We start from the raw sequence: 72,089 nt of genomic DNA on the forward strand, positions 1-72,089 counted from the left end.
AAAACGCCTTTATATCTATAGTCATAGTAGTTTGCTTTCGGAGTGACGTTTGTCCACCCCGTCCAATTAAATGATCGATAATAATTTACACCAGTAAAGGCAGGTCCTCCAAAAAATATGCAGGTTTGAGTCCAGTTCTGGGAGACATTTCCAATTCTCATTGATCCTAACAGTTCTAACTCTTGAGGGTCCCAAGGCAGCGTAACATTCAGGCTATTAAGGAGCATGGCACTACAATTACTAACGCTCTGAGAATTAGTGCAGTTCTGCTTACTATACTTGCTAAAGTCTTCTACCTTAAAAGCAGGTACTCCTATCAAACATGTCCGAAAAGGCTCTGTAGCAGAGGCAAGCGATAGACAAAAGGCTTGTTGTCCTGTCTTATTCGCCCAGGTGACCCACATGTTTTCCCTAGGTTCAATCTTGTGGAGGGTCATTACCGCTGGGATCAATATCCCCAGGGTCAGGATCTTGAACATCAGGCGGATCATGTCGAGTCAGAGCAGGTTTTACAGCTCGACTGGGCACCCACACTGGACCGCAATCTGTGGAGACACACATATAACCTCGACCATTAAATATAACAGGAACAGGCCCCATCCAAATTCCAGAGACTGGATCTTTATACATCACTTTGAGTTGCGGGAGTATTGTTGTACTATTGAACTTAAGGTTTTGATGGTGAATCATCACTGGCGGTTCCTCTCGATCACCCATGAGACAGAGAAAGTTCAACGTAAAGAGCACACGATGTAGCCTTTGCTGAGCCTCTGTCTCTACTCCCTTTTGTTTACCTAGATAGTCCTTCAGTACTTGATGAGTGCGTTCCACTAATCCTTGTCCCGCAGGCGAATGTGGGATCCCTGTCATGTGATCGACCCCCCCCATCTTAGCAAGAACTTTCTAACCTTTTGACTAACATAAGCAGGCCCATTATCAGTTTTAATGCATTCAGGCACTCCTAATACAGCAAAGCAAACAAGCAAGTGTTTACATACATGATGTGCCTTTTCTCCGGGCAAGCGGTTGCCCAGATCATTTTTGAAAATGTATCAATGGTCACATGTACATACTTCAAGCGACCAAACTCTGGGATATGTGTGACATCCATCTGCCACAACTCTAATGCCTTTAATCCTTTTGGGTTCACTCCTAACCCTATTCCTGGGCCATGGCTCCCACATTTCGGGCAGGCTTGGATAATGCCTCGAGCCTCATTTTCTGTCAAATTAAATCGTCTTTTTAGCCCTTTTGCTTTTTGGTGAAAAGTCTCATGACTCTGCCTAGCTTGTTGAAATTTATCCATAGGAGGCACATGACACACTGGACTAACCAGGCTGTCAGCAAGTTGATTGCCCTGGCCTAGTCCAAGGTCTAGCTGATGACTACGAATATGGATAACACAACAGGCAGCTGTTCTTTGGTCAAGTATAGATCGCAACCGAATAAACAAACTCCCCAGCCTAGGATTAGCTGTCTCTCTAAGTAGAGCGTCTTCCAGGCATGGCACTATTCCAGCCACATATAATGAGTCTGTTACTACATTCAAGGGAGTGCTTAGCCAATTGTTCAAGGCCCATACTACTGCGGTTAGTTCCAATGTTTGAAGGGAATCTCGAGGTTGTCCCTCTATGATATGCTGACACCATTGACCCTTTTCCTGCCAAACACAGGCTGCACGCCGCAAGCCTTTGCCTGCATCTGTATACACAGTGATACCATCTGACAATGGGTCTTTCTGTACCTTGGGTCTTTCTAGCCACTGATTTCTTTTTAGAACTTGCCATAATTTCCCTTGTGGCTGTTGTGAATGCACTCTCCCACTGTAGCCTAACAAGGCTTCTTGCATGGCAGCGTCATTGCGCAGCCACCATTCTAAATCTAAGGTGCTAACAGGTATGCTAATATCCTCTGGTTCTTTACCACTGATTTCTATGATTCGTGATCTTCCTTTTCGTATCAATTCACCTACTGCTTCAGTTCGCGTTTGAATGCTCGTTTTTGGTTGTACGCTTAAGAACACCCATTCTAAGACATTGAACACATCCTCTTTTGTTACTTTCCCTTCGCATTTGATCCCTTCGCATTTGTCAGTGGCATCACCAAAGGAGGAGAAGAGAGAGGCAAGTTCCCCCTTTTTGTTTTGCCATTGACAAATGACTGCGTATGGTGAATCTTTCCCATTACATATTATCAAAGACACTGGCAACATTAAAATGCATCGAGATGACCATGTCGATTGCAGTTTTTGTGCAATTTGTTGTAGTGCTGCTTGCTGCGTCGCCGTCAGAGTAACGCTGTCGGCTGGATGATTGCCTCTCAATAAGTCTGTTAAGGGTGCAATGTTGGTATTGGAAATGCCAACACAGTTCCGCACCCATTGAATGTCTCCAAGCAGGGTTTGGCCATCAGTCAGTGTGCGCAATTGAGTCGCAAGCTCGGTTTTTTTGTGGTCGAATCTTGTAGTCTATGATAGACCATCCGAGATATTTCCAGGGAGCTGTGCGCTGTACCTTTTCGGGTGCAATAACAAGTCCTTTTCTTGATAATATGTCGGTTAATCGTCGCACAGACTCTTCAGTGAAAGGCTCCTTTGGACAACAGAGAATATCATCCATATAATGATAGATTACTGGGCCACCACTGATTACAATATTTAATTAAGGTTTTCTTGTCCACGCTGCCACCTGGTGAGCCCCCGATCTCCTTCCAGTGTGCTAAAATACACCCTAGGGGACTCTTTTTCAGTATCTCGCCCCCTTGATTATTGCCCATTTTATGTTCTCCTTACCCCCTTAGTTAAGAGGTGACCCTGATCTCCGTGTGTCACCTGGGTGTTATTCTTGTTTCCCTCCCGGGAAACGGTACAGCTATATCCCTGTCGCTACCTTTATCTCCAGGGGTAGGCTATGTCTCCACAGATCACTTGTTTCAACTCTCCCGCCCGCTCGATTTTTTTTCCACTCAGTCCAGCTACCACACTGTGGATGCCAAAAATCGTCCTCCTGATCTACCCAAACCTCCGTATTACAAGCAAAGCACTTTAAGATAAAAATAGGATCACAAACGTTATCCGAATGTCCAAGACACTGCCACTTAATATTCTCAATATTAGGTTCACACAATGTTTCTTTACAGTCTGTCATACGCTTCGTTCGTCTCCGGCCGCTCTCCTCGCGGAGAACACGGAACTGCGGATCGGAACTCCGCACTCGCTCCGCAGCAGTGCTGCGTCTCAATCACTCATTTCACTCATACAAAAATTTACACCTTGTGTCAGACAATAACACGATAGCAGTACCTTATGACAAATACAACAAGTAACCAACAGTATTACAATTCCACATACTAACACAAAAACCCGAAACCGAGGGATCCCACACCAGCCATTAGCCCAAGCCTGAGCATACCCCGGGGCGAGTACACCGACTCTTTACCACGCGTAGGACGTCTCCTCACGACTTACAGGTCCCCCCCTTAAGAAACCCTAAACATACCTGGTCCGCAGGAGATGGTCCTTGTCTGTCCCTGCGGTGATCTGGATGAGTTGGGGAGTCCTTCCGAGAAATCTCGGGGGCGCCCAGAGGAGTCCCGTCCTCAGCAGGTCCCGCAGCCGGACAGAGGGGGTCCCATCTGGGGTGCCAAATTGACGCGCGGAAACAAACCTTACAACTCGCAGAGAGTTATAAAGCAGGTATGTTTATTGCGGCGCCGGGTGCAAGGGGGATTGCTCCTCCAAACTTGCACACCGGTTTGTAAAACAAGCATCTATTTATGATAAAAAGCATACATATTCATTAAGGTGGGCTGGGTTATTATAATTGATTCTAAGAAAAGGCGTTACTATTCTAATTATTTCTAAGAACTCATTCTCATAAATCTCCTCCCTTTGCCGCATGCGCACTGTCGCCTGGTGGTCATGGGCCGGGGTCTTCTGGAGGAAGGCTCGCAGTCTTCTTCACCGTGTACCTTCACCTTTGTCCTAGAATGCTGGGTTGGCTGGACCCCAAACCGCAAAACTGGTCCCGACCAGATGGACACTTTACCCAGACAGTTACGTTCCTCCTTAGCATGCAGGCTGTTCCCGCTATCTTATACACAAGGCCATTTCTTTATCTTGGAATGCTGGGCTCCTGGGCTCCGAGCTCTGTTCTTTGCCAGGCTGTACTAAATCCACACTAACAACCTTTAACCATTCATTCTCTGAATCACACGGCAGTTTGCACCGGAGAGCACTGAGAGACGGCCAACTCGGCCAGGAAACAACGGTGTCCGCTGGAAAGAAGAACCACGGCACCCGTGATCTCTGCACCCAGCAGTTCGGATGCAGCTTCCCAGACGGCGCTCTCCTGGGAACACGCTGCCCCCCAGACCGGTGTCCCATGGCAGCGGTGAGCGCCTGTGGGAGCTGTGCCCTGGGAGAGGAGCTCCTCCGCTTAGGGAAGGAGCTCAGGGAGGAGGGGAGCATGTTGAGGGCCATCAGGGGATGTGAGAGAGAGAGACGGATCCCTGGAGTCGCCGCCAGCCTCCCGGGATAGAAACCCAGCAGGCAGACAGAGCCCCTGCTCCAGAGAACTCCCTCTCCTCTCTCCGCCCCACGGAATGTGCTGACTTGGAGGAGAGGGGGCAATGGCAAGAGGTTCCTGCCCAGCCACTACCCCACCTTCCCAGATGCCGTTGCACAGCAGGGACAGTGCTCTGCAAGAGCAACGGGACAGCCATGAGGATGACAGTCCTTCCAGCATGGAGGTGTCCTCGAGGTCTAGTCGGACCACCCCCCGCATCAAACCCTCCGCAGTAAAGAACAAAAGACGGGTCACTGTCACAGGCTCCTGAAGGGAGCAGAAGGCCCCATACGCAGACTGGAGCCGCTGCACAGGGAGGGATGCTGCCTCCCTGGGGCCCAGGTTATTGATGTAAGGAAGACCCTTCCCTCCCTGGTACGGCCCTCAGATCAAACCCCGTTTGATCTGTCAGGCAGTGACAAAGTCCTGTGAAGAAGTCCAGGGGCAATGAAGAGAGATGTCGGGACCTTGGGTCGACTGGTCGAGGGATCAGGAGCACAAGTCGTGTTCTCCTCTGTCCCTCCAGTTGCAGGAATGAGGAGGGGGTCAATAGGAAGAGCCAGCAGATCCATGCCTTGCTCCGAGCCTGGTGCTGCCGGCAGGACTTTGCGTTCTTTGACCACGGCTTGATTTCCAAGACACCAGGCCTGCTGGTAACGGGCGGGAATAGCTTATCTCACAGGGGGAAAGGGTTCTAGGACAAGAGTTACCAGGGCTCATGGAGAGAGCTTTAAACTAGATTCAAATGAGGATGGGGATGTAACTGGGCTTGCTCCAGAGCTGCCTGGGCGTTGTAGGTCAGCACTTGTGGGACAGCAGGTGAGTATTTTTGAGAGCCAGAAGGCCTACCACCCCTCAAGGGTGAAAGCTACACACTCAGCTCCCTCTCTGAAATGCCTGTAACCATCGCACGCAGCGTGGGGAATAAACAGGAATAACTGGAGAGCTGTGTGCGATCACAGGGCCATGATCTCGTTGCAGTTACAGAGACATGGTGGGATGGCTCGCCTGGCTGGAACACTGTTGGGGATGGCTATGTACTTTTCAGGAGAAACAGGCCAGCGGGGCGAGGTGGTGGAGTTGCTCTCTATTTGGGGGAGCAGCTGGAGTGGATGGAGCTCTGCCTGGGAGTGGGTAAGGAGAGAGGTGAGAGCTTGTGGGTGAGGATTAAGGGGCAGGCTGGCAGGAGAGACATTGTCGTGGGTGTTTATTACAGGCCACTTGATCAAGACAGGGAAGCTGATGAGACCTTCTGCAGACAGATGGAAATAGCCTCACGATCACAGGCCTTGGTTCTCATGGGGGACTTCAGTCACCCTGAGACCTGTTGGGAAGGGCACACAGCCCGGCATGTACGGTCCTTTTTGACTCAGGTGGTGGAGGAGCCAACAAGGGGAGGTGTACTACTGGACCTAGGACTGACAAACAAAGAGGGACTGCTGGAGGACATTAAGGTTGGGGGCAGCCTTGGCAGCAGTGATCATGAACAGATAAAGTTTAGGATCGTGGGTAGTATGCGCAAAACAGCAAGTAGCATTGCAACCTCGGACTTCAGGAGGGCAAATTCTCTCATCTTAAAGAACAGAAAGTGACTGAAAGTGGTCAACACGGAAGTGGTCGACACGGATTTACCAAGGGTAAATCATGCTTGACAAATCTGGTAGCCTTCTGTGATGTACCATACCAGTGGATGGCTGGATGAGGGGAGAGCAGCAGATGTGGGCTAGCCCCACCAGAAGTGTGGGCTAGACGAGGGGGCAGTGAGGTGTATTGAGAACTGGCTCTGTGACAGAACTCTGAGGGTTGTAATTAATGGAGCGGGGTCAAGTTGGAGGCCTGAAACCAGTGGTGTCCCCCAGGAGTCAATACTTGTTCCAGTCTTTTTCAACATATTCTTCAATGACCTGGAAGAGGGGACAGAGTGTATCCTCAGCAAGTTTGCTGATGATACCAAACTGGGAGGGCTGGCTGACACTCCAGAGGGCTGTGCCGCCATCCAGCGTGACCTGGACAGGCTGGAGAGCTGGGCAGAGAGGAACCTAATGAGGTTCAACAAGGGCAAGTGTAGGGCCCTGCACCTGGGGAGGAAGAACCCCAGGCACCAATACAGGTTAGGGATGGACCTGCTGGAAAGCACTTCTGAGGAGAACGATCTGGGAGTCCTGGTAGAGAGTAAACTATCCATGAGCCAGCAATGTGCCCTTGTCGCCCAAAAGGCCAATGGGATCCTGGGCTGCGTAGGGAAGAGTGTGGCCAGTAGGTGGAGGGAGGTCATTCTCCCCCTCTACTCTGCACTGGTGAGGCCACAACTGGAATACTGCATCCAGTTCTGGGCTCCCCAGTTCAAAAGAGACAGGGAACTGTCGGAGTGGGAGACGGACCCGGAGTAACGATGAGTCTCAATATGAGTATGGTCATTCTCACTTTATTCAAGTTCACACAGAGTATATAAAGACAGACAAGCAGAGCACGCGCTAGCGACAGCTATATGATTGGCTTACAGTCTCTGTTCACGCGCCTAGAGCGCTCACACAATTAGTGCAGACCTCTTGTCCACGCGCAGCAGATGTTTCTCTATCTCCCGGAGGCAGTACCGCTTATCACTTACTTATCATGTAGCTACTTCTTCATACTTCTGTTTCTCAAGGACAGTTCACAGCCTCCTCCGGGCTTTCATCCCTATCAAAGACTGGGTTGCTCATTGTAATCAAGTCGTGCCCTTTTTCACTCAGCCATTCCTCCACAATTCCCCCTTCTTGTTTTTGAGCAATCCAGGCTTGGTTTACTACTTTTAACATAGCTCTCTTAATACAACTAAGCACTAAACATAAGCACAGACCTATAATCATAAGGGTTATTATAATGCGCAAGACTTCAACAAGCAAGCCTACTAACCATTGTGGCATATTCCCAAACAAGTTAGTCAGCCACCCATCTAAAAACCCATGGTTTTGACGAATTTTGTTTGCATGCTCTTTTAACCACTGCAACTGTTTATGAATTGATTCGCTGTGATCGGACAAATTCATACAGCACATGCCTTCAAAATCCTCGCAACCATGACCTTGAGCTAATAGCAAGAAGTCAATTGCCGCTCTATTCTGCAAAATTGCGTGGCGTAAGCTATTTTGATCTCCTAACAGAGTTTCTATTACCTCAGTGGTGACTTTAGCTTGTTTTTCAGCCCAACAAGCTAACCGTCCTATCTCCTTCAAAGCTCTGCCTGCCGCTGCCCCAGGTACAAACAAGGATAAAAACACTCTCTCAGTGGGATTGAGTAAGGTAACTTCATCATTGCAATTTGGTGGGAGACCCGTGACCGCCCGTTTCGTACGTGCGGCCTTTTCTCCCTTGGTCACAGTTTTCCACCAGTTTTGATTTGGGGCCAACAACGTTAATTTGCCAAGATAACATGGACCACCTATCGCATTTTTCGGAATTCCCTGCCATGCCCTGTCACCACATATCAAAAACACGTCTGGCGGCAAGGCTTTTGGGGTGCCATTGTTCCAAATTTGCTGTTCCCCTTTTGTTCCAACCCCAAGGGCTCCCAGTCCTTGCTTTGATGTGTCATTTGTGCCACAAAATGCGCCTTTATATCTATAGTCATAGTAGTTTGCTTTCGGAGTGACGTTTGTCCACCCCGTCCAATTAAATGATCGATAATAATTTACACCAGTAAAGGCAGGTCCTCCAAAAAATATGCAGGTTTGAGTCCAGTTCTGGGAGACATTTCCAATTCTCATTGATCCTAACAGTTCTAACTCTTGAGGGTCCCAAGGCAGCGTAACATTCAGGCTATTAAGGAGCATGGCACTACAATTACTAACGCTCTGAGAATTAGTGCAGTTCTGCTTACTATACTTGCTAAAGTCTTCTACCTTAAAAGCAGGTACTCCTATCAAACATGTCCGAAAAGGCTCTGTAGCAGAGGCAAGCGATAGACAAAAGGCTTGTTGTCCTGTCTTATTCGCCCAGGTGACCCACATGTTTTCCCTAGGTTCAATCTTGTGGAGGGTCATTACCGCTGGGATCAATATCCCCAGGGTCAGGATCTTGAACATCAGGCGGATCATGTCGAGTCAGAGCAGGTTTTACAGCTCGACTGGGCACCCACACTGGACCGCAATCTGTGGAGACACACATATAACCTCGACCATTAAATATAACAGGAACAGGCCCCATCCAAATTCCAGAGACTGGATCTTTATACATCACTTTGAGTTGCGGGAGTATTGTTGTACTATTGAACTTAAGGTTTTGATGGTGAATCATCACTGGCGGTTCCTCTCGATCACCCATGAGACAGAGAAAGTTCAACGTAAAGAGCACACGATGTAGCCTTTGCTGAGCCTCTGTCTCTACTCCCTTTTGTTTACCTAGATAGTCCTTCAGTACTTGATGAGTGCGTTCCACTAATCCTTGTCCCGCAGGCGAATGTGGGATCCCTGTCATGTGATCGACCCCCCCCATCTTAGCAAGAACTTTCTAACCTTTTGACTAACATAAGCAGGCCCATTATCAGTTTTAATGCATTCAGGCACTCCTAATACAGCAAAGCAAACAAGCAAGTGTTTACATACATGATGTGCCTTTTCTCCGGGCAAGCGGTTGCCCAGATCATTTTTGAAAATGTATCAATGGTCACATGTACATACTTCAAGCGACCAAACTCTGGGATATGTGTGACATCCATCTGCCACAACTCTAATGCCTTTAATCCTTTTGGGTTCACTCCTAACCCTATTCCTGGGCCATGGCTCCCACATTTCGGGCAGGCTTGGATAATGCCTCGAGCCTCATTTTCTGTCAAATTAAATCGTCTTTTTAGCCCTTTTGCTTTTTGGTGAAAAGTCTCATGACTCTGCCTAGCTTGTTGAAATTTATCCATAGGAGGCACATGACACACTGGACTAACCAGGCTGTCAGCAAGTTGATTGCCCTGGCCTAGTCCAAGGTCTAGCTGATGACTACGAATATGGATAACACAACAGGCAGCTGTTCTTTGGTCAAGTATAGATCGCAACCGAATAAACAAACTCCCCAGCCTAGGATTAGCTGTCTCTCTAAGTAGAGCGTCTTCCAGGCATGGCACTATTCCAGCCACATATAATGAGTCTGTTACTACATTCAAGGGAGTGCTTAGCCAATTGTTCAAGGCCCATACTACTGCGGTTAGTTCCAATGTTTGAAGGGAATCTCGAGGTTGTCCCTCTATGATATGCTGACACCATTGACCCTTTTCCTGCCAAACACAGGCTGCACGCCGCAAGCCTTTGCCTGCATCTGTATACACAGTGATACCATCTGACAATGGGTCTTTCTGTACCTTGGGTCTTTCTAGCCACTGATTTCTTTTTAGAACTTGCCATAATTTCCCTTGTGGCTGTTGTGAATGCACTCTCCCACTGTAGCCTAACAAGGCTTCTTGCATGGCAGCGTCATTGCGCAGCCACCATTCTAAATCTAAGGCGCTAACAGGTATGCTAATATCCTCTGGTTCTTTACCACTGATTTCTATGATTCGTGATCTTCCTTTTCGTATCAATTCACCTACTGCTTCAGTTCGCGTTTGAATGCTCGTTTTTGGTTGTACGCTTAAGAACACCCATTCTAAGACGTTGAACACATCCTCTTTTGTTACTTTCCCTTCGCATTTGATCCCTTCGCATTTGTCAGTGGCATCACCAAAGGAGGAGAAGAGAGAGGCAAGTTCCCCCTTTTTGTTTTGCCATTGACAAATGACTGCGTATGGTGAATCTTTCCCATTACATATTATCAAAGACACTGGCAACATTAAAATGCATCGAGATGACCATGTCGATTGCAGTTTTTGTGCAATTTGTTGTAGTGCTGCTTGCTGCGTCGCCGTCAGAGTAACGCTGTCGGCTGGATGATTGCCTCTCAATAAGTCTGTTAAGGGTGCAATGTTGGTATTGGAAATGCCAACACAGTTCCGCACCCATTGAATGTCTCCAAGCAGGGTTTGGCCATCAGTCAGTGTGCGCAATTGAGTCGCAAGCTCGGTTTTTTTGTGGTCGAATCTTGTAGTCTATGATAGACCATCCGAGATATTTCCAGGGAGCTGTGCGCTGTACCTTTTCGGGTGCAATAACAAGTCCTTTTCTTGATAATATGTCGGTTAATCGTCGCACAGACTCTTCAGTGAAAGGCTCCTTTGGACAACAGAGAATATCATCCATATAATGATAGATTACTGGGCCACCACTGATTACAATATTTAATTAAGGTTTTCTTGTCCACGCTGCCACCTGGTGAGCCCCCGATCTCCTTCCAGTGTGCTAAAATACACCCTAGGGGACTCTTTTTCAGTATCTCGCCCCCTTGATTATTGCCCATTTTATGTTCTCCTTACCCCCTTAGTTAAGAGGTGACCCTGATCTCCGTGTGTCACCTGGGTGTTATTCTTGTTTCCCTCCCGGGAAACGGTACAGCTATATCCCTGTCGCTACCTTTATCTCCAGGGGTAGGCTATGTCTCCACAGATCACTTGTTTCAGCTCTCCCGCCCGCTCGATTTTTTTTCCACTCAGTCCAGCTACCACACTGTGGATGCCAAAAATCGTCCTCCTGATCTACCCAAACCTCCGTATTACAAGCAAAGCACTTTAAGATAAAAATAGGATCACAAACGTTATCCGAATGTCCAAGACACTGCCACTTAATATTCTCAATATTAGGTTCACACAATGTTTCTTTACAGTCTGTCATACGCTTCGTTCGTCTCCGGCCGCTCTCCTCGCGGAGAACACGGAACTGCGGATCGGAACTCCGCACTCGCTCCGCAGCAGTGCCGCGTCTCAATCACTCATTTCACTCATACAACAATTTACACCTTGTGTCAGACAATAACACGATAGCAGTACCTTATGACAAATACAACAAGTAACCAACAGTATTACAATTCCACATACTAACACAAAAACCCGAAACCGAGGGATCCCACACCAGCCATTAGCCCAAGCCTGAGCATACCCCGGGGCGAGTACACCGACTCTTTACCACGCGTAGGACGTCTCCTCACGACTTACAGGTCCCCCCCTTAAGAAACCCTAAACGTACCTGGTCCGCAGGAGATGGTCCTTGTCTGTCCCTGCGGTGATCTGGATGAGTTGGGGAGTCCTTCCGAGAAATCTCGGGGGCGCCCAGAGGAGTCCCGTCCTCAGCAGGTCCCGCAGCCGGACAGAGGGGGTCCCATCTGGGGTGCCAAATTGACGCGCGGAAACAAACCTTACAACTCGCAGAGAGTTATAAAGCAGGTATGTTTATTGCGGCGCCGGGTGCAAGGGGGATTGCTCCTCCAAACTTGCACACCGGTTTGTAAAACAAGCATCTATTTATGATAAAAAGCATACATATTCATTAAGGTGGGCTGGGTTATTATAATTGATTCTAAGAAAAGGCGTTACTATTCTAATTATTTCTAAGAACTCATTCTCATAAATCTCCTCCCTTTGCCGCATGCGCACTGTCGCCTGGTGGTCATGGGCCGGGGTCTTCTGGAGGAAGGCTCGCAGTCTTCTTCACCGTGTACCTTCACCTTTGTCCTAGAATGCTGGGTTGGCTGGACCCCAAACCGCAAAACTGGTCCCGACCAGATGGACACTTTACCCAGACAGTTAGGTTCCTCCTTAGCATGCAGGCTGTTCCCGCTATCTTATACACAAGGCCATTTCTTTATCTTGGAATGCTGGGCTCCTGGGCTCCGAGCTCTGTTCTTTGCCAGGCTGTACTAAATCCACACTAACAACCTTTAACCATTCATTCTCTGAATCACACGGCAGTTTGCACCGGAGAGCACTGAGAGACGGCCAACTCGGCCAGGAAACAACGGTGTCCGCTGGAAAGAAGAACCACGGCACCCGTGATCTCTGCACCCAGCAGTTCGGATGCAGCTTCCCAGACGGCGCTCTCCTGGGAACACGCTGCCCCCCAGACCGGTGTCCCATGGCAGCGGTGAGCGCCTGTGGGAGCTGTGCCCTGGGAGAGGAGCTCCTCCGCTTAGGGAAGGAGCTCAGGGAGGAGGGGAGCATGTTGAGGGCCATCAGGGGATGTGAGAGAGAGAGACGGATCCCTGGAGTCGCCGCCAGCCTCCCGGGATAGAAACCCAGCAGGCAGACAGAGCCCCTGCTCCAGAGAACTCCCTCTCCTCTCTCCGCCCCACGGAATGTGCTGACTTGGAGGAGAGGGGGCAATGGCAAGAGGTTCCTGCCCAGCCACTACCCCACCTTCCCAGATGCCGTTGCACAGCAGGGACAGTGCTCTGCAAGAGCAACGGGACAGCCATGAGGATGACAGTCCTTCCAGCATGGAGGTGTCCTCGAGGTCTAGTCGGACCACCCCCCGCATCAAACCCTCCGCAGTAAAGAACAAAAGACGGGTCACTGTCACAGGCTCCTGAAGGGAGCAGAAGGCCCCATACGCAGACTGGAGCCGCTGCACAGGGAGGGATGCTGCCTCCCTGGGGCCCAGGTTATTGATGTAAGGAAGACCCTTCCCTCCCTGGTACGGCCCTCAGATCAAACCCCGTTTGATCTGTCAGGCAGTGACAAAGTCCTGTGAAGAAGTCCAGGGGCAATGAAGAGAGATGTCGGGACCTTGGGTCGACTGGTCGAGGGATCAGGAGCACAAGTCGTGTTCTCCTCTGTCCCTCCAGTTGCAGGAATGAGGAGGGGGTCAATAGGAAGAGCCAGCAGATCCATGCCTTGCTCCGAGCCTGGTGCTGCCGGCAGGACTTTGCGTTCTTTGACCACGGCTTGATTTCCAAGACACCAGGCCTGCTGGTAACGGGCGGGAATAGCTTATCTCACAGGGGGAAAGGGTTCTAGGACAAGAGTTACCAGGGCTCATGGAGAGAGCTTTAAACTAGATTCAAATGAGGATGGGGATGTAACTGGGCTTGCTCCAGAGCTGCCTGGGCGTTGTAGGTCAGCACTTGTGGGACAGCAGGTGAGTATTTTTGAGAGCCAGAAGGCCTACCACCCCTCAAGGGTGAAAGCTACACACTCAGCTCCCTCTCTGAAATGCCTGTAACCATCGCACGCAGCGTGGGGAATAAACAGGAATAACTGGAGAGCTGTGTGCGATCACAGGGCCATGATCTCGTTGCAGTTACAGAGACATGGTGGGATGGCTCGCCTGGCTGGAACACTGTTGGGGATGGCTATGTACTTTTCAGGAGAAACAGGCCAGCGGGGCGAGGTGGTGGAGTTGCTCTCTATTTGGGGGAGCAGCTGGAGTGGATGGAGCTCTGCCTGGGAGTGGGTAAGGAGAGAGGTGAGAGCTTGTGGGTGAGGATTAAGGGGCAGGCTGGCAGGAGAGACATTGTCGTGGGTGTTTATTACAGGCCACTTGATCAAGACAGGGAAGCTGATGAGACCTTCTGCAGACAGATGGAAATAGCCTCACGATCACAGGCCTTGGTTCTCATGGGGGACTTCAGTCACCCTGAGACCTGTTGGGAAGGGCACACAGCCCGGCATGTACGGTCCTTTTTGACTCAGGTGGTGGAGGAGCCAACAAGGGGAGGTGTACTACTGGACCTAGGACTGACAAACAAAGAGGGACTGCTGGAGGACATTAAGGTTGGGGGCAGCCTTGGCAGCAGTGATCATGAACAGATAAAGTTTAGGATCGTGGGTAGTATGCGCAAAACAGCAAGTAGCATTGCAACCTCGGACTTCAGGAGGGCAAATTCTCTCATCTTAAAGAACAGGAAGTGACTGAAAGTGGTCAACACGGAAGTGGTCGACACGGATTTACCAAGGGTAAATCATGCTTGACAAATCTGGTAGCCTTCTGTGATGTACCATACCAGTGGATGGCTGGATGAGGGGAGAGCAGCAGATGTGGGCTAGCCCCACCAGAAGTGTGGGCTAGACGAGGGGGCAGTGAGGTGTATTGAGAACTGGCTCTGTGACAGAACTCTGAGGGTTGTAATTAATGGAGCGGGGTCAAGTTGGAGGCCTGAAACCAGTGGTGTCCCCCAGGAGTCAATACTTGTTCCAGTCTTTTTCAACATATTCTTCAATGACCTGGAAGAGGGGACAGAGTGTATCCTCAGCAAGTTTGCTGATGATACCAAACTGGGAGGGCTGGCTGACACTCCAGAGGGCTGTGCCGCCATCCAGCGTGACCTGGACAGGCTGGAGAGCTGGGCAGAGAGGAACCTAATGAGGTTCAACAAGGGCAAGTGTAGGGCCCTGCACCTGGGGAGGAAGAACCCCAGGCACCAATACAGGTTAGGGATGGACCTGCTGGAAAGCACTTCTGAGGAGAACGATCTGGGAGTCCTGGTAGAGAGTAAACTATCCATGAGCCAGCAATGTGCCCTTGTCGCCCAAAAGGCCAATGGGATCCTGGGCTGCGTAGGGAAGAGTGTGGCCAGTAGGTGGAGGGAGGTCATTCTCCCCCCCTACTCTGCACTGGTGAGGCCACAACTGGAATACTGCATCCAGTTCTGGGCTCCCCAGTTCAAAAGAGACAGGGAACTGTCGGAGTGGGAGACGGACCCGGAGTAACGATGAGTCTCAATATGAGTATGGTCATTCTCACTTTATTCAAGTTCACACAGAGTATATAAAGACAGACAAGCAGAGCACGCGCTAGCGACAGCTATATGATTGGCTTACAGTCTCTGTTCACGCGCCTAGAGCGCTCACACAATTAGTGCAGACCTCTTGTCCACGCGCAGCAGATGTTTCTCTATCTCCCGGAGGCAGTACCGCTTATCACTTACTTATCATGTAGCTACTTCTTCATACTTCTGTTTCTCAAGGACAGTTCACAGCCTCCTCCGGGCTTTCATCCCTATCAAAGACTGGGTTGCTCATTGTAATCAAGTCGTGCCCTTTTTCACTCAGCCATTCCTCCACAATTCCCCCTTCTTGTTTTTGAGCAATCCAGGCTTGGTTTACTACTTTTAACATAGCTCTCTTAATACGTCTAAGCACTAAACGTAAGCACAGACCTATAATCATAAGGGTTATTATAATGCGCAAGACTTCAACAAGCAAGCCTACTAACCATTGTGGCATATTCCCAAACAAGTTAGTCAGCCACCCATCTAAAAACCCATGGTTTTGACGAATTTTGTTTGCATGCTCTTTTAACCACTGCAACTGTTTATGAATTGATTCGCTGTGATCGGACAAATTCATACAGCACATGCCTTCAAAATCCTCGCAACCATGACCTTGAGCTAATAGCAAGAAGTCAATTGCCGCTCTATTCTGCAAAATTGCGTGGCGTAAGCTATTTTGATCTCCTAACAGAGTTTCTATTACCTCAGTGGTGACTTTAGCTTGTTTTTCAGCCCAACAAGCTAACCGTCCTATCTCCTTCAAAGCTCTGCCTGCCGCTGCCCCAGGTACAAACAAGGATAAAAACACTCTCTCAGTGGGATTGAGTAAGGTAACTTCATCATTGCAATTTGGTGGGAGACCCGTGACCGCCCGTTTCGTACGTGCGGCCTTTTCTCCCTTGGTCACAGTTTTCCACCAGTTTTGATTTGGGGCCAACAACGTTAATTTGCCAAGATAACATGGACCACCTATCGCATTTTTCGGAATTCCCTGCCATGCCCTGTCACCACATATCAAAAACACGTCTGGCGGCAAGGCTTTTGGGGTGCCATTGTTCCAAATTTGCTGTTCCCCTTTTGTTCCAACCCCAAGGGCTCCCAGTCCTTGCTTTGATGTGTCATTTGTGCCACAAAATGCGCCTTTATATCTATAGTCATAGTAGTTTGCTTTCGGAGTGACGTTTGTCCACCCCGTCCAATTAAATGATCGATAATAATTTACACCAGTAAAGGCAGGTCCTCCAAAAAATATGCAGGTTTGAGTCCAGTTCTGGGAGACATTTCCAATTCTCATTGATCCTAACAGTTCTAACTCTTGAGGGTCCCAAGGCAGCGTAACATTCAGGCTATTAAGGAGCATGGCACTACAATTACTAACGCTCTGAGAATTAGTGCAGTTCTGCTTACTATACTTGCTAAAGTCTTCTACCTTAAAAGCAGGTACTCCTATCAAACATGTCCGAAAAGGCTCTGTAGCAGAGGCAAGCGATAGACAAAAGGCTTGTTGTCCTGTCTTATTCGCCCAGGTGACCCACATGTTTTCCCTAGGTTCAATCTTGTGGAGGGTCATTACCGCTGGGATCAATATCCCCAGGGTCAGGATCTTGAACATCAGGCGGATCATGTCGAGTCAGAGCAGGTTTTACAGCTCGACTGGGCACCCACACTGGACAGCAATCTGTGGAGACACACATATAACCTCGACCATTAAATATAACAGGAACAGGCCCCATCCAAATTCCAGAGACTGGATCTTTATACATCACTTTGAGTTGCGGGAGTATTGTTGTACTATTGAACTTAAGGTTTTGATGGTGAATCATCACTGGCGGTTCCTCTCGATCACCCATGAGACAGAGAAAGTTCAACGTAAAGAGCACACGATGTAGCCTTTGCTGAGCCTCTGTCTCTACTCCCTTTTGTTTACCTAGATAGTCCTTCAGTACTTGATGAGTGCGTTCCACTAATCCTTGTCCCGCAGGCGAATGTGGGATCCCTGTCATGTGATCGACCCCCCCATCTTAGCAAGAACTTTCTAACCTTTTGACTAACATAAGCAGGCCCATTATCAGTTTTAATGCATTCAGGCACTCCTAATACAGCAAAGCAAACAAGCAAGTGTTTACATACATGATGTGCCTTTTCTCCGGGCAAGCGGTTGCCCAGATCATTTTTGAAAATGTATCAATGGTCACATGTACATACTTCAAGCGACCAAACTCTGGGATATGTGTGACATCCATCTGCCACAACTCTAATGCCTTTAATCCTTTTGGGTTCACTCCTAACCCTATTCCTGGGCCATGGCTCCCACATTTCGGGCAGGCTTGGATAATGCCTCGAGCCTCATTTTCTGTCAAATTAAATCGTCTTTTTAGCCCTTTTGCTTTTTGGTGAAAATTCTCATGACTCTGCCTAGCTTCTTGAAATTTATCCATAGGAGGCACATGACACACTGGACTAACCAGGCTGTCAGCAAGTTGATTGCCCTGGCCTAGTCCAAGGTCTAGCTGATGACTACGAATATGGATAACACAACAGGCAGCTGTTCTTTGGTCAAGTATAGATCGCAACCGAATAAACAAACTCCCCAGCCTAGGATTAGCTGTCTCTCTAAGTAGAGCGTCTTCCAGGCATGGCACTATTCCAGCCACATATAATGAGTCTGTTACTACATTCAAGGGAGTGCTTAGCCAATTGTTCAAGGCCCATACTACTGCGGTTAGTTCCAATGTTTGAAGGGAATCTCGAGGTTGTCCCTCTATGATATGCTGACACCATTGACCCTTTTCCTGCCAAACACAGGCTGCACGCCGCAAGCCTTTGCCTGCATCTGTATACACAGTGATACCATCTGACAATGGGTCTTTCTGTACCTTGGGTCTTTCTAGCCACTGATTTCTTTTTAGAACTTGCCATAATTTCCCTTGTGGCTGTTGTGAATGCACTCTCCCACTGTAGCCTAACAAGGCTTCTTGCATGGCAGCGTCATTGCGCAGCCACCATTCTAAATCTAAGGCGCTAACAGGTATGCTAATATCCTCTGGTTCTTTACCACTGATTTCTATGATTCGTGATCTTCCTTTTCGTATCAATTCACCTACTGCTTCAGTTCGCGTTTGAATGCTCGTTTTTGGTTGTACGCTTAAGAACACCCGTTCTAAGACATTGAACACATCCTCTTTTGTTACTTTCCCTTCGCATTTGATCCCTTCGCATTTGTCAGTGGCATCACCAAAGGAGGAGAAGAGAGAGGCAAGTTCCCCCTTTTTGTTTTGCCATTGACAAATGACTGCGTATGGTGAATCTTTCCCATTACATATTATCAAAGACACTGGCAACATTAAAATGCATCGAGATGACCATGTCGATTGCAGTTTTTGTGCAATTTGTTGTAGTGCTGCTTGCTGCGTCGCCGTCAGAGTAACGCTGTCGGCTGGATGATTGCCTCTCAATAAGTCTGTTAAGGGTGCAATGTTGGTATTGGAAATGCCAACACAGTTCCGCACCCATTGAATGTCTCCAAGCAGGGTTTGGCCATCAGTCAGTGTGCGCAATTGAGTCGCAAGCTCGGTTTTTTTGTGGTCGAATCTTGTAGTCTATGATAGACCATCCGAGATATTTCCAGGGAGCTGTGCGCTGTACCTTTTCGGGTGCAATAACAAGTCCTTTTCTTGATAATATGTCGGTTAATCGTCGCACAGACTCTTCAGTGAAAGGCTCCTTTGGACAACAGAGAATATCATCCATATAATGATAGATTACTGGGCCACCACTGATTACAATATTTAATTAAGGTTTTCTTGTCCACGCTGCCACCTGGTGAGCCCCCGATCTCCTTCCAGTGTGCTAAAATACACCCTAGGGGACTCTTTTTCAGTATCTCGCCCCCTTGATTATTGCCCATTTTATGTTCTCCTTACCCCCTTAGTTAAGAGGTGACCCTGATCTCCGTGTGTCACCTGGGTGTTATTCTTGTTTCCCTCCCGGGAAACGGTACAGCTATATCCCTGTCGCTACCTTTATCTCCAGGGGTAGGCTATGTCTCCACAGATCACTTGTTTCAACTCTCCCGCCCGCTCGATTTTTTTTCCACTCAGTCCAGCTACCACACTGTGGATGCCAAAAATCGTCCTCCTGATCTACCCAAACCTCCGTATTACAAGCAAAGCACTTTAAGATAAAAATAGGATCACAAACGTTATCCGAATGTCCAAGACACTGCCACTTAGTATTCTCAATATTAGGTTCACACAATGTTTCTTTACAGTCTGTCATACGCTTCGTTCGTCTCCGGCCGCTCTCCTCGCGGAGAACACGGAACTGCGGATCGGAACTCCGCACTCGCTCCGCAGCAGTGCCGCGTCTCAATCACTCATTTCACTCATACAACAATTTACACCTTGTGTCAGACAATAACACGATAGCAGTACCTTATGACAAATACAACAAGTAACCAACAGTATTACAATTCCACATACTAACACAAAAACCCGAAACCGAGGGATCCCACACCAGCCATTAGCCCAAGCCTGAGCATACCCCGGGGCGAGTACACCGACTCTTTACCACGCGTAGGACGTCTCCTCACGACTTACAGGTCCCCCCCTTAAGAAACCCTAAACGTACCTGGTCCGCAGGAGATGGTCCTTGTCTGTCCCTGCGGTGATCTGGATGAGTTGGGGAGTCCTTCCGAGAAATCTCGGGGGCGCCCAGAGGAGTCCCGTCCTCAGCAGGTCCCGCAGCCGGACAGAGGGGGTCCCATCTGGGGTGCCAAATTGACGCGCGGAAACAAACCTTACAACTCGCAGAGAGTTATAAAGCAGGTATGTTTATTGCGGCGCCGGGTGCAAGGGGGATTGCTCCTCCAAACTTGCACACCGGTTTGTAAAACAAGCATCTATTTATGATAAAAAGCATACATATTCATTAAGGTGGGCTGGGTTATTATAATTGATTCTAAGAAAAGGCGTTACTATTCTAATTATTTCTAAGAACTCATTCTCATAAATCTCCTCCCTTTGCCGCATGCGCACTGTCGCCTGGTGGTCATGGGCCGGGGTCTTCTGGAGGAAGGCTCGCAGTCTTCTTCACCGTGTACCTTCACCTTTGTCCTAGAATGCTGGGTTGGCTGGACCCCAAACCGCAAAACTGGTCCCGACCAGATGGACACTTTACCCAGACAGTTACGTTCCTCCTTAGCATGCAGGCTGTTCCCGCTATCTTATACACAAGGCCATTTCTTTATCTTGGAATGCTGGGCTCCTGGGCTCCGAGCTCTGTTCTTTGCCAGGCTGTACTAAATCCACACTAACAACCTTTAACCATTCATTCTCTGAATCACACGGCAGTTTGCACCGGAGAGCACTGAGAGACGGCCAACTCGGCCAGGAAACAACGGTGTCCGCTGGAAAGAAGAACCACGGCACCCGTGATCTCTGCACCCAGCAGTTCGGATGCAGCTTCCCAGACGGCGCTCTCCTGGGAACACGCTGCCCCCCAGACCGGTGTCCCATGGCAGCGGTGAGCGCCTGTGGGAGCTGTGCCCTGGGAGAGGAGCTCCTCCGCTTAGGGAAGGAGCTCAGGGAGGAGGGGAGCATGTTGAGGGCCATCAGGGGATGTGAGAGAGAGAGACGGATCCCTGGAGTCGCCGCCAGCCTCCCGGGATAGAAACCCAGCAGGCAGACAGAGCCCCTGCTCCAGAGAACTCCCTCTCCTCTCTCCGCCCCACGGAATGTGCTGACTTGGAGGAGAGGGGGCAATGGCAAGAGGTTCCTGCCCAGCCACTACCCCACCTTCCCAGATGCCGTTGCACAGCAGGGACAGTGCTCTGCAAGAGCAACAGGACAGCCATGAGGATGACAGTCCTTCCAGCATGGAGGTGTCCTCGAGGTCTAGTCGGACCACCCCCCGCATCAAACCCTCCGCAGTAAAGAACAAAAGACGGGTCACTGTCACAGGCTCCTGAAGGGAGCAGAAGGCCCCATACGCAGACTGGAGCCGCTGCACAGGGAGGGATGCTGCCTCCCTGGGGCCCAGGTTATTGATGTAAGGAAGACCCTTCCCTCCCTGGTACGGCCCTCAGATCAAACCCCGTTTGATCTGTCAGGCAGTGACAAAGTCCTGTGAAGAAGTCCAGGGGCAATGAAGAGAGATGTCGGGACCTTGGGTCGACTGGTCGAGGGATCAGGAGCACAAGTCGTGTTCTCCTCTGTCCCTCCAGTTGCAGGAATGAGGAGGGGGTCAATAGGAAGAGCCAGCAGATCCATGCCTTGCTCCGAGCCTGGTGCTGCCGGCAGGACTTTGCGTTCTTTGACCACGGCTTGATTTCCAAGACACCAGGCCTGCTGGTAACGGGCGGGAATAGCTTATCTCACAGGGGGAAAGGGTTCTAGGACAAGAGTTACCAGGGCTCATGGAGAGAGCTTTAAACTAGATTCAAATGAGGATGGGGATGTAACTGGGCTTGCTCCAGAGCTGCCTGGGCGTTGTAGGTCAGCACTTGTGGGACAGCAGGTGAGTATTTTTGAGAGCCAGAAGGCCTACCACCCCTCAAGGGTGAAAGCTACACACTCAGCTCCCTCTCTGAAATGCCTGTAACCATCGCACGCAGCGTGGGGAATAAACAGGAATAACTGGAGAGCTGTGTGCGATCACAGGGCCATGATCTCGTTGCAGTTACAGAGACATGGTGGGATGGCTCGCCTGGCTGGAACACTGTTGGGGATGGCTATGTACTTTTCAGGAGAAACAGGCCAGCGGGGCGAGGTGGTGGAGTTGCTCTCTATTTGGGGGAGCAGCTGGAGTGGATGGAGCTCTGCCTGGGAGTGGGTAAGGAGAGAGGTGAGAGCTTGTGGGTGAGGATTAAGGGGCAGGCTGGCAGGAGAGACATTGTCGTGGGTGTTTATTACAGGCCACTTGATCAAGACAGGGAAGCTGATGAGACCTTCTGCAGACAGATGGAAATAGCCTCACGATCACAGGCCTTGGTTCTCATGGGGGACTTCAGTCACCCTGAGACCTGTTGGGAAGGGCACACAGCCCGGCATGTACGGTCCTTTTTGACTCAGGTGGTGGAGGAGCCAACAAGGGGAGGTGTACTACTGGACCTAGGACTGACAAACAAAGAGGGACTGCTGGAGGACATTAAGGTTGGGGGCAGCCTTGGCAGCAGTGATCATGAACAGATAAAGTTTAGGATCGTGGGTAGTATGCGCAAAACAGCAAGTAGCATTGCAACCTCGGACTTCAGGAGGGCAAATTCTCTCATCTTAAAGAACAGGAAGTGACTGAAAGTGGTCAACACGGAAGTGGTCGACACGGATTTACCAAGGGTAAATCATGCTTGACAAATCTGGTAGCCTTCTGTGATGTACCATACCAGTGGATGGCTGGATGAGGGGAGAGCAGCAGATGTGGGCTAGCCCCACCAGAAGTGTGGGCTAGACGAGGGGGCAGTGAGGTGTATTGAGAACTGGCTCTGTGACAGAACTCTGAGGGTTGTAATTAATGGAGCGGGGTCAAGTTGGAGGCCTGAAACCAGTGGTGTCCCCCAGGAGTCAATACTTGTTCCAGTCTTTTTCAACATATTCTTCAATGACCTGGAAGAGGGGACAGAGTGTATCCTCAGCAAGTTTGCTGATGATACCAAACTGGGAGGGCTGGCTGACACTCCAGAGGGCTGTGCCGCCATCCAGCGTGACCTGGACAGGCTGGAGAGCTGGGCAGAGAGGAACCTAATGAGGTTCAACAAGGGCAAGTGTAGGGCCCTGCACCTGGGGAGGAAGAACCCCAGGCACCAATACAGGTTAGGGATGGACCTGCTGGAAAGCACTTCTGAGGAGAACGATCTGGGAGTCCTGGTAGAGAGTAAACTATCCATGAGCCAGCAATGTGCCCTTGTCGCCCAAAAGGCCAATGGGATCCTGGGCTGCGTAGGGAAGAGTGTGGCCAGTAGGTGGAGGGAGGTCATTCTCCCCCTCTACTCTGCACTGGTGAGGCCACAACTGGAATACTGCATCCAGTTCTGGGCTCCCCAGTTCAAAAGAGACAGGGAACTGTCGGAGTGGGAGACGGACCCGGAGTAACGATGAGTCTCAATATGAGTATGGTCATTCTCACTTTATTCAAGTTCACACAGAGTATATAAAGACAGACAAGCAGAGCACGCGCTAGCGACAGCTATATGATTGGCTTACAGTCTCTGTTCACGCGCCTAGAGCGCTCACACAATTAGTGCAGACCTCTTGTCCACGCGCAGCAGATGTTTCTCTATCTCCCGGAGGCAGTACCGCTTATCACTTACTTATCATGTAGCTACTTCTTCATACTTCTGTTTCTCAAGGACAGTTCACAGCCTCCTCCGGGCTTTCATCCCTATCAAAGACTGGGTTGCTCATTGTAATCAAGTCGTGCCCTTTTTCACTCAGCCATTCCTCCACAATTCCCCCTTCTTGTTTTTGAGCAATCCAGGCTTGGTTTACTACTTTTAACATAGCTCTCTTAATACGTCTAAGCACTAAACATAAGCACAGACCTATAATCATAAGGGTTATTATAATGCGCAAGACTTCAACAAGCAAGCCTACTAACCATTGTGGCATATTCCCAAACAAGTTAGTCAGCCACCCATCTAAAAACCCATGGTTTTGACGAATTTTGTTTGCATGCTCTTTTAACCACTGCAACTGTTTATGAATTGATTCGCTGTGATCGGACAAATTCATACAGCACATGCCTTCAAAATCCTCGCAACCATGACCTTGAGCTAATAGCAAGAAGTCAATTGCCGCTCTATTCTGCAAAATTGCGTGGCGTAAGCTATTTTGATCTCCTAACAGAGTTTCTATTACCTCAGTGGTGACTTTAGCTTGTTTTTCAGCCCAACAAGCTAACCGTCCTATCTCCTTCAAAGCTCTGCCTGCCGCTGCCCCAGGTACAAACAAGGATAAAAACACTCTCTCAGTGGGATTGAGTAAGGTAACTTCATCATTGCAATTTGGTGGGAGACCCGTGACCGCCCGTTTCGTACGTGCGGCCTTTTCTCCCTTGGTCACAGTTTTCCACCAGTTTTGATTTGGGGCCAACAACGTTAATTTGCCAAGATAACATGGACCACCTATCGCATTTTTCGGAATTCCCTGCCATGCCCTGTCACCACATATCAAAAACACGTCTGGCGGCAAGGCTTTTGGGGTGCCATTGTTCCAAATTTGCTGTTCCCCTTTTGTTCCAACCCCAAGGGCTCCCAGTCCTTGCTTTGATGTGTCATTTGTGCCACAAAATGCGCCTTTATATCTATAGTCATAGTAGTTTGCTTTCGGAGTGACGTTTGTCCACCCCGTCCAATTAAATGATCGATAATAATTTACACCAGTAAAGGCAGGTCCTCCAAAAAATATGCAGGTTTGAGTCCAGTTCTGGGAGACATTTCCAATTCTCATTGATCCTAACAGTTCTAACTCTTGAGGGTCCCAAGGCAGCGTAACATTCAGGCTATTAAGGAGCATGGCACTACAATTACTAACGCTCTGAGAATTAGTGCAGTTCTGCTTACTATACTTGCTAAAGTCTTCTACCTTAAAAGCAGGTACTCCTATCAAACATGTCCGAAAAGGCTCTGTAGCAGAGGCAAGCGATAGACAAAAGGCTTGTTGTCCTGTCTTATTCGCCCAGGTGACCCACATGTTTTCCCTAGGTTCAATCTTGTGGAGGGTCATTACCGCTGGGATCAATATCCCCAGGGTCAGGATCTTGAACATCAGGCGGATCATGTCGAGTCAGAGCAGGTTTTACAGCTCGACTGGGCACCCACACTGGACCGCAATCTGTGGAGACACACATATAACCTCGACCATTAAATATAACAGGAACAGGCCCCATCCAAATTCCAGAGACTGGATCTTTATACATCACTTTGAGTTGCGGGAGTATTGTTGTACTATTGAACTTAAGGTTTTGATGGTGAATCATCACTGGCGGTTCCTCTCGATCACCCATGAGACAGAGAAAGTTCAACGTAAAGAGCACACGATGTAGCCTTTGCTGAGCCTCTGTCTCTACTCCCTTTTGTTTACCTAGATAGTCCTTCAGTACTTGATGAGTGCGTTCCACTAATCCTTGTCCCGCAGGCGAATGTGGGATCCCTGTCATGTGATCGACCCCCCCATCTTAGCAAGAACTTTCTAACCTTTTGACTAACATAAGCAGGCCCATTATCAGTTTTAATGCATTCAGGCACTCCTAATACAGCAAAGCAAACAAGCAAGTGTTTACATACATGATGTGCCTTTTCTCCGGGCAAGCGGTTGCCCAGATCATTTTTGAAAATGTATCAATGGTCACATGTACATACTTCAAGCGACCAAACTCTGGGATATGTGTGACATCCATCTGCCACAACTCTAATGCCTTTAATCCTTTTGGGTTCACTCCTAACCCTATTCCTGGGCCATGGCTCCCACATTTCGGGCAGGCTTGGATAATGCCTCGAGCCTCATTTTCTGTCAAATTAAATCGTCTTTTTAGCCCTTTTGCTTTTTGGTGAAAATTCTCATGACTCTGCCTAGCTTCTTGAAATTTATCCATAGGAGGCACATGACACACTGGACTAACCAGGCTGTCAGCAAGTTGATTGCCCTGGCCTAGTCCAAGGTCTAGCTGATGACTACGAATATGGATAACACAACAGGCAGCTGTTCTTTGGTCAAGTATAGATCGCAACCGAATAAACAAACTCCCCAGCCTAGGATTAGCTGTCTCTCTAAGTAGAGCGTCTTCCAGGCATGGCACTATTCCAGCCACATATAATGAGTCTGTTACTACATTCAAGGGAGTGCTTAGCCAATTGTTCAAGGCCCATACTACTGCGGTTAGTTCCAATGTTTGAAGGGAATCTCGAGGTTGTCCCTCTATGATATGCTGACACCATTGACCCTTTTCCTGCCAAACACAGGCTGCACGCCGCAAGCCTTTGCCTGCATCTGTATACACAGTGATACCATCTGACAATGGGTCTTTCTGTACCTTGGGTCTTTCTAGCCACTGATTTCTTTTTAGAACTTGCCATAATTTCCCTTGTGGCTGTTGTGAATGCACTCTCCCACTGTAGCCTAACAAGGCTTCTTGCATGGCAGCGTCATTGCGCAGCCACCATTCTAAATCTAAGGCGCTAACAGGTATGCTAATATCCTCTGGTTCTTTACCACTGATTTCTATGATTCGTGATCTTCCTTTTCGTATCAATTCACCTACTGCTTCAGTTCGCGTTTGAATGCTCGTTTTTGGTTGTACGCTTAAGAACACCCGTTCTAAGACATTGAACACATCCTCTTTTGTTACTTTCCCTTCGCATTTGATCCCTTCGCATTTGTCAGTGGCATCACCAAAGGAGGAGAAGAGAGAGGCAAGTTCCCCCTTTTTGTTTTGCCATTGACAAATGACTGCGTATGGTGAATCTTTCCCATTACATATTATCAAAGACACTGGCAACATTAAAATGCATCGAGATGACCATGTCGATTGCAGTTTTTGTGCAATTTGTTGTAGTGCTGCTTGCTGCGTCGCCGTCAGAGTAACGCTGTCGGCTGGATGATTGCCTCTCAATAAGTCTGTTAAGGGTGCAATGTTGGTATTGGAAATGCCAACACAGTTCCGCACCCATTGAATGTCTCCAAGCAGGGTTTGGCCATCAGTCAGTGTGCGCAATTGAGTCGCAAGCTCGGTTTTTTTGTGGTCGAATCTTGTAGTCTATGATAGACCATCCGAGATATTTCCAGGGAGCTGTGCGCTGTACCTTTTCGGGTGCAATAACAAGTCCTTTTCTTGATAATATGTCGGTTAATCGTCGCACAGACTCTTCAGTGAAAGGCTCCTTTGGACAACAGAGAATATCATCCATATAATGATAGATTACTGGGCCACCACTGATTACAATATTTAATTAAGGTTTTCTTGTCCACGCTGCCACCTGGTGAGCCCCCGATCTCCTTCCAGTGTGCTAAAATACACCCTAGGGGACTCTTTTTCAGTATCTCGCCCCCTTGATTATTGCCCATTTTATGTTCTCCTTACCCCCTTAGTTAAGAGGTGACCCTGATCTCCGTGTGTCACCTGGGTGTTATTCTTGTTTCCCTCCCGGGAAACGGTACAGCTATATCCCTGTCGCTACCTTTATCTCCAGGGGTAGGCTATGTCTCCACAGATCACTTGTTTCAACTCTCCCGCCCGCTCGATTTTTTTTCCACTCAGTCCAGCTACCACACTGTGGATGCCAAAAATCGTCCTCCTGATCTACCCAAACCTCCGTATTACAAGCAAAGCACTTTAAGATAAAAATAGGATCACAAACGTTATCCGAATGTCCAAGACACTGCCACTTAATATTCTCAATATTAGGTTCACACAATGTTTCTTTACAGTCTGTCATACGCTTCGTTCGTCTCCGGCCGCTCTCCTCGCGGAGAACACGGAACTGCGGATCGGAACTCCGCACTCCCTCCGCAGCAGTGCCGCGTCTCAATCACTCATTTCACTCATACAACAATTTACACCTTGTGTCAGACAATAACACGATAGCAGTACCTTATGACAAATACAACAAGTAACCAACAGTATTACAATTCCACATACTAACACAAAAACCCGAAACCGAGGGATCCCACACCAGCCATTAGCCCAAGCCTGAGCATACCCCGGGGCGAGTACACCGACTCTTTACCACGCGTAGGACGTCTCCTCACGACTTACAGGTCCCCCCCTTAAGAAACCCTAAACGTACCTGGTCCGCAGGAGATGGTCCTTGTCTGTCCCTGCGGTGATCTGGATGAGTTGGGGAGTCCTTCCGAGAAATCTCGGGGGCGCCCAGAGGAGTCCCGTCCTCAGCAGGTCCCGCAGCCAGACAGAGGGGGTCCCATCTGGGGTGCCAAATTGACGCGCGGAAACAAACCTTACAACTCGCAGAGAGTTATAAAGCAGGTATGTTTATTGCGGCGCCGGGTGCAAGGGGGATTGCTCCTCCAAACTTGCACACCGGTTTGTAAAACAAGCATCTATTTATGATAAAAAGCATACATATTCATTAAGGTGGGCTGGGTTATTATAATTGATTCTAAGAAAAGGCGTTACTATTCTAATTATTTCTAAGAACTCATTCTCATAAATCTCCTCCCTTTGCCGCATGCGCACTGTCGCCTGGTGGTCATGGGCCGGGGTCTTCTGGAGGAAGGCTCGCAGTCTTCTTCACCGTGTACCTTCACCTTTGTCCTAGAATGCTGGGTTGGCTGGACCCCAAACCGCAAAACTGGTCCCGACCAGATGGACACTTTACCCAGACAGTTAGGTTCCTCCTTAGCATGCAGGCTGTTCCCGCTATCTTATACACAAGGCCATTTCTTTATCTTGGAATGCTGGGCTCCTGGGCTCCGAGCTCTGTTCTTTGCCAGGCTGTACTAAATCCACACTAACAACCTTTAACCATTCATTCTCTGAATCACACGGCAGTTTGCACCGGAGAGCACTGAGAGACGGCCAACTCGGCCAGGAAACAACGGTGTCCGCTGGAAAGAAGAACCACGGCACCCGTGATCTCTGCACCCAGCAGTTCGGATGCAGCTTCCCAGACGGCGCTCTCCTGGGAACACGCTGCCCCCCAGACCGGTGTCCCATGGCAGCGGTGAGCGCCTGTGGGAGCTGTGCCCTGGGAGAGGAGCTCCTCCGCTTAGGGAAGGAGCTCAGGGAGGAGGGGAGCATGTTGAGGGCCATCAGGGGATGTGAGAGAGAGAGACGGATCCCTGGAGTCGCCGCCAGCCTCCCGGGATAGAAACCCAGCAGGCAGACAGAGCCCCTGCTCCAGAGAACTCCCTCTCCTCTCTCCGCCCCACGGAATGTGCTGACTTGGAGGAGAGGGGGCAATGGCAAGAGGTTCCTGCCCAGCCACTACCCCACCTTCCCAGATGCCGTTGCACAGCAGGGACAGTGCTCTGCAAGAGCAACGGGCCAGCCATGAGGATGACAGTCCTTCCAGCATGGAGGTGTCCTCGAGGTCTAGTCGGACCACCCCCCGCATCAAACCCTCCGCAGTAAAGAACAAAAGACGGGTCACTGTCACAGGCTCCTGAAGGGAGCAGAAGGCCCCATACGCAGACTGGAGCCGCTGCACAGGGAGGGATGCTGCCTCCCTGGGGCCCAGGTTATTGATGTAAGGAAGACCCTTCCCTCCCTGGTACGGCCCTCAGATCAAACCCCGTTTGATCTGTCAGGCAGTGACAAAGTCCTGTGAAGAAGTCCAGGGGCAATGAAGAGAGATGTCGGGACCTTGGGTCGACTGGTCGAGGGATCAGGAGCACAAGTCGTGTTCTCCTCTGTCCCTCCAGTTGCAGGAATGAGGAGGGGGTCAATAGGAAGAGCCAGCAGATCCATGCCTTGCTCCGAGCCTGGTGCTGCCGGCAGGACTTTGCGTTCTTTGACCACGGCTTGATTTCCAAGACACCAGGCCTGCTGGTAACGGGCGGGAATAGCTTATCTCACAGGGGGAAAGGGTTCTAGGACAAGAGTTACCAGGGCTCATGGAGAGAGCTTTAAACTAGATTCAAATGAGGATGGGGATGTAACTGGGCTTGCTCCAGAGCTGCCTGGGCGTTGTAGGTCAGCACTTGTGGGACAGCAGGTGAGTATTTTTGAGAGCCAGAAGGCCTACCACCCCTCAAGGGTGAAAGCTACACACTCAGCTCCCTCTCTGAAATGCCTGTAACCATCGCACGCAGCGTGGGGAATAAACAGGAATAACTGGAGAGCTGTGTGCGATCACAGGGCCATGATCTCGTTGCAGTTACAGAGACATGGTGGGATGGCTCGCCTGGCTGGAACACTGTTGGGGATGGCTATGTACTTTTCAGGAGAAACAGGCCAGCGGGGCGAGGTGGTGGAGTTGCTCTCTATTTGGGGGAGCAGCTGGAATGGATGGAGCTCTGCCTGGGAGTGGGTAAGGAGAGAGGTGAGAGCTTGTGGGTGAGGATTAAGGGGCAGGCTGGCAGGAGAGACATTGTCGTGGGTGTTTATTACAGGCCACTTGATCAAGACAGGGAAGCTGATGAGACCTTCTGCAGACAGATGGAAATAGCCTCACGATCACAGGCCTTGGTTCTCATGGGGGACTTCAGTCACCCTGAGACCTGTTGGGAAGGGCACACAGCCCGGCATGTACGGTCCTTTTTGACTCAGGTGGTGGAGGAGCCAACAAGGGGAGGTGTACTACTGGACCTAGGACTGACAAACAAAGAGGGACTGCTGGAGGACATTAAGGTTGGGGGCAGCCTTGGCAGCAGTGATCATGAACAGATAAAGTTTAGGATCGTGGGTAGTATGCGCAAAACAGCAAGTAGCATTGCAACCTCGGACTTCAGGAGGGCAAATTCTCTCATCTTAAAGAACAGGAAGTGACTGAAAGTGGTCAACACGGAAGTGGTCGACACGGATTTACCAAGGGTAAATCATGCTTGACAAATCTGGTAGCCTTCTGTGATGTACCATACCAGTGGATGGCTGGATGAGGGGAGAGCAGCAGATGTGGGCTAGCCCCACCAGAAGTGTGGGCTAGACGAGGGGGCAGTGAGGTGTATTGAGAACTGGCTCTGTGACAGAACTCTGAGGGTTGTAATTAATGGAGCGGGGTCAAGTTGGAGGCCTGAAACCAGTGGTGTCCCCCAGGAGTCAATACTTGTTCCAGTCTTTTTCAACATATTCTTCAATGACCTGGAAGAGGGGACAGAGTGTATCCTCAGCAAGTTTGCTGATGATACCAAACTGGGAGGGCTGGCTGACACTCCAGAGGGCTGTGCCGCCATCCAGCGTGACCTGGACAGGCTGGAGAGCTGGGCAGAGAGGAACCTAATGAGGTTCAACAAGGGCAAGTGTAGGGCCCTGCACCTGGGGAGGAAGAACCCCAGGCACCAATACAGGTTAGGGATGGACCTGCTGGAAAGCACTTCTGAGGAGAACGATCTGGGAGTCCTGGTAGAGAGTAAACTATCCATGAGCCAGCAATGTGCCCTTGTCGCCCAAAAGGCCAATGGGATCCTGGGCTGCGTAGGGAAGAGTGTGGCCAGTAGGTGGAGGGAGGTCATTCTCCCCCTCTACTCTGCACTGGTGAGGCCACAACTGGAATACTGCATCCAGTTCTGGGCTCCCCAGTTCAAAAGAGACAGGGAACTGTCGGAGTGGGAGACGGACCCGGAGTAACGATGAGTCTCAATATGAGTATGGTCATTCTCACTTTATTCAAGTTCACACAGAGTATATAAAGACAGACAAGCAGAGCACGCGCTAGCGACAGCTATATGATTGGCTTACAGTCTCTGTTCACGCGCCTAGAGCGCTCACACAATTAGTGCAGACCTCTTGTCCACGCGCAGCAGATGTTTCTCTATCTCCCGGAGGCAGTACCGCTTATCACTTACTTATCATGTAGCTACTTCTTCATACTTCTGTTTCTCAAGGACAGTTCACAGCCTCCTCCGGGCTTTCATCCCTATCAAAGACTGGGTTGCTCATTGTAATCAAGTCGTGCCCTTTTTCACTCAGCCATTCCTCCACAATTCCCCCTTCTTGTTTTTGAGCAATCCAGGCTTGGTTTACTACTTTTAACATAGCTCTCTTAATACGTCTAAGCACTAAACGTAAGCACAGACCTATAATCATAAGGGTTATTATAATGCGCAAGACTTCAACAAGCAAGCCTACTAACCATTGTGGCATATTCCCAAACAAGTTAGTCAGCCACCCATCTAAAAACCCATGGTTTTGACGAATTTTGTTTGCATGCTCTTTTAACCACTGCAACTGTTTATGAATTGATTCGCTGTGATCGGACAAATTCATACAGCACATGCCTTCAAAATCCTCGCAACCATGACCTTGAGCTAATAGCAAGAAGTCAATTGCCGCTCTATTCTGCAAAATTGCGTGGCGTAAGCTATTTTGATCTCCTAACAGAGTTTCTATTACCTCAGTGGTGACTTTAGCTTGTTTTTCAGCCCAACAAGCTAACCGTCCTATCTCCTTCAAAGCTCTGCCTGCCGCTGCCCCAGGTACAAACAAGGATAAAAACACTCTCTCAGTGGGATTGAGTAAGGTAACTTCATCATTGCAATTTGGTGGGAGACCCGTGACCGCCCGTTTCGTACGTGCGGCCTTTTCTCCCTTGGTCACAGTTTTCCACCAGTTTTGATTTGGGGCCAACAACGTTAATTTGCCAAGATAACATGGACCACCTATCGCATTTTTCGGAATTCCCTGCCATGCCCTGTCACCACATATCAAAAACACGTCTGGCGGCAAGGCTTTTGGGGTGCCATTGTTCCAAATTTGCTGTTCCCCTTTTGTTCCAACCCCAAGGGCTCCCAGTCCTTGCTTTGATGTGTCATTTGTGCCACAAAATGCGCCTTTATATCTATAGTCATAGTAGTTTGCTTTCGGAGTGACGTTTGTCCACCCCGTCCAATTAAATGATCGATAATAATTTACACCAGTAAAGGCAGGTCCTCCAAAAAATATGCAGGTTTGAGTCCAGTTCTGGGAGACATTTCCAATTCTCATTGATCCTAACAGTTCTAACTCTTGAGGGTCCCAAGGCAGCGTAACATTCAGGCTATTAAGGAGCATGGCACTACAATTACTAACGCTCTGAGAATTAGTGCAGTTCTGCTTACTATACTTGCTAAAGTCTTCTACCTTAAAAGCAGGTACTCCTATCAAACATGTCCGAAAAGGCTCTGTAGCAGAGGCAAGCGATAGACAAAAGGCTTGTTGTCCTGTCTTATTCGCCCAGGTGACCCACATGTTTTCCCTAGGTTCAATCTTGTGGAGGGTCATTACCGCTGGGATCAATATCCCCAGGGTCAGGATCTTGAACATCAGGCGGATCATGTCGAGTCAGAGCAGGTTTTACAGCTCGACTGGGCACCCACACTGGACCGCAATCTGTGGAGACACACATATAACCTCGACCATTAAATATAACAGGAACAGGCCCCATCCAAATTCCAGAGACTGGATCTTTATACATCACTTTGAGTTGCGGGAGTATTGTTGTACTATTGAACTTAAGGTTTTGATGGTGAATCATCACTGGCGGTTCCTCTCGATCACCCATGAGACAGAGAAAGTTCAACGTAAAGAGCACACGATGTAGCCTTTGCTGAGCCTCTGTCTCTACTCCCTTTTGTTTACCTAGATAGTCCTTCAGTACTTGATGAGTGCGTTCCACTAATCCTTGTCCCGCAGGCGAATGTGGGATCCCTGTCATGTGATCGACCCCCCCATCTTAGCAAGAACTTTCTAACCTTTTGACTAACATAAGCAGGCCCATTATCAGTTTTAATGCATTCAGGCACTCCTAATACAGCAAAGCAAACAAGCAAGTGTTTACATACATGATGTGCCTTTTCTCCGGGCAAGCGGTTGCCCAGATCATTTTTGAAAATGTATCAATGGTCACATGTACATACTTCAAGCGACCAAACTCTGGGATATGTGTGACATCCATCTGCCACAACTCTAATGCCTTTAATCCTTTTGGGTTCACTCCTAACCCTATTCCTGGGCCATGGCTCCCACATTTCGGGCAGGCTTGGATAATGCCTCGAGCCTCATTTTCTGTCAAATTAAATCGTCTTTTTAGCCCTTTTGCTTTCTGGTGAAAATTCTCATGACTCTGCCTAGCTTGTTGAAATTTATCCATAGGAGGCACATGACACACTGGACTAACCAGGCTGTCAGCAAGTTGATTGCCCTGGCCTAGTCCAAGGTCTAGCTGATGACTACGAATATGGATAACACAACAGGCAGCTGTTCTTTGGTCAAGTATAGATCGCAACCGAATAAACAAACTCCCCAGCCTAGGATTAGCTGTCTCTCTAAGTAGAGCGTCTTCCAGGCATGGCACTATTCCAGCCACATATAATGAGTCTGTTACTACATTCAAGGGAGTGCTTAGCCAATTGTTCAAGGCCCATACTACTGCGGTTAGTTCCAATGTTTGAAGGGAATCTCGAGGTTGTCCCTCTATGATATGCTGACACCATTGACCCTTTTCCTGCCAAACACAGGCTGCACGCCGCAAGCCTTTGCCTGCATCTGTATACACAGTGATACCATCTGACAATGGGTCTTTCTGTACCTTGGGTCTTTCTAGCCACTGATTTCTTTTTAGAACTTGCCATAATTTCCCTTGTGGCTGTTGTGAATGCACTCTCCCACTGTAGCCTAACAAGGCTTCTTGCATGGCAGCGTCATTGCGCAGCCACCATTCTAAATCTAAGGCGCTAACAGGTATGCTAATATCCTCTGGTTCTTTACCACTGATTTCTATGATTCGTGATCTTCCTTTTCGTATCAATTCACCTACTGCTTCAGTTCGCGTTTGAATGCTCGTTTTTGGTTGTACGCTTAAGAACACCCATTCTAAGACATTGAACACATCCTCTTTTGTTACTTTCCCTTCGCATTTGATCCCTTCGCATTTGTCAGTGGCATCACCAAAGGAGGAGAAGAGAGAGGCAAGTTCCCCCTTTTTGTTTTGCCATTGACAAATGACTGCGTATGGTGAATCTTTCCCATTACATATTATCAAAGACACTGGCAACATTAAAATGCATCGAGATGACCATGTCGATTGCAGTTTTTGTGCAATTTGTTGTAGTGCTGCTTGCTGCGTCGCCGTCAGAGTAACGCTGTCGGCTGGATGATTGCCTCTCAATAAGTCTGTTAAGGGTGCAATGTTGGTATTGGAAATGCCAACACAGTTCCGCACCCATTGAATGTCTCCAAGCAGGGTTTGGCCATCAGTCAGTGTGCGCAATTGAGTCGCAAGCTCGGTTTTTTTGTGGTCGAATCTTGTAGTCTATGATAGACCATCCGAGATATTTCCAGGGAGCTGTGCGCTGTACCTTTTCGGGTGCAATAACAAGTCCTTTTCTTGATAATATGTCGGTTAATCGTCGCACAGACTCTTCAGTGAAAGGCTCCTTTGGACAACAGAGAATATCATCCATATAATGATAGATTACTGGGCCACCACTGATTACAATATTTAATTAAGGTTTTCTTGTCCACGCTGCCACCTGGTGAGCCCCCGATCTCCTTCCAGTGTGCTAAAATACACCCTAGGGGACTCTTTTTCAGTATCTCGCCCCCTTGATTATTGCCCATTTTATGTTCTCCTTACCCCCTTAGTTAAGAGGTGACCCTGATCTCCGTGTGTCACCTGGGTGTTATTCTTGTTTCCCTCCCGGGAAACGGTACAGCTATATCCCTGTCGCTACCTTTATCTCCAGGGGTAGGCTATGTCTCCACAGATCACTTGTTTCAACTCTCCCGCCCGCTCGATTTTTTTTCCACTCAGTCCAGCTACCACACTGTGGATGCCAAAAATCGTCCTCCTGATCTACCCAAACCTCCGTATTACAAGCAAAGCACTTTAAGATAAAAATAGGATCACAAACGTTATCCGAATGTCCAAGACACTGCCACTTAATATTCTCAATATTAGGTTCACACAATGTTTCTTTACAGTCTGTCATACGCTTCGTTCGTCTCCGGCCGCTCTCCTCGCGGAGAACACGGAACTGCGGATCGGAACTCCGCACTCGCTCCGCAGCAGTGCCGCGTCTCAATCACTCATTTCACTCATACAACAATTTACACCTTGTGTCAGACAATAACACGATAGCAGTACCTTATGACAAATACAACAAGTAACCAACAGTATTACAATTCCACATACTAACACAAAAACCCGAAACCGAGGGATCCCACACCAGCCATTAGCCCAAGCCTGAGCATACCCCGGGGCGAGTACACCGACTCTTTACCACGCGTAGGACGTCTCCTCACGACTTACAGGTCCCCCCCTTAAGAAACCCTAAACGTACCTGGTCCGCAGGAGATGGTCCTTGTCTGTCCCTGCGGTGATCTGGATGAGTTGGGGAGTCCTTCCGAGAAATCTCGGGGGCGCCCAGAGGAGTCCCGTCCTCAGCAGGTCCCGCAGCCGGACAGAGGGGGTCCCATCTGGGGTGCCAAATTGACGCGCGGAAACAAACCTTACAACTCGCAGAGAGTTATAAAGCAGGTATGTTTATTGCGGCGCCGGGTGCAAGGGGGATTGCTCCTCCAAACTTGCACACCGGTTTGTAAAACAAGCATCTATTTATGATAAAAAGCATACATATTCATTAAGGTGGGCTGGGTTATTATAATTGATTCTAAGAAAAGGCGTTACTATTCTAATTATTACTAAGAACTCATTCTCATAAATCTCCTCCCTTTGCCGCATGCGCACTGTCGCCTGGTGGTCATGGGCCGGGGTCTTCTGGAGGAAGGCTCGCAGTCTTCTTCACCGTGTACCTTCACCTTTGTCCTAGAATGCTGGGTTGGCTGGACCCCAAACCGCAAAACTGGTCCCGACCAGATGGACACTTTACCCAGACAGTTAGGTTCCTCCTTAGCATGCAGGCTGTTCCCGCTATCTTATACACAAGGCCATTTCTTTATCTTGGAATGCTGGGCTCCTGGGCTCCGAGCTCTGTTCTTTGCCAGGCTGTACTAAATCCACACTAACAACCTTTAACCATTCATTCTCTGAATCACACGGCAGTTTGCACCGGAGAGCACTGAGAGACGGCCAACTCGGCCAGGAAACAACGGTGTCCGCTGGAAAGAAGAACCACGGCACCCGTGATCTCTGCACCCAGCAGTTCGGATGCAGCTTCCCAGACGGCGCTCTCCTGGGAACACGCTGCCCCCCAGACCGGTGTCCCATGGCAGCGGTGAGCGCCTGTGGGAGCTGTGCCCTGGGAGAGGAGCTCCTCCGCTTAGGGAAGGAGCTCAGGGAGGAGGGGAGCATGTTGAGGGCCATCAGGGGATGTGAGAGAGAGAGACGGATCCCTGGAGTCGCCGCCAGCCTCCCGGGATAGAAACCCAGCAGGCAGACAGAGCCCCTGCTCCAGAGAACTCCCTCTCCTCTCTCCGCCCCACGGAATGTGCTGACTTGGAGGAGAGGGGGCAATGGCAAGAGGTTCCTGCCCAGCCACTACCCCACCTTCCCAGATGCCGTTGCACAGCAGGGACAGTGCTCTGCAAGAGCAACGGGCCAGCCATGAGGATGACAGTCCTTCCAGCATGGAGGTGTCCTCGAGGTCTAGTCGGACCACCCCCCGCATCAAACCCTCCGCAGTAAAGAACAAAAGACGGGTCACTGTCACAGGCTCCTGAAGGGAGCAGAAGGCCCCATACGCAGACTGGAGCCGCTGCACAGGGAGGGATGCTGCCTCCCTGGGGCCCAGGTTATTGATGTAAGGAAGACCCTTCCCTCCCTGGTACGGCCCTCAGATCAAACCCCGTTTGATCTGTCAGGCAGTGACAAAGTCCTGTGAAGAAGTCCAGGGGCAATGAAGAGAGATGTCGGGACCTTGGGTCGACTGGTCGAGGGATCAGGAGCACAAGTCGTGTTCTCCTCTGTCCCTCCAGTTGCAGGAATGAGGAGGGGGTCAATAGGAAGAGCCAGCAGATCCATGCCTTGCTCCGAGCCTGGTGCTGCCGGCAGGACTTTGCGTTCTTTGACCACGGCTTGATTTCCAAGACACCAGGCCTGCTGGTAACGGGCGGGAATAGCTTATCTCACAGGGGGAAAGGGTTCTAGGACAAGAGTTACCAGGGCTCATGGAGAGAGCTTTAAACTAGATTCAAATGAGGATGGGGATGTAACTGGGCTTGCTCCAGAGCTGCCTGGGCGTTGTAGGTCAGCACTTGTGGGACAGCAGGTGAGTATTTTTGAGAGCCAGAAGGCCTACCACCCCTCAAGGGTGAAAGCTACACACTCAGCTCCCTCTCTGAAATGCCTGTAACCATCGCACGCAGCGTGGGGAATAAACAGGAATAACTGGAGAGCTGTGTGCGATCACAGGGCCATGATCTCGTTGCAGTTACAGAGACATGGTGGGATGGCTCGCCTGGCTGGAACACTGTTGGGGATGGCTATGTACTTTTCAGGAGAAACAGGCCAGCGGAGCGAGGTGGTGGAGTTGCTCTCTATTTGGGGGAGCAGCTGGAGTGGATGGAGCTCTGCCTGGGAGTGGGTAAGGAGAGAGGTGAGAGCTTGTGGGTGAGGATTAAGGGGCAGGCTGGCAGGAGAGACATTGTCGTGGGTGTTTATTACAGGCCACTTGATCAAGACAGGGAAGCTGATGAGACCTTCTGCAGACAGATGGAAATAGCCTCACGATCACAGGCCTTGGTTCTCATGGGGGACTTCAGTCACCCTGAGACCTGTTGGGAAGGGCACACAGCCCGGCATGTACGGTCCTTTTTGACTCAGGTGGTGGAGGAGCCAACAAGGGGAGGTGTACTACTGGACCTAGGACTGACAAACAAAGAGGGACTGCTGGAGGACATTAAGGTTGGGGGCAGCCTTGGCAGCAGTGATCATGAACAGATAAAGTTTAGGATCGTGGGTAGTATGCGCAAAACAGCAAGTAGCATTGCAACCTCGGACTTCAGGAGGGCAAATTCTCTCATCTTAAAGAACAGGAAGTGACTGAAAGTGGTCAACACGGAAGTGGTCGACACGGATTTACCAAGGGTAAATCATGCTTGACAAATCTGGTAGCCTTCTGTGATGTACCATACCAGTGGATGGCTGGATGAGGGGAGAGCAGCAGATGTGGGCTAGCCCCACCAGAAGTGTGGGCTAGACGAGGGGGCAGTGAGGTGTATTGAGAACTGGCTCTGTGACAGAACTCTGAGGGTTGTAATTAATGGAGCGGGGTCAAGTTGGAGGCCTGAAACCAGTGGTGTCCCCCAGGAGTCAATACTTGTTCCAGTCTTTTTCAACATATTCTTCAATGACCTGGAAGAGGGGACAGAGTGTATCCTCAGCAAGTTTGCTGATGATACCAAACTGGGAGGGCTGGCTGACACTCCAGAGGGCTGTGCCGCCATCCAGCGTGACCTGGACAGGCTGGAGAGCTGGGCAGAGAGGAACCTAATGAGGTTCAACAAGGGCAAGTGTAGGGCCCTGCACCTGGGGAGGAAGAACCCCAGGCACCAATACAGGTTAGGGATGGACCTGCTGGAAAGCACTTCTGAGGAGAACGATCTGGGAGTCCTGGTAGAGAGTAAACTATCCATGAGCCAGCAATGTGCCCTTGTCGCCCAAAAGGCCAATGGGATCCTGGGCTGCGTAGGGAAGAGTGTGGCCAGTAGGTGGAGGGAGGTCATTCTCCCCCTCTACTCTGCACTGGTGAGGCCACAACTGGAATACTGCATCCAGTTCTGGGCTCCCCAGTTCAAAAGAGACAGGGAACTGTCGGAGTGGGAGACGGACCCGGAGTAACGATGAGTCTCAATATGAGTATGGTCATTCTCACTTTATTCGAGTTCACACAGAGTATATAAAGACAGACAAGCAGAGCACGCGCTAGCGACAGCTATATGATTGGCTTACAGTCTCTGTTCACGCGCCTAGAGCGCTCACACAATTAGTGCAGACCTCTTGTCCACGCGCAGCAGATGTTTCTCTGTCTCCCGGAGGCAGTACCGCTTATCACTTACTTATCATGTAGCTACTTCTTCATACTTCTGTTTCTCAAGGACAGTTCACAGCCTCCTCCGGGCTTTCATCCCTATCAAAGACTGGGTTGCTCATTGTAATCAAGTCGTGCCCTTTTTCACTCAGCCATTCCTCCACAATTCCCCCTTCTTGTTTTTGAGCAATCCAGGCTTGGTTTACTACTTTTAACATAGCTCTCTTAATACAACTAAGCACTAAACATAAGCACAGACCTATAATCATAAGGGTTATTATAATGCGCAAGACTTCAACAAGCAAGCCTACTAACCATTGTGGCATATTCCCAAACAAGTTAGTCAGCCACCCATCTAAAAACCCATGGTTTTGACGAATTTTGTTTGCATGCTCTTTTAACCACTGCAACTGTTTATGAATTGATTCGCTGTGATCGGACAAATTCATACAGCACATGCCTTCAAAATCCTCGCAACCATGACCTTGAGCTAATAGCAAGAAGTCAATTGCCGCTCTATTCTGCAAAATTGCGTGGCGTAAGCTATTTTGATCTCCTAACAGAGTTTCTATTACCTCAGTGGTGACTTTAGCTTGTTTTTCAGCCCAACAAGCTAACCGTCCTATCTCCTTCAAAGCTCTGCCTGCCGCTGCCCCAGGTACAAACAAGGATAAAAACACTCTCTCAGTGGGATTGAGTAAGGTAACTTCATCATTGCAATTTGGTGGGAGACCCGTGACCGCCCGTTTCGTACGTGCGGCCTTTTCTCCCTTGGTCACAGTTTTCCACCAGTTTTGATTTGGGGCCAACAACGTTAATTTGCCAAGATAACATGGACCACCTATCGCATTTTTCGGAATTCCCTGCCATGCCCTGTCACCACATATCAAAAACACGTCTGGCGGCAAGGCTTTTGGGGTGCCATTGTTCCAAATTTGCTGTTCCCCTTTTGTTCCAACCCCAAGGGCTCCCAGTCCTTGCTTTGATGTGTCATTTGTGCCACAAAATGCGCCTTTATATCTATAGTCATAGTAGTTTGCTTTCGGAGTGACGTTTGTCCACCCCGTCCAATTAAATGATCGATAATAATTTACACCAGTAAAGGCAGGTCCTCCAAAAAATATGCAGGTTTGAGTCCAGTTCTGGGAGACATTTCCAATTCTCATTGATCCTAACAGTTCTAACTCTTGAGGGTCCCAAGGCAGCGTAACATTCAGGCTATTAAGGAGCATGGCACTACAATTACTAACGCTCTGAGAATTAGTGCAGTTCTGCTTACTATACTTGCTAAAGTCTTCTACCTTAAAAGCAGGTACTCCTATCAAACATGTCCGAAAAGGCTCTGTAGCAGAGGCAAGCGATAGACAAAAGGCTTGTTGTCCTGTCTTATTCGCCCAGGTGACCCACATGTTTTCCCTAGGTTCAATCTTGTGGAGGGTCATTACCGCTGGGATCAATATCCCCAGGGTCAGGATCTTGAACATCAGGCGGATCATGTCGAGTCAGAGCAGGTTTTACAGCTCGACTGGGCACCCACACTGGACCGCAATCTGTGGAGACACACATATAACCTCGACCATTAAATATAACAGGAACAGGCCCCATCCAAATTCCAGAGACTGGATCTTTATACATCACTTTGAGTTGCGGGAGTATTGTTGTACTATTGAACTTAAGGTTTTGATGGTGAATCATCACTGGCGGTTCCTCTCGATCACCCATGAGACAGAGAAAGTTCAACGTAAAGAGCACACGATGTAGCCTTTGCTGAGCCTCTGTCTCTACTCCCTTTTGTTTACCTAGATAGTCCTTCAGTACTTGATGAGTGCGTTCCACTAATCCTTGTCCCGCAGGCGAATGTGGGATCCCTGTCATGTGATCGACCCCCCCATCTTAGCAAGAACTTTCTAACCTTTTGACTAACATAAGCAGGCCCATTATCAGTTTTAATGCATTCAGGCACTCCTAATACAGCAAAGCAAACAAGCAAGTGTTTACATACATGATGTGCCTTTTCTCCGGGCAAGCGGTTGCCCAGATCATTTTTGAAAATGTATCAATGGTCACATGTACATACTTCAAGCGACCAAACTCTGGGATATGTGTGACATCCATCTGCCACAACTCTAATGCCTTTAATCCTTTTGGGTTCACTCCTAACCCTATTCCTGGGCCATGGCTCCCACATTTCGGGCAGGCTTGGATAATGCCTCGAGCCTCATTTTCTGTCAAATTAAATCGTCTTTTTAGCCCTTTTGCTTTCTGGTGAAAATTCTCATGACTCTGCCTAGCTTGTTGAAATTTATCCATAGGAGGCACATGACACACTGGACTAACCAGGCTGTCAGCAAGTTGATTGCCCTGGCCTAGTCCAAGGTCTAGCTGATGACTACGAATATGGATAACACAACAGGCAGCTGTTCTTTGGTCAAGTATAGATCGCAACCGAATAAACAAACTCCCCAGCCTAGGATTAGCTGTCTCTCTAAGTAGAGCGTCTTCCAGGCATGGCACTATTCCAGCCACATATAATGAGTCTGTTACTACATTCAAGGGAGTGCTTAGCCAATTGTTCAAGGCCCATACTACTGCGGTTAGTTCCAATGTTTGAAGGGAATCTCGAGGTTGTCCCTCTATGATATGCTGACACCATTGACCCTTTTCCTGCCAAACACAGGCTGCACGCCGCAAGCCTTTGCCTGCATCTGTATACACAGTGATACCATCTGACAATGGGTCTTTCTGTACCTTGGGTCTTTCTAGCCACTGATTTCTTTTTAGAACTTGCCATAATTTCCCTTGTGGCTGTTGTGAATGCACTCTCCCACTGTAGCCTAACAAGGCTTCTTGCATGGCAGCGTCATTGCGCAGCCACCATTCTAAATCTAAGGCGCTAACAGGTATGCTAATATCCTCTGGTTCTTTACCACTGATTTCTATGATTCGTGATCTTCCTTTTCGTATCAATTCACCTACTGCTTCAGTTCGCGTTTGAATGCTCGTTTTTGGTTGTACGCTTAAGAACACCCATTCTAAGACATTGAACACATCCTCTTTTGTTACTTTCCCTTCGCATTTGATCCCTTCGCATTTGTCAGTGGCATCACCAAAGGAGGAGAAGAGAGAGGCAAGTTCCCCCTTTTTGTTTTGCCATTGACAAATGACTGCGTATGGTGAATCTTTCCCATTACATATTATCAAAGACACTGGCAACATTAAAATGCATCGAGATGACCATGTCGATTGCAGTTTTTGTGCAATTTGTTGTAGTGCTGCTTGCTGCGTCGCCGTCAGAGTAACGCTGTCGGCTGGATGATTGCCTCTCAATAAGTCTGTTAAGGGTGCAATGTTGGTATTGGAAATGCCAACACAGTTCCGCACCCATTGAATGTCTCCAAGCAGGGTTTGGCCATCAGTCAGTGTGCGCAATTGAGTCGCAAGCTCGGTTTTTTTGTGGTCGAATCTTGTAGTCTATGATAGACCATCCGAGATATTTCCAGGGAGCTGTGCGCTGTACCTTTTCGGGTGCAATAACAAGTCCTTTTCTTGATAATATGTCGGTTAATCGTCGCACAGACTCTTCAGTGAAAGGCTCCTTTGGACAACAGAGAATATCATCCATATAATGATAGATTACTGGGCCACCACTGATTACAATATTTAATTAAGGTTTTCTTGTCCACGCTGCCACCTGGTGAGCCCCCGATCTCCTTCCAGTGTGCTAAAATACACCCTAGGGGACTCTTTTTCAGTATCTCGCCCCCTTGATTATTGCCCATTTTATGTTCTCCTTACCCCCTTAGTTAAGAGGTGACCCTGATCTCCGTGTGTCACCTGGGTGTTATTCTTGTTTCCCTCCCGGGAAACGGTACAGCTATATCCCTGTCGCTACCTTTATCTCCAGGGGTAGGCTATGTCTCCACAGATCACTTGTTTCAACTCTCCCGCCCGCTCGATTTTTTTTCCACTCAGTCCAGCTACCACACTGTGGATGCCAAAAATCGTCCTCCTGATCTACCCAAACCTCCGTATTACAAGCAAAGCACTTTAAGATAAAAATAGGATCACAAACGTTATCCGAATGTCCAAGACACTGCCACTTAGTATTCTCAATATTAGGTTCACACAATGTTTCTTTACAGTCTGTCATACGCTTCGTTCGTCTCCGGCCGCTCTCCTCGCGGAGAACACGGAACTGCGGATCGGAACTCCGCACTCGCTCCGCAGCAGTGCCGCGTCTCAATCACTCATTTCACTCATACAACAATTTACACCTTGTGTCAGACAATAACACGATAGCAGTACCTTATGACAAATACAACAAGTAACCAACAGTATTACAATTCCACATACTAACACAAAAACCCGAAACCAAGGGATCCCACACCAGCCATTAGCCCAAGCCTGAGCATACCCCGGGGCGAGTACACCGACTCTTTACCACGCGTAGGACGTCTCCTCACGACTTACAGGTCCCCCCCTTAAGAAACCCTAAACGTACCTGGTCCGCAGGAGATGGTCCTTGTCTGTCCCTGCGGTGATCTGGATGAGTTGGGGAGTCCTTCCGAGAAATCTCGGGGGCGCCCAGAGGAGTCCCGTCCTCAGCAGGTCCCGCAGCCGGACAGAGGGGGTCCCATCTGGGGTGCCAAATTGACGCGCGGAAACAAACCTTACAACTCGCAGAGAGTTATAAAGCAGGTATGTTTATTGCGGCGCCGGGTGCAAGGGGGATTGCTCCTCCAAACTTGCACACCGGTTTGTAAAACAAGCATCTATTTATGATAAAAAGCATACATATTCATTAAGGTGGGCTGGGTTATTATAATTGATTCTAAGAAAAGGCGTTACTATTCTAATTATTTCTAAGAACTCATTCTCATAAATCTCCTCCCTTTGCCGCATGCGCACTGTCGCCTGGTGGTCATGGGCCGGGGTCTTCTGGAGGAAGGCTCGCAGTCTTCTTCACCGTGTACCTTCACCTTTGTCCTAGAATGCTGGGTTGGCTGGACCCCAAACCGCAAAACTGGTCCCGACCAGATGGACACTTTACCCAGACAGTTAGGTTCCTCCTTAGCATGCAGGCTGTTCCCGCTATCTTATACACAAGGCCATTTCTTTATCTTGGAATGCTGGGCTCCTGGGCTCCGAGCTCTGTTCTTTGCCAGGCTGTACTAAATCCACACTAACAACCTTTAACCATTCATTCTCTGAATCACACGGCAGTTTGCACCGGAGAGCACTGAGAGACGGCCAACTCGGCCAGGAAACAACGGTGTCCGCTGGAAAGAAGAACCACGGCACCCGTGATCTCTGCACCCAGCAGTTCGGATGCAGCTTCCCAGACGGCGCTCTCCTGGGAACACGCTGCCCCCCAGACCGGTGTCCCATGGCAGCGGTGAGCGCCTGTGGGAGCTGTGCCCTGGGAGAGGAGCTCCTCCGCTTAGGGAAGGAGCTCAGGGAGGAGGGGAGCATGTTGAGGGCCATCAGGGGATGTGAGAGAGAGAGACGGATCCCTGGAGTCGCCGCCAGCCTCCCGGGATAGAAACCCAGCAGGCAGACAGAGCCCCTGCTCCAGAGAACTCCCTCTCCTCTCTCCGCCCCACGGAATGTGCTGACTTGGAGGAGAGGGGGCAATGGCAAGAGGTTCCTGCCCAGCCACTACCCCACCTTCCCAGATGCCGTTGCACAGCAGGGACAGTGCTCTGCAAGAGCAACGGGACAGCCATGAGGATGACAGTCCTTCCAGCATGGAGGTGTCCTCGAGGTCTAGTCGGACCACCCCCCGCATCAAACCCTCCGCAGTAAAGAACAAAAGACGGGTCACTGTCACAGGCTCCTGAAGGGAGCAGAAGGCCCCATACGCAGACTGGAGCCGCTGCACAGGGAGGGATGCTGCCTCCCTGGGGCCCAGGTTATTGATGTAAGGAAGACCCTTCCCTCCCTGGTACGGCCCTCAGATCAAACCCCGTTTGATCTGTCAGGCAGTGACAAAGTCCTGTGAAGAAGTCCAGGGGCAATGAAGAGAGATGTCGGGACCTTGGGTCGACTGGTCGAGGGATCAGGAGCACAAGTCGTGTTCTCCTCTGTCCCTCCAGTTGCAGGAATGAGGAGGGGGTCAATAGGAAGAGCCAGCAGATCCATGCCTTGCTCCGAGCCTGGTGCTGCCGGCAGGACTTTGCGTTCTTTGACCACGGCTTGATTTCCAAGACACCAGGCCTGCTGGTAACGGGCGGGAATAGCTTATCTCACAGGGGGAAAGGGTTCTAGGACAAGAGTTACCAGGGCTCATGGAGAGAGCTTTAAACTAGATTCAAATGAGGATGGGGATGTAACTGGGCTTGCTCCAGAGCTGCCTGGGCGTTGTAGGTCAGCACTTGTGGGACAGCAGGTGAGTATTTTTGAGAGCCAGAAGGCCTACCACCCCTCAAGGGTGAAAGCTACACACTCAGCTCCCTCTCTGAAATGCCTGTAACCATCGCACGCAGCGTGGGGAATAAACAGGAATAACTGGAGAGCTGTGTGCGATCACAGGGCCATGATCTCGTTGCAGTTACAGAGACATGGTGGGATGGCTCGCCTGGCTGGAACACTGTTGGGGATGGCTATGTACTTTTCAGGAGAAACAGGCCAGCGGGGCGAGGTGGTGGAGTTGCTCTCTATTTGGGGGAGCAGCTGGAGTGGATGGAGCTCTGCCTGGGAGTGGGTAAGGAGAGAGGTGAGAGCTTGTGGGTGAGGATTAAGGGGCAGGCTGGCAGGAGAGACATTGTCGTGGGTGTTTATTACAGGCCACTTGATCAAGACAGGGAAGCTGATGAGACCTTCTGCAGACAGATGGAAATAGCCTCACGATCACAGGCCTTGGTTCTCATGGGGGACTTCAGTCACCCTGAGACCTGTTGGGAAGGGCACACAGCCCGGCATGTACGGTCCTTTTTGACTCAGGTGGTGGAGGAGCCAACAAGGGGAGGTGTACTACTGGACCTAGGACTGACAAACAAAGAGGGACTGCTGGAGGACATTAAGGTTGGGGGCAGCCTTGGCAGCAGTGATCATGAACAGATAAAGTTTAGGATCGTGGGTAGTATGCGCAAAACAGCAAGTAGCATTGCAACCTCGGACTTCAGGAGGGCAAATTCTCTCATCTTAAAGAACAGGAAGTGACTGAAAGTGGTCAACACGGAAGTGGTCGACACGGATTTACCAAGGGTAAATCATGCTTGACAAATCTGGTAGCCTTCTGTGATGTACCATACCAGTGGATGGCTGGATGAGGGGAGAGCAGCAGATGTGGGCTAGCCCCACCAGAAGTGTGGGCTAGACGAGGGGGCAGTGAGGTGTATTGAGAACTGGCTCTGTGACAGAACTCTGAGGGTTGTAATTAATGGAGCGGGGTCAAGTTGGAGGCCTGAAACCAGTGGTGTCCCCCAGGAGTCAATACTTGTTCCAGTCTTTTTCAACATATTCTTCAATGACCTGGAAGAGGGGACAGAGTGTATCCTCAGCAAGTTTGCTGATGATACCAAACTGGGAGGGCTGGCTGACACTCCAGAGGGCTGTGCCGCCATCCAGCGTGACCTGGACAGGCTGGAGAGCTGGGCAGAGAGGAACCTAATGAGGTTCAACAAGGGCAAGTGTAGGGCCCTGCACCTGGGGAGGAAGAACCCCAGGCACCAATACAGGTTAGGGATGGACCTGCTGGAAAGCACTTCTGAGGAGAACGATCTGGGAGTCCTGGTAGAGAGTAAACTATCCATGAGCCAGCAATGTGCCCTTGTCGCCCAAAAGGCCAATGGGATCCTGGGCTGCGTAGGGAAGAGTGTGGCCAGTAGGTGGAGGGAGGTCATTCTCCCCCTCTACTCTGCACTGGTGAGGCCACAACTGGAATACTGCATCCAGTTCTGGGCTCCCCAGTTCAAAAGAGACAGGGAACTGTCGGAGTGGGAGACGGACCCGGAGTAACGATGAGTCTCAATATGAGTATGGTCATTCTCACTTTATTCGAGTTCACACAGAGTATATAAAGACAGACAAGCAGAGCACGCGCTAGCGACAGCTATATGATTGGCTTACAGTCTCTGTTCACGCGCCTAGAGCGCTCACACAATTAGTGCAGACCTCTTGTCCACGCGCAGCAGATGTTTCTCTATCTCCCGGAGGCAGTACCGCTTATCACTTACTTATCATGTAGCTACTTCTTCATACTTCTGTTTCTCAAGGACAGTTCACAGCCTCCTCCGGGCTTTCATCCCTATCAAAGACTGGGTTGCTCATTGTAATCAAGTCGTGCCCTTTTTCACTCAGCCATTCCTCCACAATTCCCCCTTCTTGTTTTTGAGCAATCCAGGCTTGGTTTACTACTTTTAACATAGCTCTCTTAATACGTCTAAGCACTAAACATAAGCACAGACCTATAATCATAAGGGTTATTATAATGCGCAAGACTTCAACAAGCAAGCCTACTAACCATTGTAGCATATTCCCAAACAAGTTAGTCAGCCACCCATCTAAAAACCCATGGTTTTGACGAATTTTGTTTGCATGCTCTTTTAACCACTGCAACTGTTTATGAATTGATTCGCTGTGATCGGACAAATTCATACAGCACATGCCTTCAAAATCCTCGCAACCATGACCTTGAGCTAATAGCAAAAAGTCAATTGCCGCTCTATTCTGCAAAATTGCGTGGCGTAAGCTATTTTGATCTCCTAACAGAGTTTCTATTACCTCAGTGGTGACTTTAGCTTGTTTTTCAGCCCAACAAGCTAACCGTCCTATCTCCTTCAAAGCTCTGCCTGCCGCTGCCCCAGGTACAAACAAGGATAAAAACACTCTCTCAGTGGGATTGAGTAAGGTAACTTCATCATTGCAATTTGGTGGGAGACCCGTGACCGCCCGTTTCGTACGTGCGGCCTTTTCTCCCTTGGTCACAGTTTTCCACCAGTTTTGATTTGGGGCCAACAACGTTAATTTGCCAAGATAACATGGACCACCTATCGCATTTTTCGGAATTCCCTGCCATGCCCTGTCACCACATATCAAAAACACGTCTGGCGGCAAGGCTTTTGGGGTGCCATTGTTCCAAATTTGCTGTTCCCCTTTTGTTCCAACCCCAAGGGCTCCCAGTCCTTGCTTTGATGTGTCATTTGTGCCACAAAATTCGCCTTTATATCTATAGTCATAGTAGTTTGCTTTCGGAGTGACGTTTGTCCACCCCGTCCAATTAAATGATCGATAATAATTTACACCAGTAAAGGCAGGTCCTCCAAAAAATATGCAGGTTTGAGTCCAGTTCTGGGAGACATTTCCAATTCTCATTGATCCTAACAGTTCTAACTCTTGAGGGTCCCAAGGCAGCGTAACATTCAGGCTATTAAGGAGCATGGCACTACAATTACTAACGCTCTGAGAATTAGTGCAGTTCTGCTTACTATACTTGCTAAAGTCTTCTACCTTAAAAGCAGGTACTCCTATCAAACATGTCCGAAAAGGCTCTGTAGCAGAGGCAAGCGATAGACAAAAGGCTTGTTGTCCTGTCTTATTCGCCCAGGTGACCCACATGTTTTCCCTAGGTTCAATCTTGTGGAGGGTCATTACCGCTGGGATCAATATCCCCAGGGTCAGGATCTTGAACATCAGGCGGATCATGTCGAGTCAGAGCAGGTTTTACAGCTCGACTGGGCACCCACACTGGACCGCAATCTGTGGAGACACACATATAACCTCGACCATTAAATATAACAGGAACAGGCCCCATCCAAATTCCAGAGACTGGATCTTTATACATCACTTTGAGTTGCGGGAGTATTGTTGTACTATTGAACTTAAGGTTTTGATGGTGAATCATCACTGGCGGTTCCTCTCGATCACCCATGAGACAGAGAAAGTTCAACGTAAAGAGCACACGATGTAGCCTTTGCTGAGCCTCTGTCTCTACTCCCTTTTGTTTACCTAGATAGTCCTTCAGTACTTGATGAGTGCGTTCCACTAATCCTTGTCCCGCAGGCGAATGTGGGATCCCTGTCATGTGATCGACCCCCCCATCTTAGCAAGAACTTTCTAACCTTTTGACTAACATAAGCAGGCCCATTATCAGTTTTAATGCATTCAGGCACTCCTAATACAGCAAAGCAAACAAGCAAGTGTTTACATACATGATGTGCCTTTTCTCCGGGCAAGCGGTTGCCCAGATCATTTTTGAAAATGTATCAATGGTCACATGTACATACTTCAAGCGACCAAACTCTGGGATATGTGTGACATCCATCTGCCACAACTCTAATGCCTTTAATCCTTTTGGGTTCACTCCTAACCCTATTCCTGGGCCATGGCTCCCACATTTCGGGCAGGCTTGGATAATGCCTCGAGCCTCATTTTCTGTCAAATTAAATCGTCTTTTTAGCCCTTTTGCTTTTTGGTGAAAATTCTCATGACTCTGCCTAGCTTCTTGAAATTTATCCATAGGAGGCACATGACACACTGGACTAACCAGGCTGTCAGCAAGTTGATTGCCCTGGCCTAGTCCAAGGTCTAGCTGATGACTACGAATATGGATAACACAACAGGCAGCTGTTCTTTGGTCAAGTATAGATCGCAACCGAATAAACAAACTCCCCAGCCTAGGATTAGCTGTCTCTCTAAGTAGAGCGTCTTCCAGGCATGGCACTATTCCAGCCACATATAATGAGTCTGTTACTACATTCAAGGGAGTGCTTAGCCAATTGTTCAAGGCCCATACTACTGCGGTTAGTTCCAATGTTTGAAGGGAATCTCGAGGTTGTCCCTCTATGATATGCTGACACCATTGACCCTTTTCCTGCCAAACACAGGCTGCACGCCGCAAGCCTTTGCCTGCATCTGTATACACAGTGATACCATCTGACAATGGGTCTTTCTGTACCTTGGGTCTTTCTAGCCACTGATTTCTTTTTAGAACTTGCCATAATTTCCCTTGTGGCTGTTGTGAATGCACTCTCCCACTGTAGCCTAACAAGGCTTCTTGCATGGCAGCGTCATTGCGCAGCCACCATTCTAAATCTAAGGCGCTAACAGGTATGCTAATATCCTCTGGTTCTTTACCACTGATTTCTATGATTCGTGATCTTCCTTTTCGTATCAATTCACCTACTGCTTCAGTTCGCGTTTGAATGCTCGTTTTTGGTTGTACGCTTAAGAACACCCGTTCTAAGACATTGAACACATCCTCTTTTGTTACTTTCCCTTCGCATTTGATCCCTTCGCATTTGTCAGTGGCATCACCAAAGGAGGAGAAGAGAGAGGCAAGTTCCCCCTTTTTGTTTTGCCATTGACAAATGACTGCGTATGGTGAATCTTTCCCATTACATATTATCAAAGACACTGGCAACATTAAAATGCATCGAGATGACCATGTCGATTGCAGTTTTTGTGCAATTTGTTGTAGTGCTGCTTGCTGCGTCGCCGTCAGAGTAACGCTGTCGGCTGGATGATTGCCTCTCAATAAGTCTGTTAAGGGTGCAATGTTGGTATTGGAAATGCCAACACAGTTCCGCACCCATTGAATGTCTCCAAGCAGGGTTTGGCCATCAGTCAGTGTGCGCAATTGAGTCGCAAGCTCGTTTTTTTTGTGGTCGAATCTTGTAGTCTATGATAGACCATCCGAGATATTTCCAGGGAGCTGTGCGCTGTACCTTTTCGGGTGCAATAACAAGTCCTTTTCTTGATAATATGTCGGTTAATCGTCGCACAGACTCTTCAGTGAAAGGCTCCTTTGGACAACAGAGAATATCATCCATATAATGATAGATTACTGGGCCACCACTGATTACAATATTTAATTAAGGTTTTCTTGTCCACGCTGCCACCTGGTGAGCCCCCGATCTCCTTCCAGTGTGCTAAAATACACCCTAGGGGACTCTTTTTCAGTATCTCGCCCCCTTGATTATTGCCCATTTTATGTTCTCCTTACCCCCTTAGTTAAGAGGTGACCCTGATCTCCGTGTGTCACCTGGGTGTTATTCTTGTTTCCCTCCCGGGAAACGGTACAGCTATATCCCTGTCGCTACCTTTATCTCCAGGGGTAGGCTATGTCTCCACAGATCACTTGTTTCAACTCTCCCGCCCGCTCGATTTTTTTTCCACTCAGTCCAGCTACCACACTGTGGATGCCAAAAATCGTCCTCCTGATCTACCCAAACCTCCGTATTACAAGCAAAGCACTTTAAGATAAAAATAGGATCACAAACGTTATCCGAATGTCCAAGACACTGCCACTTAATATTCTCAATATTAGGTTCACACAATGTTTCTTTACAGTCTGTCATACGCTTCGTTCGTCTCCGGCCGCTCTCCTCGCGGAGAACACGGAACTGCGGATCGGAACTCCGCACTCCCTCCGCAGCAGTGCCGCGTCTCAATCACTCATTTCACTCATACAACAATTTACACCTTGTGTCAGACAATAACACGATAGCAGTACCTTATGACAAATACAACAAGTAACCAACAGTATTACAATTCCACATACTAACACAAAAACCCGAAACCGAGGGATCCCACACCAGCCATTAGCCCAAGCCTGAGCATACCCCGGGGCGAGTACACCGACTCTTTACCACGCGTAGGACGTCTCCTCACGACTTACAGGTCCCCCCCTTAAGAAACCCTAAACGTACCTGGTCCGCAGGAGATGGTCCTTGTCTGTCCCTGCGGTGATCTGGATGAGTTGGGGAGTCCTTCCGAGAAATCTCGGGGGCGCCCAGAGGAGTCCCGTCCTCAGCAGGTCCCGCAGCCGGACAGAGGGGGTCCCATCTGGGGTGCCAAATTGACGCGCGGAAACAAACCTTACAACTCGCAGAGAGTTATAAAGCAGGTATGTTTATTGCGGCGCCGGGTGCAAGGGGGATTGCTCCTCCAAACTTGCACACCGGTTTGTAAAACAAGCATCTATTTATGATAAAAAGCATACATATTCATTAAGGTGGGCTGGGTTATTATAATTGATTCTAAGAAAAGGCGTTACTATTCTAATTATTTCTAAGAACTCATTCTCATAAATCTCCTCCCTTTGCCGCATGCGCACTGTCGCCTGGTGGTCATGGGCCGGGGTCTTCTGGAGGAAGGCTCGCAGTCTTCTTCACCGTGTACCTTCACCTTTGTCCTAGAATGCTGGGTTGGCTGGACCCCAAACCGCAAAACTGGTCCCGACCAGATGGACACTTTACCCAGACAGTTAGGTTCCTCCTTAGCATGCAGGCTGTTCCCGCTATCTTATACACAAGGCCATTTCTTTATCTTGGAATGCTGGGCTCCTGGGCTCCGAGCTCTGTTCTTTGCCAGGCTGTACTAAATCCACACTAACAACCTTTAACCATTCATTCTCTGAATCACACGGCAGTTTGCACCGGAGAGCACTGAGAGACGGCCAACTCGGCCAGGAAACAACGGTGTCCGCTGGAAAGAAGAACCACGGCACCCGTGATCTCTGCACCCAGCAGTTCGGATGCAGCTTCCCAGACGGCGCTCTCCTGGGAACACGCTGCCCCCCAGACCGGTGTCCCATGGCAGCGGTGAGCGCCTGTGGGAGCTGTGCCCTGGGAGAGGAGCTCCTCCGCTTAGGGAAGGAGCTCAGGGAGGAGGGGAGCATGTTGAGGGCCATCAGGGGATGTGAGAGAGAGAGACGGATCCCTGGAGTCGCCGCCAGCCTCCCGGGATAGAAACCCAGCAGGCAGACAGAGCCCCTGCTCCAGAGAACTCCCTCTCCTCTCTCCGCCCCACGGAATGTGCTGACTTGGAGGAGAGGGGGCAATGGCAAGAGGTTCCTGCCCAGCCACTACCCCACCTTCCCAGATGCCGTTGCACAGCAGGGACAGTGCTCTGCAAGAGCAACGGGACAGCCATGAGGATGACAGTCCTTCCAGCATGGAGGTGTCCTCGAGGTCTAGTCGGACCACCCCCCGCATCAAACCCTCCGCAGTAAAGAACAAAAGACGGGTCACTGTCACAGGCTCCTGAAGGGAGCAGAAGGCCCCATACGCAGACTGGAGCCGCTGCACAGGGAGGGATGCTGCCTCCCTGGGGCCCAGGTTATTGATGTAAGGAAGACCCTTCCCTCCCTGGTACGGCCCTCAGATCAAACCCCGTTTGATCTGTCAGGCAGTGACAAAGTCCTGTGAAGAAGTCCAGGGGCAATGAAGAGAGATGTCGGGACCTTGGGTCGACTGGTCGAGGGATCAGGAGCACAAGTCGTGTTCTCCTCTGTCCCTCCAGTTGCAGGAATGAGGAGGGGGTCAATAGGAAGAGCCAGCAGATCCATGCCTTGCTCCGAGCCTGGTGCTGCCGGCAGGACTTTGCGTTCTTTGACCACGGCTTGATTTCCAAGACACCAGGCCTGCTGGTAACGGGCGGGAATAGCTTATCTCACAGGGGGAAAGGGTTCTAGGACAAGAGTTACCAGGGCTCATGGAGAGAGCTTTAAACTAGATTCAAATGAGGATGGGGATGTAACTGGGCTTGCTCCAGAGCTGCCTGGGCGTTGTAGGTCAGCACTTGTGGGACAGCAGGTGAGTATTTTTGAGAGCCAGAAGGCCTACCACCCCTCAAGGGTGAAAGCTACACACTCAGCTCCCTCTCTGAAATGCCTGTAACCATCGCACGCAGCGTGGGGAATAAACAGGAATAACTGGAGAGCTGTGTGCGATCACAGGGCCATGATCTCGTTGCAGTTACAGAGACATGGTGGGATGGCTCGCCTGGCTGGAACACTGTTGGGGATGGCTATGTACTTTTCAGGAGAAACAGGCCAGCGGGGCGAGGTGGTGGAGTTGCTCTCTATTTGGGGGAGCAGCTGGAATGGATGGAGCTCTGCCTGGGAGTGGGTAAGGAGAGAGGTGAGAGCTTGTGGGTGAGGATTAAGGGGCAGGCTGGCAGGAGAGACATTGTCGTGGGTGTTTATTACAGGCCACTTGATCAAGACAGGGAAGCTGATGAGACCTTCTGCAGACAGATGGAAATAGCCTCACGATCACAGGCCTTGGTTCTCATGGGGGACTTCAGTCACCCTGAGACCTGTTGGGAAGGGCACACAGCCCGGCATGTACGGTCCTTTTTGACTCAGGTGGTGGAGGAGCCAACAAGGGGAGGTGTACTACTGGACCTAGGACTGACAAACAAAGAGGGACTGCTGGAGGACATTAAGGTTGGGGGCAGCCTTGGCAGCAGTGATCATGAACAGATAAAGTTTAGGATCGTGGGTAGTATGCGCAAAACAGCAAGTAGCATTGCAACCTCGGACTTCAGGAGGGCAAATTCTCTCATCTTAAAGAACAGGAAGTGACTGAAAGTGGTCAACACGGAAGTGGTCGACACGGATTTACCAAGGGTAAATCATGCTTGACAAATCTGGTAGCCTTCTGTGATGTACCATACCAGTGGATGGCTGGATGAGGGGAGAGCAGCAGATGTGGGCTAGCCCCACCAGAAGTGTGGGCTAGACGAGGGGGCAGTGAGGTGTATTGAGAACTGGCTCTGTGACAGAACTCTGAGGGTTGTAATTAATGGAGCGGGGTCAAGTTGGAGGCCTGAAACCAGTGGTGTCCCCCAGGAGTCAATACTTGTTCCAGTCTTTTTCAACATATTCTTCAATGACCTGGAAGAGGGGACAGAGTGTATCCTCAGCAAGTTTGCTGATGATACCAAACTGGGAGGGCTGGCTGACACTCCAGAGGGCTGTGCCGCCATCCAGCGTGACCTGGACAGGCTGGAGAGCTGGGCAGAGAGGAACCTAATGAGGTTCAACAAGGGCAAGTGTAGGGCCCTGCACCTGGGGAGGAAGAACCCCAGGCACCAATACAGGTTAGGGATGGACCTGCTGGAAAGCACTTCTGAGGAGAACGATCTGGGAGTCCTGGTAGAGAGTAAACTATCCATGAGCCAGCAATGTGCCCTTGTCGCCCAAAAGGCCAATGGGATCCTGGGCTGCGTAGGGAAGAGTGTGGCCAGTAGGTGGAGGGAGGTCATTCTCCCCCCCTACTCTGCACTGGTGAGGCCACAACTGGAATACTGCATCCAGTTCTGGGCTCCCCAGTTCAAAAGAGACAGGGAACTGTCGGAGTGGGAGACGGACCCGGAGTAACGATGAGTCTCAATATGAGTATGGTCATTCTCACTTTATTCGAGTTCACACAGAGTATATAAAGACAGACAAGCAGAGCACGCGCTAGCGACAGCTATATGATTGGCTTACAGTCTCTGTTCACGCGCCTAGAGCGCTCACACAATTAGTGCAGACCTCTTGTCCACGCGCAGCAGATGTTTCTCTGTCTCCCGGAGGCAGTACCGCTTATCACTTACTTATCATGTAGCTACTTCTTCATACTTCTGTTTCTCAAGGACAGTTCACAGCCTCCTCCGGGCTTTCATCCCTATCAAAGACTGGGTTGCTCATTGTAATCAAGTCGTGCCCTTTTTCACTCAGCCATTCCTCCACAATTCCCCCTTCTTGTTTTTGAGCAATCCAGGCTTGGTTTACTACTTTTAACATAGCTCTCTTAATACGTCTAAGCACTAAACATAAGCACAGACCTATAATCATAAGGGTTATTATAATGCGCAAGACTTCAACAAGCAAGCCTACTAACCATTGTAGCATATTCCCAAACAAGTTAGTCAGCCACCCATCTAAAAACCCATGGTTTTGACGAATTTTGTTTGCATGCTCTTTTAACCACTGCAACTGTTTATGAATTGATTCGCTGTGATCGGACAAATTCATACAGCACATGCCTTCAAAATCCTCGCAACCATGACCTTGAGCTAATAGCAAGAAGTCAATTGCCGCTCTATTCTGCAAAATTGCGTGGCGTAAGCTATTTTGATCTCCTAACAGAGTTTCTATTACCTCAGTGGTGACTTTAGCTTGTTTTTCAGCCCAACAAGCTAACCGTCCTATCTCCTTCAAAGCTCTGCCTGCCGCTGCCCCAGGTACAAACAAGGATAAAAACACTCTCTCAGTGGGATTGAGTAAGGTAACTTCATCATTGCAATTTGGTGGGAGACCCGTGACCGCCCGTTTCGTACGTGCGGCCTTTTCTCCCTTGGTCACAGTTTTCCACCAGTTTTGATTTGGGGCCAACAACGTTAATTTGCCAAGATAACATGGACCACCTATCGCATTTTTCGGAATTCCCTGCCATGCCCTGTCACCACATATCAAAAACACGTCTGGCGGCAAGGCTTTTGGGGTGCCATTGTTCCAAATTTGCTGTTCCCCTTTTGTTCCAACCCCAAGGGCTCCCAGTCCTTGCTTTGATGTGTCATTTGTGCCACAAAATGCGCCTTTATATCTATAGTCATAGTAGTTTGCTTTCGGAGTGACGTTTGTCCACCCCGTCCAATTAAATGATCGATAATAATTTACACCAGTAAAGGCAGGTCCTCCAAAAAATATGCAGGTTTGAGTCCAGTTCTGGGAGACATTTCCAATTCTCATTGATCCTAACAGTTCTAACTCTTGAGGGTCCCAAGGCAGCGTAACATTCAGGCTATTAAGGAGCATGGCACTACAATTACTAACGCTCTGAGAATTAGTGCAGTTCTGCTTACTATACTTGCTAAAGTCTTCTACCTTAAAAGCAGGTACTCCTATCAAACATGTCCGAAAAGGCTCTGTAGCAGAGGCAAGCGATAGACAAAAGGCTTGTTGTCCTGTCTTATTCGCCCAGGTGACCCACATGTTTTCCCTAGGTTCAATCTTGTGGAGGGTCATTACCGCTGGGATCAATATCCCCAGGGTCAGGATCTTGAACATCAGGCGGATCATGTCGAGTCAGAGCAGGTTTTACAGCTCGACTGGGCACCCACACTGGACCGCAATCTGTGGAGACACACATATAACCTCGACCATTAAATATAACAGGAACAGGCCCCATCCAAATTCCAGAGACTGGATCTTTATACATCACTTTGAGTTGCGGGAGTATTGTTGTACTATTGAACTTAAGGTTTTGATGGTGAATCATCACTGGCGGTTCCTCTCGATCACCCATGAGACAGAGAAAGTTCAACGTAAAGAGCACACGATGTAGCCTTTGCTGAGCCTCTGTCTCTACTCCCTTTTGTTTACCTAGATAGTCCTTCAGTACTTGATGAGTGCGTTCCACTAATCCTTGTCCCGCAGGCGAATGTGGGATCCCTGTCATGTGATCGACCCCCCCATCTTAGCAAGAACTTTCTAACCTTTTGACTAACATAAGCAGGCCCATTATCAGTTTTAATGCATTCAGGCACTCCTAATACAGCAAAGCAAACAAGCAAGTGTTTACATACATGATGTGCCTTTTCTCCGGGCAAGCGGTTGCCCAGATCATTTTTGAAAATGTATCAATGGTCACATGTACATACTTCAAGCGACCAAACTCTGGGATATGTGTGACATCCATCTGCCACAACTCTAATGCCTTTAATCCTTTTGGGTTCACTCCTAACCCTATTCCTGGGCCATGGCTCCCACATTTCGGGCAGGCTTGGATAATGCCTCGAGCCTCATTTTCTGTCAAATTAAATCGTCTTTTTAGCCCTTTTGCTTTCTGGTGAAAATTCTCATGACTCTGCCTAGCTTCTTGAAATTTATCCATAGGAGGCACATGACACACTGGACTAACCAGGCTGTCAGCAAGTTGATTGCCCTGGCCTAGTCCAAGGTCTAGCTGATGACTACGAATATGGATAACACAACAGGCAGCTGTTCTTTGGCCAAGTATAGATCGCAACCGAATAAACAAACTCCCCAGCCTAGGATTAGCTGTCTCTCTAAGTAGAGCGTCTTCCAGGCATGGCACTATTCCAGCCACATATAATGAGTCTGTTACTACATTCAAGGGAGTGCTTAGCCAATTGTTCAAGGCCCATACTACTGCGGTTAGTTCCAATGTTTGAAGGGAATCTCGAGGTTGTCCCTCTATGATATGCTGACACCATTGACCCTTTTCCTGCCAAACACAGGCTGCACGCCGCAAGCCTTTGCCTGCATCTGTATACACAGTGATACCATCTGACAATGGGTCTTTCTGTACCTTGGGTCTTTCTAGCCACTGATTTCTTTTTAGAACTTGCCATAATTTCCCTTGTGGCTGTTGTGAATGCACTCTCCCACTGTAGCCTAACAAGGCTTCTTGCATGGCAGCGTCATTGCGCAGCCACCATTCTAAATCTAAGGCGCTAACAGGTATGCTAATATCCTCTGGTTCTTTACCACTGATTTCTATGATTCGTGATCTTCCTTTTCGTATCAATTCATCTACTGCTTCAGTTCGCGTTTGAATGCTCGTTTTTGGTTGTACGCTTAAGAACACCCATTCTAAGACATTGAACACATCCTCTTTTGTTACTTTCCCTTCGCATTTGATCCCTTCGCATTTGTCAGTGGCATCACCAAAGGAGGAGAAGAGAGAGGCAAGTTCCCCCTTTTTGTTTTGCCATTGACAAATGACTGCGTATGGTGAATCTCTCCCATTACATATTATCAAAGACACTGGCAACATTAAAATGCATCGAGATGACCATGTCGATTGCAGTTTTTGTGCAATTTGTTGTAGTGCTGCTTGCTGCGTCGCCGTCAGAGTAACGCTGTCGGCTGGATGATTGCCTCTCAATAAGTCTGTTAAGGGTGCAATGTTGGTATTGGAAATGCCAACACAGTTCCGCACCCATTGAATGTCTCCAAGCAGGGTTTGGCCATCAGTCAGTGTGCGCAATTGAGTCGCAAGCTCGGTTTTTTTGTGGTCGAATCTTGTAGTCTATGATAGACCATCCGAGATATTTCCAGGGAGCTGTGCGCTGTACCTTTTCGGGTGCAATAACAAGTCCTTTTCTTGATAATATGTCGGTTAATCGTCGCACAGACTCTTCAGTGAAAGGCTCCTTTGGACAACAGAGAATATCATCCATATAATGATAGATTACTGGGCCACCACTGATTACAATATTTAATTAAGGTTTTCTTGTCCACGCTGCCACCTGGTGAGCCCCCGATCTCCTTCCAGTGTGCTAAAATACACCCTAGGGGACTCTTTTTCAGTATCTCGCCCCCTTGATTATTGCCCATTTTATGTTCTCCTTACCCCCTTAGTTAAGAGGTGACCCTGATCTCCGTGTGTCACCTGGGTGTTATTCTTGTTTCCCTCCCGGGAAACGGTACAGCTATATCCCTGTCGCTACCTTTATCTCCAGGGGTAGGCTATGTCTCCACAGATCACTTGTTTCAACTCTCCCGCCCGCTCGATTTTTTTTCCACTCAGTCCAGCTACCACACTGTGGATGCCAAAAATCGTCCTCCTGATCTACCCAAACCTCCGTATTACAAGCAAAGCACTTTAAGATAAAAATAGGATCACAAACGTTATCCGAATGTCCAAGACACTGCCACTTAGTATTCTCAATATTAGGTTCACACAATGTTTCTTTACAGTCTGTCATACGCTTCGTTCGTCTCCGGCCGCTCTCCTCGCGGAGAACACGGAACTGCGGATCGGAACTCCGCACTCGCTCCGCAGCAGTGCCGCGTCTCAATCACTCATTTCACTCATACAACAATTTACACCTTGTGTCAGACAATAACACGATAGCAGTACCTTATGACAAATACAACAAGTAACCAACAGTATTACAATTCCACATACTAACACAAAAACCCGAAACCGAGGGATCCCACACCAGCCATTAGCCCAAGCCTGAGCATACCCCGGGGCGAGTACACCGACTCTTTACCACGCGTAGGACGTCTCCTCACGACTTACAGGTCCCCCCCTTAAGAAACCCTAAACGTACCTGGTCCGCAGGAGATGGTCCTTGTCTGTCCCTGCGGTGATCTGGATGAGTTGGGGAGTCCTTCCGAGAAATCTCGGGGGCGCCCAGAGGAGTCCCGTCCTCAGCAGGTCCCGCAGCCGGACAGAGGGGGTCCCATCTGGGGTGCCAAATTGACGCGCGGAAACAAACCTTACAACTCGCAGAGAGTTATAAAGCAGGTATGTTTATTGCGGCGCCGGGTGCAAGGGGGATTGCTCCTCCAAACTTGCACACCGGTTTGTAAAACAAGCATCTATTTATGATAAAAAGCATACATATTCATTAAGGTGGGCTGGGTTATTATAATTGATTCTAAGAAAAGGCGTTACTATTCTAATTATTTCTAAGAACTCATTCTCATAAATCTCCTCCCTTTGCCGCATGCGCACTGTCGCCTGGTGGTCATGGGCCGGGGTCTTCTGGAGGAAGGCTCGCAGTCTTCTTCACCGTGTACCTTCACCTTTGTCCTAGAATGCTGGGTTGGCTGGACCCCAAACCGCAAAACTGGTCCCGACCAGATGGACACTTTACCCAGACAGTTAGGTTCCTCCTTAGCATGCAGGCTGTTCCCGCTATCTTATACACAAGGCCATTTCTTTATCTTGGAATGCTGGGCTCCTGGGCTCCGAGCTCTGTTCTTTGCCAGGCTGTACTAAATCCACACTAACAACCTTTAACCAACCATTCATTCTCTGAATCACACGGCAGTTTGCACCGGAGAGCACTGAGAGACGGCCAACTCGGCCAGGAAACAACGGTGTCCGCTGGAAAGAAGAACCACGGCACCCGTGATCTCTGCACCCAGCAGTTCGGATGCAGCTTCCCAGACGGCGCTCTCCTGGGAACACGCTGCCCCCCAGACCGGTGTCCCATGGCAGCGGTGAGCGCCTGTGGGAGCTGTGCCCTGGGAGAGGAGCTCCTCCGCTTAGGGAAGGAGCTCAGGGAGGAGGGGAGCATGTTGAGGGCCATCAGGGGATGTGAGAGAGAGAGACGGATCCCTGGAGTCGCCGCCAGCCTCCCGGGATAGAAACCCAGCAGGCAGACAGAGCCCCTGCTCCAGAGAACTCCCTCTCCTCTCTCCGCCCCACGGAATGTGCTGACTTGGAGGAGAGGGGGCAATGGCAAGAGGTTCCTGCCCAGCCACTACCCCACCTTCCCAGATGCCGTTGCACAGCAGGGACAGTGCTCTGCAAGAGCAACGGGCCAGCCATGAGGATGACAGTCCTTCCAGCATGGAGGTGTCCTCGAGGTCTAGTCGGACCACCCCCCGCATCAAACCCTCCGCAGTAAAGAACAAAAGACGGGTCACTGTCACAGGCTCCTGAAGGGAGCAGAAGGCCCCATACGCAGACTGGAGCCGCTGCACAGGGAGGGATGCTGCCTCCCTGGGGCCCAGGTTATTGATGTAAGGAAGACCCTTCCCTCCCTGGTACGGCCCTCAGATCAAACCCCGTTTGATCTGTCAGGCAGTGACAAAGTCCTGTGAAGAAGTCCAGGGGCAATGAAGAGAGATGTCGGGACCTTGGGTCGACTGGTCGAGGGATCAGGAGCACAAGTCGTGTTCTCCTCTGTCCCTCCAGTTGCAGGAATGAGGAGGGGGTCAATAGGAAGAGCCAGCAGATCCATGCCTTGCTCCGAGCCTGGTGCTGCCGGCAGGACTTTGCGTTCTTTGACCACGGCTTGATTTCCAAGACACCAGGCCTGCTGGTAACGGGCGGGAATAGCTTATCTCACAGGGGGAAAGGGTTCTAGGACAAGAGTTACCAGGGCTCATGGAGAGAGCTTTAAACTAGATTCAAATGAGGATGGGGATGTAACTGGGCTTGCTCCAGAGCTGCCTGGGCGTTGTAGGTCAGCACTTGTGGGACAGCAGGTGAGTATTTTTGAGAGCCAGAAGGCCTACCACCCCTCAAGGGTGAAAGCTACACACTCAGCTCCCTCTCTGAAATGCCTGTAACCATCGCACGCAGCGTGGGGAATAAACAGGAATAACTGGAGAGCTGTGTGCGATCACAGGGCCATGATCTCGTTGCAGTTACAGAGACATGGTGGGATGGCTCGCCTGGCTGGAACACTGTTGGGGATGGCTATGTACTTTTCAGGAGAAACAGGCCAGCGGGGCGAGGTGGTGGAGTTGCTCTCTATTTGGGGGAGCAGCTGGAATGGATGGAGCTCTGCCTGGGAGTGGGTAAGGAGAGAGGTGAGAGCTTGTGGGTGAGGATTAAGGGGCAGGCTGGCAGGAGAGACATTGTCGTGGGTGTTTATTACAGGCCACTTGATCAAGACAGGGAAGCTGATGAGACCTTCTGCAGACAGATGGAAATAGCCTCACGATCACAGGCCTTGGTTCTCATGGGGGACTTCAGTCACCCTGAGACCTGTTGGGAAGGGCACACAGCCCGGCATGTACGGTCCTTTTTGACTCAGGTGGTGGAGGAGCCAACAAGGGGAGGTGTACTACTGGACCTAGGACTGACAAACAAAGAGGGACTGCTGGAGGACATTAAGGTTGGGGGCAGCCTTGGCAGCAGTGATCATGAACAGATAAAGTTTAGGATCGTGGGTAGTATGCGCAAAACAGCAAGTAGCATTGCAACCTCGGACTTCAGGAGGGCAAATTCTCTCATCTTAAAGAACAGGAAGTGACTGAAAGTGGTCAACACGGAAGTGGTCGACACGGATTTACCAAGGGTAAATCATGCTTGACAAATCTGGTAGCCTTCTGTGATGTACCATACCAGTGGATGGCTGGATGAGGGGAGAGCAGCAGATGTGGGCTAGCCCCACCAGAAGTGTGGGCTAGACGAGGGGGCAGTGAGGTGTATTGAGAACTGGCTCTGTGACAGAACTCTGAGGGTTGTAATTAATGGAGCGGGGTCAAGTTGGAGGCCTGAAACCAGTGGTGTCCCCCAGGAGTCAATACTTGTTCCAGTCTTTTTCAACATATTCTTCAATGACCTGGAAGAGGGGACAGAGTGTATCCTCAGCAAGTTTGCTGATGATACCAAACTGGGAGGGCTGGCTGACACTCCAGAGGGCTGTGCCGCCATCCAGCGTGACCTGGACAGGCTGGAGAGCTGGGCAGAGAGGAACCTAATGAGGTTCAACAAGGGCAAGTGTAGGGCCCTGCACCTGGGGAGGAAGAACCCCAGGCACCAATACAGGTTAGGGATGGACCTGCTGGAAAGCACTTCTGAGGAGAACGATCTGGGAGTCCTGGTAGAGAGTAAACTATCCATGAGCCAGCAATGTGCCCTTGTCGCCCAAAAGGCCAATGGGATCCTGGGCTGCGTAGGGAAGAGTGTGGCCAGTAGGTGGAGGGAGGTCATTCTCCCCCTCTACTCTGCACTGGTGAGGCCACAACTGGAATACTGCATCCAGTTCTGGGCTCCCCAGTTCAAAAGAGACAGGGAACTGTCGGAGTGGGAGACGGACCCGGAGTAACGATGAGTCTCAATATGAGTATGGTCATTCTCACTTTATTCGAGTTCACACAGAGTATATAAAGACAGACAAGCAGAGCACGCGCTAGCGACAGCTATATGATTGGCTTACAGTCTCTGTTCACGCGCCTAGAGCGCTCACACAATTAGTGCAGACCTCTTGTCCACGCGCAGCAGATGTTTCTCTGTCTCCCGGAGGCAGTACCGCTTATCACTTACTTATCATGTAGCTACTTCTTCATACTTCTGTTTCTCAAGGACAGTTCACAGCCTCCTCCGGGCTTTCATCCCTATCAAAGACTGGGTTGCTCATTGTAATCAAGTCGTGCCCTTTTTCACTCAGCCATTCCTCCACAATTCCCCCTTCTTGTTTTTGAGCAATCCAGGCTTGGTTTACTACTTTTAACATAGCTCTCTTAATACGTCTAAGCACTAAACATAAGCACAGACCTATAATCATAAGGGTTATTATAATGCGCAAGACTTCAACAAGCAAGCCTACTAACCATTGTAGCATATTCCCAAACAAGTTAGTCAGCCACCCATCTAAAAACCCATGGTTTTGACGAATTTTGTTTGCATGCTCTTTTAACCACTGCAACTGTTTATGAATTGATTCGCTGTGATCGGACAAATTCATACAGCACATGCCTTCAAAATCCTCGCAACCATGACCTTGAGCTAATAGCAAGAAGTCAATTGCCGCTCTATTCTGCAAAATTGCGTGGCGTAAGCTATTTTGATCTCCTAACAGAGTTTCTATTACCTCAGTGGTGACTTTAGCTTGTTTTTCAGCCCAACAAGCTAACCGTCCTATCTCCTTCAAAGCTCTGCCTGCCGCTGCCCCAGGTACAAACAAGGATAAAAACACTCTCTCAGTGGGATTGAGTAAGGTAACTTCATCATTGCAATTTGGTGGGAGACCCGTGACCGCCCGTTTCGTACGTGCGGCCTTTTCTCCCTTGGTCACAGTTTTCCACCAGTTTTGATTTGGGGCCAACAACGTTAATTTGCCAAGATAACATGGACCACCTATCGCATTTTTCGGAATTCCCTGCCATGCCCTGTCACCACATATCAAAAACACGTCTGGCGGCAAGGCTTTTGGGGTGCCATTGTTCCAAATTTGCTGTTCCCCTTTTGTTCCAACCCCAAGGGCTCCCAGTCCTTGCTTTGATGTGTCATTTGTGCCACAAAATGCGCCTTTATATCTATAGTCATAGTAGTTTGCTTTCGGAGTGACGTTTGTCCACCCCGTCCAATTAAATGATCGATAATAATTTACACCAGTAAAGGCAGGTCCTCCAAAAAATATGCAGGTTTGAGTCCAGTTCTGGGAGACATTTCCAATTCTCATTGATCCTAACAGTTCTAACTCTTGAGGGTCCCAAGGCAGCGTAACATTCAGGCTATTAAGGAGCATGGCACTACAATTACTAACGCTCTGAGAATTAGTGCAGTTCTGCTTACTATACTTGCTAAAGTCTTCTACCTTAAAAGCAGGTACTCCTATCAAACATGTCCGAAAAGGCTCTGTAGCAGAGGCAAGCGATAGACAAAAGGCTTGTTGTCCTGTCTTATTCGCCCAGGTGACCCACATGTTTTCCCTAGGTTCAATCTTGTGGAGGGTCATTACCGCTGGGATCAATATCCCCAGGGTCAGGATCTTGAACATCAGGCGGATCATGTCGAGTCAGAGCAGGTTTTACAGCTCGACTGGGCACCCACACTGGACCGCAATCTGTGGAGACACACATATAACCTCGACCATTAAATATAACAGGAACAGGCCCCATCCAAATTCCAGAGACTGGATCTTTATACATCACTTTGAGTTGCGGGAGTATTGTTGTACTATTGAACTTAAGGTTTTGATGGTGAATCATCACTGGCGGTTCCTCTCGATCACCCATGAGACAGAGAAAGTTCAACGTAAAGAGCACACGATGTAGCCTTTGCTGAGCCTCTGTCTCTACTCCCTTTTGTTTACCTAGATAGTCCTTCAGTACTTGATGAGTGCGTTCCACTAATCCTTGTCCCGCAGGCGAATGTGGGATCCCTGTCATGTGATCGACCCCCCCCATCTTAGCAAGAACTTTCTAACCTTTTGACTAACATAAGCAGGCCCATTATCAGTTTTAATGCATTCAGGCACTCCTAATACAGCAAAGCAAACAAGCAAGTGTTTACATACATGATGTGCCTTTTCTCCGGGCAAGCGGTTGCCCAGATCATTTTTGAAAATGTATCAATGGTCACATGTACATACTTCAAGCGACCAAACTCTGGGATATGTGTGACATCCATCTGCCACAACTCTAATGCCTTTAATCCTTTTGGGTTCACTCCTAACCCTATTCCTGGGCCATGGCTCCCACATTTCGGGCAGGCTTGGATAATGCCTCGAGCCTCATTTTCTGTCAAATTAAATCGTCTTTTTAGCCCTTTTGCTTTCTGGTGAAAATTCTCATGACTCTGCCTAGCTTCTTGAAATTTATCCATAGGAGGCACATGACACACTGGACTAACCAGGCTGTCAGCAAGTTGATTGCCCTGGCCTAGTCCAAGGTCTAGCTGATGACTACGAATATGGATAACACAACAGGCAGCTGTTCTTTGGCCAAGTATAGATCGCAACTGAATAAACAAACTCCCCAGCCTAGGATTAGCTGTCTCTCTAAGTAGAGCGTCTTCCAGGCATGGCACTATTCCAGCCACATATAATGAGTCTGTTACTACATTCAAGGGAGTGCTTAGCCAATTGTTCAAGGCCCATACTACTGCGGTTAGTTCCAATGTTTGAAGGGAATCTCGAGGTTGTCCCTCTATGATATGCTGACACCATTGACCCTTTTCCTGCCAAACACAGGCTGCACGCCGCAAGCCTTTGCCTGCATCTGTATACACAGTGATACCATCTGACAATGGGTCTTTCTGTACCTTGGGTCTTTCTAGCCACTGATTTCTTTTTAGAACTTGCCATAATTTCCCTTGTGGCTGTTGTGAATGCACTCTCCCACTGTAGCCTAACAAGGCTTCTTGCATGGCAGCGTCATTGCGCAGCCACCATTCTAAATCTAAGGCGCTAACAGGTATGCTAATATCCTCTGGTTCTTTACCACTGATTTCTATGATTCGTGATCTTCCTTTTCGTATCAATTCACCTACTGCTTCAGTTCGCGTTTGAATGCTCGTTTTTGGTTGTACGCTTAAGAACACCCATTCTAAGACATTGAACACATCCTCTTTTGTTACTTTCCCTTCGCATTTGATCCCTTCGCATTTGTCAGTGGCATCACCAAAGGAGGAGAAGAGAGAGGCAAGTTCCCCCTTTTTGTTTTGCCATTGACAAATGACTGCGTATGGTGAATCTCTCCCATTACATATTATCAAAGACACTGGCAACATTAAAATGCATCGAGATGACCATGTCGATTGCAGTTTTTGTGCAATTTGTTGTAGTGCTGCTTGCTGCGTCGCCGTCAGAGTAACGCTGTCGGCTGGATGATTGCCTCTCAATAAGTCTGTTAAGGGTGCAATGTTGGTATTGGAAATGCCAACACAGTTCCGCACCCATTGAATGTCTCCAAGCAGGGTTTGGCCATCAGTCAGTGTGCGCAATTGAGTCGCAAGCTCGGTTTTTTTGTGGTCGAATCTTGTAGTCTATGATAGACCATCCGAGATATTTCCAGGGAGCTGTGCGCTGTACCTTTTCGGGTGCAATAACAAGTCCTTTTCTTGATAATATGTCGGTTAATCGTCGCACAGACTCTTCAGTGAAAGGCTCCTTTGGACAACAGAGAATATCATCCATATAATGATAGATTACTGGGCCACCACTGATTACAATATTTAATTAAGGTTTTCTTGTCCACGCTGCCACCTGGTGAGCCCCCGATCTCCTTCCAGTGTGCTAAAATACACCCTAGGGGACTCTTTTTCAGTATCTCGCCCCCTTGATTATTGCCCATTTTATGTTCTCCTTACCCCCTTAGTTAAGAGGTGACCCTGATCTCCGTGTGTCACCTGGGTGTTATTCTTGTTTCCCTCCCGGGAAACGGTACAGCTATATCCCTGTCGCTACCTTTATCTCCAGGGGTAGGCTATGTCTCCACAGATCACTTGTTTCAACTCTCCCGCCCGCTCGATTTTTTTTCCACTCAGTCCAGCTACCACACTGTGGATGCCAAAAATCGTCCTCCTGATCTACCCAAACCTCCGTATTACAAGCAAAGCACTTTAAGATAAAAATAGGATCACAAACGTTATCCGAATGTCCAAGACACTGCCACTTAGTATTCTCAATATTAGGTTCACACAATGTTTCTTTACAGTCTGTCATACGCTTCGTTCGTCTCCGGCCGCTCTCCTCGCGGAGAACACGGAACTGCGGATCGGAACTCCGCACTCGCTCCGCAGCAGTGCCGCGTCTCAATCACTCATTTCACTCATACAACAATTTACACCTTGTGTCAGACAATAACACGATAGCAGTACCTTATGACAAATACAACAAGTAACCAACAGTATTACAATTCCACATACTAACACAAAAACCCGAAACCGAGGGATCCCACACCAGCCATTAGCCCAAGCCTGAGCATACCCCGGGGCGAGTACACCGACTCTTTACCACGCGTAGGACGTCTCCTCACGACTTACAGGTCCCCCCCTTAAGAAACCCTAAACGTACCTGGTCCGCAGGAGATGGTCCTTGTCTGTCCCTGCGGTGATCTGGATGAGTTGGGGAGTCCTTCCGAGAAATCTCGGGGGCGCCCAGAGGAGTCCCGTCCTCAGCAGGTCCCGCAGCCGGACAGAGGGGGTCCCATCTGGGGTGCCAAATTGACGCGCGGAAACAAACCTTACAACTCGCAGAGAGTTATAAAGCAGGTATGTTTATTGCGGCGCCGGGTGCAAGGGGGATTGCTCCTCCAAACTTGCACACCGGTTTGTAAAACAAGCATCTATTTATGATAAAAAGCATACATATTCATTAAGGTGGGCTGGGTTATTATAATTGATTCTAAGAAAAGGCGTTACTATTCTAATTATTTCTAAGAACTCATTCTCATAAATCTCCTCCCTTTGCCGCATGCGCACTGTCGCCTGGTGGTCATGGGCCGGGGTCTTCTGGAGGAAGGCTCGCAGTCTTCTTCACCGTGTACCTTCACCTTTGTCCTAGAATGCTGGGTTGGCTGGACCCCAAACCGCAAAACTGGTCCCGACCAGATGGACACTTTACCCAGACAGTTAGGTTCCTCCTTAGCATGCAGGCTGTTCCCGCTATCTTATACACAAGGCCATTTCTTTATCTTGGAATGCTGGGCTCCTGGGCTCCGAGCTCTGTTCTTTGCCAGGCTGTACTAAATCCACACTAACAACCTTTAACCATTCATTCTCTGAATCACACGGCAGTTTGCACCGGAGAGCACTGAGAGACGGCCAACTCGGCCAGGAAACAACGGTGTCCGCTGGAAAGAAGAACCACGGCACCCGTGATCTCTGCACCCAGCAGTTCGGATGCAGCTTCCCAGACGGCGCTCTCCTGGGAACACGCTGCCCCCCAGACCGGTGTCCCATGGCAGCGGTGAGCGCCTGTGGGAGCTGTGCCCTGGGAGAGGAGCTCCTCCGCTTAGGGAAGGAGCTCAGGGAGGAGGGGAGCATGTTGAGGGCCATCAGGGGATGTGAGAGAGAGAGAGACGGATCCCTGGAGTCGCCGCCAGCCTCCCGGGATAGAAACCCAGCAGGCAGACAGAGCCCCTGCTCCAGAGAACTCCCTCTCCTCTCTCCGCCCCACGGAATGTGCTGACTTGGAGGAGAGGGGGCAATGGCAAGAGGTTCCTGCCCAGCCACTACCCCACCTTCCCAGATGCCGTTGCACAGCAGGGACAGTGCTCTGCAAGAGCAACGGGCCAGCCATGAGGATGACAGTCCTTCCAGCATGGAGGTGTCCTCGAGGTCTAGTCGGACCACCCCCCGCATCAAACCCTCCGCAGTAAAGAACAAAAGACGGGTCACTGTCACAGGCTCCTGAAGGGAGCAGAAGGCCCCATACGCAGACTGGAGCCGCTGCACAGGGAGGGATGCTGCCTCCCTGGGGCCCAGGTTATTGATGTAAGGAAGACCCTTCCCTCCCTGGTACGGCCCTCAGATCAAACCCCGTTTGATCTGTCAGGCAGTGACAAAGTCCTGTGAAGAAGTCCAGGGGCAATGAAGAGAGATGTCGGGACCTTGGGTCGACTGGTCGAGGGATCAGGAGCACAAGTCGTGTTCTCCTCTGTCCCTCCAGTTGCAGGAATGAGGAGGGGGTCAATAGGAAGAGCCAGCAGATCCATGCCTTGCTCCGAGCCTGGTGCTGCCGGCAGGACTTTGCGTTCTTTGACCACGGCTTGATTTCCAAGACACCAGGCCTGCTGGTAACGGGCGGGAATAGCTTATCTCACAGGGGGAAAGGGTTCTAGGACAAGAGTTACCAGGGCTCATGGAGAGAGCTTTAAACTAGATTCAAATGAGGATGGGGATGTAACTGGGCTTGCTCCAGAGCTGCCTGGGCGTTGTAGGTCAGCACTTGTGGGACAGCAGGTGAGTATTTTTGAGAGCCAGAAGGCCTACCACCCCTCAAGGGTGAAAGCTACACACTCAGCTCCCTCTCTGAAATGCCTGTAACCATCGCACGCAGCGTGGGGAATAAACAGGAATAACTGGAGAGCTGTGTGCGATCACAGGGCCATGATCTCGTTGCAGTTACAGAGACATGGTGGGATGGCTCGCCTGGCTGGAACACTGTTGGGGATGGCTATGTACTTTTCAGGAGAAACAGGCCAGCGGGGCGAGGTGGTGGAGTTGCTCTCTATTTGGGGGAGCAGCTGGAATGGATGGAGCTCTGCCTGGGAGTGGGTAAGGAGAGAGGTGAGAGCTTGTGGGTGAGGATTAAGGGGCAGGCTGGCAGGAGAGACATTGTCGTGGGTGTTTATTACAGGCCACTTGATCAAGACAGGGAAGCTGATGAGACCTTCTGCAGACAGATGGAAATAGCCTCACGATCACAGGCCTTGGTTCTCATGGGGGACTTCAGTCACCCTGAGACCTGTTGGGAAGGGCACACAGCCCGGCATGTACGGTCCTTTTTGACTCAGGTGGTGGAGGAGCCAACAAGGGGAGGTGTACTACTGGACCTAGGACTGACAAACAAAGAGGGACTGCTGGAGGACATTAAGGTTGGGGGCAGCCTTGGCAGCAGTGATCATGAACAGATAAAGTTTAGGATCGTGGGTAGTATGCGCAAAACAGCAAGTAGCATTGCAACCTCGGACTTCAGGAGGGCAAATTCTCTCATCTTAAAGAACAGGAAGTGACTGAAAGTGGTCAACACGGAAGTGGTCGACACGGATTTACCAAGGGTAAATCATGCTTGACAAATCTGGTAGCCTTCTGTGATGTACCATACCAGTGGATGGCTGGATGAGGGGAGAGCAGCAGATGTGGGCTAGCCCCACCAGAAGTGTGGGCTAGACGAGGGGGCAGTGAGGTGTATTGAGAACTGGCTCTGTGACAGAACTCTGAGGGTTGTAATTAATGGAGCGGGGTCAAGTTGGAGGCCTGAAACCAGTGGTGTCCCCCAGGAGTCAATACTTGTTCCAGTCTTTTTCAACATATTCTTCAATGACCTGGAAGAGGGGACAGAGTGTATCCTCAGCAAGTTTGCTGATGATACCAAACTGGGAGGGCTGGCTGACACTCCAGAGGGCTGTGCCGCCATCCAGCGTGACCTGGACAGGCTGGAGAGCTGGGCAGAGAGGAACCTAATGAGGTTCAACAAGGGCAAGTGTAGGGCCCTGCACCTGGGGAGGAAGAACCCCAGGCACCAATACAGGTTAGGGATGGACCTGCTGGAAAGCACTTCTGAGGAGAACGATCTGGGAGTCCTGGTAGAGAGTAAACTATCCATGAGCCAGCAATGTGCCCTTGTCGCCCAAAAGGCCAATGGGATCCTGGGCTGCGTAGGGAAGAGTGTGGCCAGTAGGTGGAGGGAGGTCATTCTCCCCCTCTACTCTGCACTGGTGAGGCCACAACTGGAATACTGCATC

Source organism: Numenius arquata, chromosome 2, assembly GCF_964106895.1.
Source record: "Numenius arquata chromosome 2, bNumArq3.hap1.1, whole genome shotgun sequence".
NCBI lineage: Eukaryota > Metazoa > Chordata > Aves > Charadriiformes > Scolopacidae > Numenius > Numenius arquata.